The 72,089-nt window shown below is 42.7% G+C and overlaps 1 protein-coding gene across 1 annotated transcript; it reads left to right on the top strand.

Moving 5' to 3' along the window:
- The first annotated feature begins 21,518 nt into the window (after positions 1-21,518).
- Positions 21,519-62,978, top strand: SEPSECS (Sep (O-phosphoserine) tRNA:Sec (selenocysteine) tRNA synthase). Its single transcript, XM_066384791.1, has 11 exons — positions 21,519-21,731; positions 22,557-22,711; positions 25,043-25,161; positions 25,487-25,645; positions 34,395-34,548; positions 38,326-38,428; positions 42,796-42,925; positions 43,056-43,147; positions 54,268-54,361; positions 56,063-56,153; positions 58,396-62,978. Exons 1-11 carry the CDS (start codon positions 21,618-21,620, stop codon positions 58,664-58,666), a joined length of 1,482 nt encoding a protein of 493 aa, XP_066240888.1. The 5' UTR covers positions 21,519-21,617; the 3' UTR covers positions 58,667-62,978.
- Positions 62,979-72,089: the final 9,111 nt, after the last annotated feature.

The raw sequence follows: 72,089 nt of genomic DNA, 5'->3' as shown, positions 1-72,089 counted from the left end.
ATAACCACAGGCAGCGTTTCTATCCAGTCTTTTTTTTTTTTTTAACTTTTGATTTTGAAGTGATTATAGATTGGTAGGAAATTGTCAATAAAAACATACACAGGGATGTTCCCTATCCCCTGAACTCAGTTTCCCCAACGCTAACATCTTGCACAATGACAGTATAATAACACAGCCAGGTCACTGGTACAGTTCACAGAGCTCGTTCAGATTTCCCCAGTTTCACATGCATTATGTGTGTGTGTGTGTGTGTGTGTGTGTGTGTGTGTCTAGAGTTCCATGCAATTTTATCGCATGTGTAGATTAGTACAACCTCTACCACAACTAAGCTACCGAACCGTTCCATCACCACAGGCTCCCTGTGCTGCCCTTCATAGCGATGCCCGCCCCTTCCGCCACCACCCCTTCATAGCGATGCCCGCCCCTTCCGCCACCGCCCCTTCATAGCGATGCCCGCCCCTTCCGCCACCGCCCCTAACCCCCAGAAACAGCTTATCTGTTTTCCATCTCTGTAATCTCCCACAATTATTTTTTAAATGGCACTTTAATAGCCCTGAGGCCACCTCCAACCGTGCTGCGCTTCCTGCCTGGCTGTCCAAGCTGTCTCTCATGGTACCAATTACTGTTTTTGTTAGTGCTCTCGTTACAAAGTTACATACATTTTTAGTGCTCTATCATCCTAATATTCCTAAAAGCATTATTTTGAATGTACAGTTTTGCTGAATGTGTGTTTTTTTCAAGCAACGTCCCTTCCATGTCATGGCAGGAATAACTGTGTGATGGCTCCAACAGAATAGAAGTTTTTATTGTTACCCACGGAGGAGTCCAAGGAACATATTCTGTCTGGAAAGACTTCTCTTCCAGCTGGTAACCAAGTAACCCGAATTCCTTTCATTGCGTGATGCTGCCACTTTGATGGTTAATTTTATGTGTCACATGGGTTGGGGCATGGATGACCAGAGATTTGGCAAAACATCATTTCTGGGAGTATCTGTACAGGGTCTTCTGGATGAGAGGAACATTTGAACCAGTAGATTTAGTAAAGCAGTTTGCCCCCTCTCTCTCCCCAGTGTGGTCAGACTTTATCCAAGCTGTTGAGGGCCTGAATAAAATCAAAGGCTGAATAAAAAAGAACTCTGTCTTTGAGCTGGGACACTGATCTTCTCCTGTCTTTGGACTCAGGCTCCCACGAGCATTTACACCTTCTGCTCTCCTGGTTCTCTGGCCTTCAGACCCAGACTGGAACTCAACCACAGGTTTTCCTGGGTTTCCAGCTTGCCAGCTGCACAGCTCAGACTTTTCAGCCTCCATAGTCATGTGCGCCTCTTCCCTGCAGTAAATCTCTTTCCATGTCTGTATCCTGCTAGTTCTGTTCCCCTGGAGAGCCCTGACTGATACAGCCACCCCCGAGGGCCACGGCACAGTAGCAGCTGTCTCTCTCTCTAGGATGGGCACAGAGAGAACGGAAGAAGCACGGCTGCTTCTTCAAGGTGACTAGGAAATGACATATATAACTTTCATTTCAGTTCCACTGTCTAGTTCCATGGTCACATGGCCGATCCTAACTGCAGTAGAGGCTGAGAAAAGTTGAGATCAAAGGACATCTGTCTTCTACCTTCTAAAAATGGATGGAGGTTTCCCTAGGAGGAAAAAGGGGGAGAGTAAACGGCTTTGGACTAGGCAAAAAAAAAAAAAAAAAGTGTCTGAAATAAGAATGAATGCAGAGATGAGGCTGCACAATTTTCATCTCAGAATTGTTTGTAATAGTGAATATATTCTAACAGCTTGAATAAGCCATAATATGAGATTGGTTAAATACATTATGAAGGATTCATACAACAGAATGAAATTCAGTGTTAACAATGGTGTTTGCTCTGGCCAGTTGGCTCAGTGATAGAGCTTCAGCCTGGCGTGTGGATGTCCTGGGTTCGATTTCCAATCAGAACACACAGGAGAAGCGACCATCTGCTTCTCTATTCCTCTCCCTCTTCCTTCTTCTCTCTTTCTCTCTCTCTCTTCTCCTACTGTAGCCATGGCTCAGTTGGTTTGAGTGCATCGGCCCTGGGCACTAAGGATGGCTCTGTGGAGCCTTTGCCCCTGGCGTTAAAAATAGCTTGGTTGCCCAGGCTGGTTGGCTCAGTAGTAGAGCGTCGGCCTGGTGTGCAGGGGTCCCGGGTTCGATTCCTGTCCAGGGCACACAGGAGAAGTGCCCATCTGCTTCTTCACCCCTTCTCTTCTCCTTCCTCTCTGTCTCTCTCTTCCCCTCCCGCAGCGAGGCTCCATTGGAGCAAAGATGGCCCGGGCGCTGGGGATGGCTCCTTGGCCTCTGCCCCAGGCGCTAGAGTGGCTCTGGCCGCGACAGAGCGATGCCCCGGAGGGGCAGAGCATCACCCCCTGGTGGGCAGAGCATCGCCCCTTGTGGGCGTGCCAGGTGGATCCCGGTTGGGCGCATGCGAGAGTCTGTCTGTCTCTCCCTGTTTCCAGCTTCGGAAAAATACGCACACACACACACACACACACACACACACACACACACACAAAATAGCTCTGTTGTGAGCAAGGTCCCAAATGGGCAGAGCATCGGACCCAGACAGAGGTTGCCAGGTGGATCCTAGGCAGTGTGCATGTGAGAGTCTGTCTTTCTGTCTCCTCTCCTTTCACTTGGAAAAAGAAGAAGAAAAAATAATGGTGTTTTTGAAGAATATGTGGTTTAGAATGATGTGGAAAATGTTTATAATGCATTGTTGAGTGTAAAAAGCAGGCAACAGAACAAATATACCATATGTTCCCTTTTTTGCAAAACAACAGTAACAAAACAGTAAAGATTTGTATAGAAGAGAAACTGAATGGTTAGCCTTCTGGGAAAATAGAGGTGATTCTTATTTTTTTAAAATATGTATTCAATAGTTTCCAAATTTTTTATTTTTTATTTTTGTATTTTTCTGAAGTGAGGAGTGGGGAGTCAGAGAGACAGACTCCCACATGCACCTGACCAGGATCCACCCAGCATGCCCACTGGGGGCGATGCTCTGCCCATCTGGGCCATTGCTCCTTTGTATCCAGAGCCACTCTAGCGCCTGAGGCAGAGGCCACAGAGCCATTCTCAGCACCTAGGCCAACCCTGCTCCAATGGAGCCTTGGCTGCGGGAGGGGAAGATAGAGATAGAGAGGAAGGAGAGGGTGAAGGGTGGAGAAGCAGGTGGCCGCTTCTCCTGTGTGCCCTGGCCGGGAATCAAACCCAGAACTTCCACATACCGGGCCGACGCTCTACCGCTCAGCCGGCCAGGGCCTAAATTTTTAAAAATATAAAATGTGTATCATACTTGAAATAGAAATAATAAAAATTTTTAAATAAAGTAATATTATATCAATGACCATAAAATAAGGATAACAGGCACAAGGACGAGAGAAGGAACTGGTAGCCTGAGTTTGAATCCTTGTTCTACAACTCATGAATTGTTTTACTTCGCATGAGTTATCAACCTTTCTAAGTCTTGATTTCTTCATCCATAAAATGAGAACACTGGAAATAAAAATATCGACCTCGCTGACTTGTTGTGAGGCTTAAATAAAATATTGTTCTAGTTCAGGACCTGGCACACAGTAAGTGCTCCAAGAGCTTAACCATTGTTATCACGATCATTATTAATAGTAACGGAATACTATTTTAGGGGAACTCAAGGGCATGGTGCAATACGGAAGTCTTTGAACACTCTCTCCACCCTGGGCCAAATTTCAGTCAACCTAAACTCTAATCTCATTTAAAAAATCCCACAAATTATAATCTTCATTATGTCATTTTAACAGATCATACCATCAATCAGTCATTACCAAAGGTCATTTATAAAGAATCTGGCATTTAAGAAACTTCTAAGCAATTATGGTGACCACGTTTTCTAGAAGATGTCTCCCTTCCGACCACCACACACGTGCCTGTCCCCGCTCCCAGCATTTCCTACTGTTAGAGGTAACTCTGCTGGCTCTCAAGCCTCTCCCTCCCTCACTCCAGTGTCCTCCACTGTCCCCCAACCAGGCCTTTTTTCTTCCCTTTCTTTGGGGCAGGCAGCCTGTGCCCACTGATCATGGCTAAGCCTGGTTAATTCTGGATGGTGTATAGGAAGCCACTTGACAATGTCTCTACCCTAGACTTTATCAGTGATGAAGATGAATTTTGGCCTTTACCTGCCTTAACCTTTGTCTTATTTCCTAACTGGTTCAAAACCCGGATGGGGAAAGCAGTTTCAGTTATGGCCCCTCCTAAAAGTTTCGAAGAAAACACACATACACACACACACACACACACTTTTTCCAAACACACACACACACACAGACACTCTCTCTCTCTCTCTCTTTCTTGAAAATACAATTCAAAAGATAAAGTTAGCTTTTTCTTTTTCTTTTTCCTAAAGCAATGATAAAGAGCAGGTGGGGAAGAAGTTACACGGAAGCATCCAAAGAAGTAAGACAAATGTGACCGGCATGGGAAAGAATAGGCGAGTGCTCAATGTAAATCCAGTTTGAATCTTTACCATAGGATAGTGTTTCTCAAACTTCAGCAGTGCCAAAGAGTCACTTGGGGATGCTGCTGAAATTTATATTCTGATTCAATGAGTTTGGAGCGGTGCCCAAATTTCATCTGTACAATAAGCTCCAGGTGATGTCGCTGCCTTTGGTCCACACACAACACCTTAGGTAGCAAGGGTATAAGATATCATGAACTGCTACCTTCTGCACTCAATAATCTCTCATCAACTGATTTACTTGGAAGCAAATTTACATGAATAATCATTTTGGCTAACCTAGTATTTATGATGCGCCTCTAGTTTCCTGAGGACACCAGACAGCACATCGTCTGGAGAGTATACCATATTTGCTCATGTCACTCACCTGCCCCACCTTTTAATGGCTCCCCGTTATCAGCAAGCTTTGCTGCGTTAACAAACCACCCCAAGACGTAGCAGTTTAAAACAGCAACTGTGTATCTTGCTCACGGTTACGGTTCAGTGGCTGATGCTTTGGGTTGGGTAGACAGGATGCAGCCGCAGGGAGCTGGGTTGCTGTTCCCCGGATAGTGCTGACCGCTGGCTGGCGCAGTGGAGAGCACCGGATCACACGTTCCTCACCCACATCCCCTCGCGTCTGCAGGCTTGTTCAGATGGCGGCAGAAAGGTTCCAAGTGCAGCATTAGGCTCAGGCCAAATGTGCAAGCTCTTCTCATGCCTCTACCTGAATCATGTTTGCTACCATCCGTCCTACTGGCCAAAGCAAGTCGCATGACCAAATTCAGCATCAGTGTGCAACAGAATCACCTAAGGGTGTGGGTACTAGGAGGCGGAAGGAGCTGGGGCTGCTTCTGCAATCTGAATGTTCAAGTTCAAACTGGCCTTGAAGACCCTCCCCAGAGAGGCTTTCCAGGCTTTGCCCGCCTCTCCACACTATTGCTTTTTCACCTCATTCCTCCTGGACCACTTTCTATCTGCATCTGAACAGAGCCCCAGACCACTTTCCAAATGCTACCTCCTACTTAAGCTTGGTGCTATGTTGGACGGGCTCTTCAGTCATATGGCTCATCCATTCAGACTCCTATATTTACTTATGTACAGGCTGCACCCTCCCCTACTAGATCAGGTATTTCTAAAGGGTTTTGATTGTGGCTTTCTCATTTTTGCATTCCTATAATATCCAGCAAATAATATCAGTTGCTACTATTTATGACATGCTAATAATTACTGAGTGTAGTTCCTTTAAATATTTTTTTTCTCATACAGAGTAAATATTATTGGCTTCTTTTCATAGATTAAGAGATGAAACACAGAGAAATGAAGTGACTTGTCCAAGATCATAGAGCCAGGAAATTGCAGAGTCAGGAATTGAACTCATTATCTATTGAACTCAGAGCCTGACCTTTTCAACCAAGTTCCTCATTGATTCAAAATAAACGGTTTTGAATAAGCAACACGCAGATAATTAAGACTTGACCAAGGAGGGTATACTTGTCCAGTTGTTGGGAATTCAAGTCAGGCTTCAGGTGCTGTGGTTAATGGGTTTCTCTCTCACAGAGATGAGCTCAGATATTTAGTCCAGTCTATAGGCTCCCAAATAGTTCTTGGTTCTCTGTCGAAGAGTTTTCAGGCTCTGCAGAACTGAATCATTGACAAAATGAATTTCAGACTCACAAAAGACTGAAAAACAAATGTCTAGAAAGCTCCTCATTAGTGTCTAGGGAGATAAGGAAGTGACAGCCATACCAGCACCGATATCATATGGTCAGCATAGTGTTTCAAGTAAAGGGAAATGAAGTCAAGATGAGAAGCTTGCAGAGTGTGTTTACTTTCTGCCTCCTTCCAAAAAGGATTTGAATCCATTGCAAAGGGAATGGCTATTTGTTTTTTGAAAATTTTTGTAAGAGTTTATTTGAGCCAAAAACCAAGGACATGCCTAGAAGCAAGATCTCAGCGCTTGAGAAAATGCTCTAGAGAATGGTAGTTTCACAGTTCATTTTATACATTTAGAATCAAAGGAGAGAATGTAAGAAAGGTTACAGAAATCCATTGGTGGTGGACTAAGGAGGGTGCAGAAAGCAAAGTGGGGAAATCTCTAGAACTGGATAAAAAACAAAATGGAGAGATACACACTTCTTTTACATTGTTGGGTGCCAGACAGTTAACACCTAACATAAAAAAATAGACATTAGGCCCTGGCCGGTTGGCTCAGCGGTAGAACGTCGGCCTGGCGTGCAGGAGTCCCGGGTTCGATTCCCAGCCAGGGCACACAGGAGAGGCACCCATTTGCTTCTCCACCCCTCCCCCTCCTTCCTCTCTGTCTCTCTCTTCCCCTCCCGCAGCGAGGCTCCATTGGAGCAGAGATGGCCCGGGCGCTGGGGATGGCTCTGTGGCCTCTGCCTCAGGCGCTAGAATGGCTCTGGATGCAACAGAGCGACGCCCCAGATGGGCAGAGCATCACCCCCTGGTGGGCATGCCGGGTGGATCCTGGTCGGGTGCATGCGGGAGTCTGTCTGACTGCCTCCCCGTTTCCAGCTTTGGAAAAATGAAAAAAAAAAAAAAAGAAATTAGATGAGGGCAACAAGATAACAATAAGTCTTCTGGTGTCATGCCTGGAAAAGAAATTTACTCTGACATCTCAAAGGTGTGTTATCCTAGATTCCTAACGACAATGGCCAGGGATCCCTTCAGGTAATGATCGCCCTTTGCTAAGGAAGCAATGGGCCTGGGACATGCCTACTCGCCACGACCCGCCCTGTTTGGAATTTATGATCCGACCATGCTGTGTGGTTACTTTCAGTCACTGAGCTCGTCAGGCTTGCTGTGTGGCCCACTGATCATGTCAGGTCTACTGTGTAGCCCTTCTCATTGATGGAAGCCACACTTCCATCTCATTGCTGTCATTAGCAGAATTCAGATCCTTGCAGTTGTGGGACTGAGGTCCTTGTTTCCTTGCAGACTGTCAACCAGGATGACTCTCACTGCCTAGAGTTTGCTCACATTCTTTGACTTCCTCCAGCTTCAAGTCAGCACTGGCCTGTGAAGTCTTTCCGATGCCTTGAATCTCTGACTCCTGCCAGGAGTGGCTATTTTTAAGCAGTGCGGTTACCCATGAGGGACAGTGAGTCATTCTCGATTGAAATGCTGAATCGGCCACGCTGATGGGAAGACTCACAGTGAGTCATCAAGGCTTCATCTCTCTTGGGCAATAGGGGAGAGCTCCTTTTCTCTCAACGTCTCCATTTTCAATATTCCACGAGGACATCAGTATTGACTGGGCTTCACGCTCTGGGGCTGGGGTTGTGACGTCTGTTCTATTCTGACTCTGACTAGGCATTTCCCAGCACTATAGTTGAAGTTTGGGCAGCTGTCCCCAGGGGATGAGAACGCCTTAGGCTTAGTTACATAGGGATGAGGTAATTTGGTCAGTCTTTCTGTAGGCTTGGATAATGCAGGGGGGGAAATATTACCAGTAAAGCAAATAATGTTTTGACACTATTTTCACTTGTAAGAAGTATGGTAAACCATTGAGACTGTGAAGGAAAGAAATGTAAATGCCTCGCGGGGCAGCCAGGACTGAGCGCGGGAAGTGGATATGACTCTGGAAGGGACTTAATGTAAAGGACGGTGTGTTTACAAAATCACGGAAGAACAGGAATATGGGTTCTATACTGACTTCTAGAAGTGACTCCCCGAATACTGCAGAACTGACCCCCAGGGAAACGGTCATCTCTGAGGCCACCACTAGTTCTCCTGATGGCAGGAGCCATGGCGGAGGCTGTGTGGCCGGTACCAGGAGGCCACCCAGGAGGCTGGAGAAAGGACTCCAAAAGGCTGAAAAGCCCTCACGTCTCCACTGCCTAGCCTGCCTGTCACAACACCCCGTCGAAAGAAGCAGGACATGTTCTCCACCTTCCGAGTCTCATGCAAATACATCTAATTGGTCAAACTTAATTCGACCCAGAATTAAGAATTGACTACTGGGAAAAGGTCTGGAAAATGTAGTCTGTAGTTGTCCAGCGACTGGTAAAGACCAGGGAAAGGGGCTGACCCAAGCAGTCCCCACGCTCCCCACCAAGGGCCTCGCGGCTTACTCACCACCGTGGCCACGACGGCTGCTCGACAGAGATGACCGTCTCACATTGTGCCTCGTGCTGCACTACCCCCTTTACACCTGTCCCCGCCTCCTCCTCGTTACTGCTATGCCCCCTTCACAGCGCAGTGAGCAGGGGCCTACAGAGACTGGGGAATTTGCACAAATTTACGCTGGAGGAAGAAGAGGGGCCAGGCTCTGAAATTCACCTGCCCGACTCCCACCACTACTCTCCCTGTCTGATTCCCACCACTGCTCTCCCTGTCTGACTCCCACCACTGCTCTCCCTGCCCGACTCCCACCACTACTCTCCCTGTCTGACTCCCACCACTGCTCACCCTGCCTGACTCCCACCACTGCTCTCCCTGTCTGACTCCCACCACTGCTCTCCCTGTCTGACTCCCACCACTACTCTCCCTGTCCGACTCCCACCACTACTCTCCCTGTCCGACTCCCACCACTACTCTCCCTGTCTGACTCCCACCACTGCTCGCCCTGTCTGACTCCCACCACTGCTCGCCCTGTCTGACTCCCACCACTGCTCTCCCTGTCTGACTCCCACCACTGCTCGCCCTGCCTGATTCCCACCACTGCTCTCCCTGCCTGACTCCCACCACTACTCTCCCTGTCTGATTCCCACCACTACTCGCCCTGCCCGACTCCCACCACCACTCTCCCTGCCCGACTCCCACCACTACTCTCCCTGTCTGATTCCCACCACTACTCTCCCTGTCTGACTCCCACCACTGCTCGCCCTGCCTGACTCCCACCACTACTCTCCCTGCCCGATTCCCACCACTACTCGCCCTGCCTGATTCCCACCACTACTCGCCCTGCCCGACTCCCACCACTGCTCTCCCTGCCCGACTCCCACCACTACTCTCCCTGATTCCCACCACTGCTCGCCCTGCCTGATTCCCACCACTGCTCTCCCTGTCTGATTCCCACCACTACTCTCCCTGCCCGACTCCCACCACTACTCTCCCTGATTCCCACCACTGCTCGCCCTGATTCCCACCACTACTCTCCCTGCCCGACTCCCACCACTACTCTCCCTGCCCGACTCCCACCACTACTCTCCCTGATTCCCACCACTGCTCTCCCTGATTCCCACCACTACTCTCCCTGCCCGACTCCCACCACTACCCGCCCTGCCCGACTCCCACCACTGCTCGACCACTTTCTGTTATCACTGCTCTACCACCTGCCAACCCCTCTAAGTCCGTGGCCTCTGCAACTCTTCCTCATTCTCTTTCAAATGTCAGCGAGCCCCAGGCTCTGGGCCAGTCCACAGACTCCTGACAAGTCTCCTGTAGCTTTTTCTCTTACCCCTGCTTTTAACTGGCTATTGTAACTTTGTAACTACCTCTGCAGTTTTACTGCTTGGCGGAAACTTTCTCTTCCTACCTGTCCTCCCTCTGGAGAGAGAATTGCTTTGCTCATCCCAGGGAAGGTCTGAAATTACTTTCTGCTACATCCACATCTCCTTTTATTTCGTCTCTCTCCATTTGAAACAGAGAAGATGAAGGCGAGACCATGCTTTCTGAATTCTCCGAGTCTCAGCAAAATGTAATTACTACATTTTTTTTTCCTTTTTCTAATCACAGGAGACTTCTCTGAACAACTTCGTTACTGATTCTCCTGCTCCCTCACTTCCTCCTTCCAACTGCTCTTTGAAGCCTGGCCTTGGTGTGCAAGTTATTTTGCTTCAAATTGCTTGAGCGGCCTCATTAATGAGGGTATGACAGCCAGACCTTGCCATGCTTCTTAAGAGACTTGTCATTTCCCCCTCCCCAAACATTTTTGAACACGTGAGTGAAATGATAAAGTGATGCGGTCATTTTTTGTCTATTTGCGTCTGCCATTGGAAACCGTCTCCGGAATTTAAACTACCCTCACCACATGGGGCGTCACCCATTCATCCCTGGTCCCCGCTCTCCCGCCTCTCTCCACACCTGAGTTTATTCAGCAACCATTGAGTGATAAGCCATCTTTGAGACCCACTGTTATCATGCATCCACTCAAAAATGTTTCTGAACGCATGCCATGTGCCAGGCACATGCCAGGTGCTAGGAAGAGTAGGTAAAAAGTCAAGAGTTGCTGTCTTCCAGAACCTTCTAATCCAGTGGATTACACAAAAGAATTTAAATTATATATACTTTATATACTTTTCTAACTAGGTCCTAACTTCAATAAAGCAGTCAGGGGAGGCTTCTTGGAGGAGGTGACATTTACAATGAAAAATAAAGTAGGAGCCAGCCATGCACGATGAGAAGGGGAAGATCATTTAAGGCAGCAAGCACAGCATGTGAGAGGATCTGGAAGTGGGAAAATAAAAATTTGGTGTGTTTCGTGGTCTGCAAGGAGGTCAGTGGGGTGGGAGCCCACCAGCTCGAGGAAGGGTAGCACTCATTATCAAGGAGGGCCAGGCCGCAGAGGATCTTCCAAGTCAAGGTGAAGAGTCTGGATTGTACAGCAGGTGTGATAGGAAGGTGCTGAAGGGTTCCTGGCAGGGGAAGGATGTGATTGGGTGGATACTTAAGGGTCATTCTCTCTGCTTAGTGCTGAGTGGAAGCAGAGAGGCCACTGAGGTTGTTCTCTGCAGTGGGGAGATGACAGAGCCTGGACTGGATGGGGTGAGGGAGGTGGAGAGAGAGGGGCAGGGCGCGGCCCGGAGAGACTGCTGATAGAGATTGGAGAGGTGGGGCGGAGGAGGCGGAGATGCCTCCAGGTTTTCAGCAGCAAGGAATCCTGGCACCAATATGACAGGGACTTAATGGGCTTCCTGACTTAATAATATACTTTTGGCAACCTGTCCTCTCTACATTTCTGGCTATCCTCTTGTTACTCCATCCACATCCCAGTGGACAGAACTTTGAGGCTGCAGAATTACCTGCCGAAAGCCTACAGCACGCAGTGCCTCTTGGCTCTGACAGTGGGGGCAGTGCTTCGGAGCACAGCCTCCGAGGCAGACAGCCTGGTGCGAACCCCGGCCCTCTCCACTGATGAACGGTGCAGTCTCACTGGCTCCTCCGGGCTCAGCCTCTTCGGCTGTAAAACGGGGTCAGGGAAGCGTACCCACCCCACCGGGCAGCTGGGAGGACTGGATGCCTGGCCTGCACGCTCAGGGGCAGCTCACATTAGTGTAAGACAGAGGGACCGGGGGCTTTTGAGACCCCACCGGGCAGCTGGGAGGACTGGATGCCTGGCCTGCACGCTCAGGGGCAGCTCACATTAGTGTAAGACAGAGGGACCGGGGGCTTTTGAGCTGCCTTCACTCTACACCTTTATAGCAGGACTGAGTGTTTCGAGGCCTCCCCCAAACAGATCTAATAATCCCATAGTGGGTTAACAAGGACACAAACTATTTTACTAAGTATCGCATAGGGAAATGGAGGATGGGGATTTCCTCTAGAGTGGCCAGCATTTCATTTCAAATCTCCCATTGAAAATCTGGCCTCTCCTCTCTCTCCCTGGGCACTTGCTGCATATCTGTGCCCCGTCCCCTACTTCCTCCGTGCTCTTTTCCTGGCCTCTGGACCTGGAATCTCCCTCTTACCTCACCCTTCATTTAGGCACAGAAACCACAACTGGTTTTGCAAATCATAGGGGGCTGGCAGCAGGTGGGGGGGGCATATAGCAGAAAAGAAAAAAAAAGGCTAAACCTTTCTGGGCTAAGATTTTATCTCAAGAGTTAGGAAAAAAAATAATCGAAAATAAACTCAAAGAATATAGAAGACAAGAAATGATAAAGATAAGACAAATTAGGGAAATAGAGATCACAGAGAGGATTAGATCAGTGGTGAAATATTCTAGAAAATATTGACCAGTATTCCTCAACATTGTCACAGTCATGGAAAATAAGAAAAAAAATGAGATATTGTCCTTAAACCGGGGAAACGAAGAAGATAGGAGGACTGAAGGCAGCGTGGTATCCTGACGGGCACACCGAGAAAGGCGTGCAGAGGGCATCCTGACGGGCACACCGAGAAAGACGTGCAGAGGGCATCCTGACGGGCACACCGAGAAAGGCGTGCAGAGGGCGTCCCGACGAGCACACCGAAAAAGGCGTGCAGAGGGCGTCCTGACGGGCACACCGAGAAAGGCGTGCAGAGGGCATCCTGATGGGCACACCGAGAAAGGCGTGCAGAGGGCATCCCGACGGGCACACCGAGAAAGGCGTGCAGAGGGCATCCCGACGGGCACACCGAGAAAGGCGTGCAGAGGGCATCCTGATGGGCACACCGAGAAAGGCATGCAGAGGGCGTCCCGACGGGCACACCGAGAAAGGCGTGCAGAGGGCTGTCCTGACTGGCACACCGAGAGAGGCGTGCAGAGGGCGTCCCGACGGGCACACCGAGAGAGGCGTGCAGAGGGCGTCCCGACGGGCACACCGAGAGAGGCGTGCGGGGGGCGTCCCGACGGGCACACCGAGAGAGGCGTGCGGGGGGCGTCCCGACGGGCACACTGAGAAAGGCATGCAGAGGGCATCCTGAAGGGCACACTGAGAGAGGCATGCATCCTGACGGGCACACCGAGAGAGGCGTGCATCCTGACGGGCACACCGAGAAAGGCGTGCAGAGGGCATCCTGACGGGCACACCGAGAGAGGCGTGCATCCTGACGGGCACACTGAGAAAGACGTGCAGAGGGCATCCTGACGGGCACACTGAGAGAGGCGTGCATCCTGATGGGCACACCGAGAAAGGCGTGCATCCTGACGGGCACACCGAGAAAGGCGTGCAGAGGGCATCCTGACGGGCACACTGAGAGAGGCGTGCATCCTGATGGGCACACCGAGAAAGGCGTGCATCCTGATGGGCACACCGAGAAAGGCGTGCAGAGGGCATCCCGACGGGCACACCGAGAAAGGCGTGCAGAGGGCATCCCGACGGGCACACCGAGAAAGGCGTGCAGAGGGCGTCCCGACGGGCACACCGAGAAAGGCGTGCAGAGGGCATCCTGACGGGCACACCGAGAGAGGCGTACAGAGGGCCGTCCTGACGGGCACACCGAGAAAGGCGTGCAGAGGGCATCCTGACGGGCACACCGAGAAAGGCATGCAGAGGGCATCCTGACGGGCACACCGAGAAAGGCGTGCAGAGGGCATCCTGACGGGCACACCGAGAAAGGCATGCAGAGGGCATCCTGACGGGCACACCGAGAAAGGCGTGCAGAGGGCAGTCCCGATGGGCACACTGAGAAAGGCGTGCATCCTGACGGGCACACCGAGAAAGGCGTGCAGAGGGCATCCTGACGGGCACACCGAGAAAGGCGTGCATCCTGATGGGCACACCGAGAAAGGCGTGCAGAGGGCATCCCGACGGGCACACCGAGAAAGGCGTGCAGAGGGCATCCTGATGGGCACACCGAGAAAGGCGTGCAGAGGGCATCCTGACGGGCACACCGAGAAAGGCGTGCAGAGGGCATCCTGACGGGCATACCGAGAGAGGCGTGCAGAGGGCATCCTGACGGGCACATCGAGAAAGGCGTGCAGAGGGCATCCCGACGGGCACACCGAGAAGGGCGTGCAGAGAAGGCATGCAGAGGGCATCCTGACGGGCACACCGAGAAGGCGTGCAGAGAAGGCATGCAGAGGGCATCCTGACGGGCACACCGAGAAAGGCGTGCAGAGGGCATCCTGACGGGCACACCGAGAAAGGCGTGCAGAGGGCATCCTGATGGGCACACCGAGAAAGGCGTGCAGAGGGCATCCTGACGGGCACACCGAGAGAGGCGTGCAGAGGTCCAGCACAGTGACGTGAGCACCTTCAGGTCGAACTGATGCCAAGATCGGTACCAGTGGCAAGTGAGGGGCAAAAATGTTGTTGATTGTCCTGAGGTCTTGAAAAAAATGGATATCCTTGTCCATTTGGTTTCTTTTCTTGCAACACTGAAGAGCTACAAGGGCCCGTGCAGGGTCTGAGAAGACCTTTGACTATGTGGCCTTCAACTATGCATCTGAACCTGACCTTTGCTCCTGGCTTCAGGGGATGCTGGGGATGTCTGGGTGACAGTTGGGTAGGATCTATCTACTCTCCGGGATCTGCCCCAATTCAAAGTCAGTGGACTCTGAAGGTCAGAGAATGCCAGGTACGATATTAAAGCCATTATCTGAGTATGTATCGAATATAATGGGGAAGGCAAGGGTATATCCGGAGCAGACACAACTGGATTGTGAATAGAAAACTTCTCTAGAACTTTAGAAACAGTTCCTCTGTTGAGCACTTAATATTAGAGTTCTATTTGCAGAGTAAGTCTCTCCTTATTAAATTTGCAGGGGTGATGTCTCAGTGCAGGAAGACATGTTTTTCATTCAAGGGCCCAAGGGTTACAGTTAGGAGCCTGTATATTCCTAGGAGATAGAAAAAATATGTTGATGATTTGCAAGACAGGAAGTGGTGGGGCAAAGACGAGGGCTTTAATGTAGTAAGAGTAGCACCCTCATCTACCAGGAATTGATGAGGTTGACTATCTACACTTATTGAACTTGAGTGTTTAAGGATAAGTTGGGATATTGGGAGCTTTTTCCTTTTCCCCAGCAGCCACAATGATCAGAATTGAGGGGTTTTCTGTGTCTTGGTTTTGTAAGATGGGACATCTTTTTTTCCAGTGTCCTTTCTATTTACACTATCCACACTGTCCTTGTCAAAAATGGTAGCTTGGGAAGTGGGCCACCTAGCTGTTTAATCCGCAAGATCACAGTTCACTTTGGATTCTGTCTCACTTTCATTCTAAACCTCTTTCAAAATGTTCTGACAAGTGATTTAGTTCAGGAAAAGGTGCCATTCTAATTTCTACTTTTGAATTAGGCTCCCAGTTTCAGGCTTAACTCCATTGACAGAATGAGATGAAAAATCTGCTTTTGCGCCGGCACCTTCTTAACTCCTGAATGTTGTGAGAAGGTATTTTCATAAAAATCTCTTATATTTTCATCTTTTTCTGTTTGCATGATTGAATTATGGCCCAATAAAATTTTATTAGAAATGTCTGGGGAAACTACTTTTGGGAGACTTTGCCCTACTTTTCAGGCCTTTTTTTTTTTTTTTTTTTGCATTTTTCCGAAGCTGGAAACGGGGAGTGCCCATCTGGGGCATCGCTCTGTTGCATCCAGAGCCATTCTAGCACCTGAGGCAGAGGCCACAGAGCCATCCTCAGCGCCCGGGCCATCTTTGCTCCAATGGAACCTCGGCTGCGGGAGGGGAAGAGAGAGACAGAGAGGAAGGAGAGGGGGAGGGGTGGAGAAGCAGATGGGTGCTTCTCCTATGTGCCCTGGCTGGGAATCGAACCTGGGACTCCTGCACACCAGGCCGATGCTCTACCACTGAGCCAATCAGCCAGGGCCCCTCTTTTTTTTTTTTTTTTTTTTTTTCATTTTTTCTGAAGCTGGAAACAGGGAGAGACAGTCTGACAGACTCCCGCATGCGCCCGACTGGGATCCACCCGGCACGCCCACCAGGGGCGACGCTCTGCCCACCAGGGGGCGATGCTCTGCCCATCCTGGGTGTCGCCATGTTGCGACCAGAGCCACTCTAGCGCCTGAGGCAGAGGCCACAGAGCCATCCCCAGCGCCCGGGCCATCTTTGCTCCAATGGAGCCTTGGCTGCGGGAGGGGAAGAGAGAGACAGAGAGGAAAGCGCGGCGGAGGGGTGGAGAAGCAAATGGGCGCTTCTCCTGTGTGCCCTGGCCGGGAGTCGAACCCGGGTCCTCCGCACGCTAGGCCGACGCTCTACCGCTGAGCCAACTGGCCAGGGCTTCTTTTTTTTTTTTTAATCCTAGGTTTATTGTGGAAAAGAGATCCTGTAAGATCCTTGCTGGACCAGTCCAATCAGCCGTGCCAGATCTAGCATTGGAGGTTCTGACCAACATGTGTATAAGTTGATTTAGGTTAGGTAAGCCTGAATCATATGCACCCAAAGAATTTTATTTTATTTTATTTTATTTATTTATTTTTTTTACAGAGACAGAGAGAGGGATGGATAGGGACAGACAGAGAGGAACAGAGAGAGATGAGAAGCATCAATCATTAGTTTTTCGTTGCAACACCTTAGTTGTTCATTGATTGCTTTCTCATATATGCCTTGACCATGGGCCTTCAGCAGACCGAGTAACCCCTTGCTCGAGCCAGTGACCTTGGGTCCAAGCTGGTGAGCTTTTTGCTCAAACCAGATGAGCCCATGCTCAAGCTGGCAACCTCGGGGTCTCGAACCTGGGTCTTCCACATCCCAGTCCGATGCTCTATCCACTGCGCCACCCCCTGGTCAGGCGAGAATTTTAAATTCTTCTAGGAATAGTTGCTGGTCTTCCTGTAGAGTAGGGAAGGTCCTTAATTACAGCCCTTACTTCATTTTGGGTCCAAAGTTTAATTCTACAGTTGCCTGCACACCTGGCTCATTGGAGGGGTGGATTTTTACAGGCAACTAATATTTTGTGGACTTATCAGAATTGGGAAAAGATAGGAATTCTGGTCAAGAGGGAGTGGAGGAAGTAGTTGACAGAGGTAAGGAAAAAAGAGATCAGAAGTATAAAGGGGAAGAGGGATGTTGGATGTGGGGAGGCAACTGAGGCACAAGGAGAGGAAGTATATACCAGAAAATGAACCCAGTTTGCTGTTGTCTATGATGGTCAAATTGCCCATTAGCTTTGACCAAAGAATCTCTTATTGAAATAATTCTTAAACCAGAATTTCTTTTGGAGGCCTCTATTTACCAATCAAAAACTGCTGCCCATTGACATAAGAAATCTTAATTCCCTTTCTTTTCTAAAGTGTCTATCAAATAAAAAATTCATTTAAGTCAGATGATCTCCAGAATGGCACTGAAGGCCAAATCCTCATTGCTGAAGTTATACCACTCAGAGAGGTAGGCACCAGAATTAGGACTGTAACAAGAGCACATGTAAGAAGCAGTGGTTTTCCACGGAGAAGGAGGGGATTTAGGCTTAGGGGATCCCAGAAGAGTTGGCAGCGGCTACTGATGCTTGTGCTTTTAGTATCTCAGGGCCCCCCCTGATGGTCGGCTCCTCTGAACACAGACCTGACAGTCTGTGCCTCATGGCAGGTGGAAAATTGGAGTAAACTCTCTCTCTCAAAATTAAAGATAAACTCTCAGGACACACACACTCACACACACACAAAATCAAGACAGAAGAAACCTCATCTAGTTTTACTGGTGACCTCCAACAAAGTTTGTCCAAACGGATGCCAGTTCGGAGAGAACTGCAAACTCATTGGTCTGTGCCTCTGCCTGAGCTCTACCTCGTGATTCTACTTCTTATGACAGACAACACTTTTAGGCAAAACAATACAAAACAGAAGTACAGAAGAGAGTCAACAAGGATGAAAGGGCATATCCTGATTCCACCAAGGATGCTTAACTAGTGGGAACCAATAACAAAACCTGGGCACCAAATTTAGAATAAAGAGCTGAGGAACTCCATGCGGACAGCAGAGTTCACATCCAGCACTGACATACCACAATGGCACAGACTCGACAAGCCTCAAGCAGCAGGGTGCAAGGGGCCTCTGTGGGTACCTCATCTGGTCCAAGGCTGGGGTCCGTGGTGATGGGCAGTGAGGACCACGTCTCAATGGAGTCTTCAGGAAAACTGTGGAAACAAAGGGAGATGACCCAAATAACTAATAGAATTTCAGAGCTTGCTAGAGCAAGGGAGTTAGCGACCATCACTTGCGTTTGGAAGACGAAGAGGCAGGCAGGAGAGTGGAAAAGCTTTATGGCAAACTAATGAGAAGTTCAGGTGTGCTCTGGTGGGAGGTTGTTGGCAAGGGGACGGTGGAGGTGGGCTAACTAGAAACGAGCATCTTATGTCATTGGTTTGGGGAACATATTTGGCTTTTTCTGGTTTGTTCTGAGTTGGAAGCAGGTGAAACAACTGGGGAACCAGCAGTCACTGACCATGTTCTAACTGTTAGAGGCAGAGGGCTGCAGGGCTTGGGTTTGGCTTCGGCTTCCTGGGCTACTTGCTGCCGAGGCTGTGGGGTGGGGTTCTCATCTGGCCCTTGTCCATTTGTAGGATCAGTCTATTAAGGTGAAGATGTGATTGAGAAGATTTCATTTAATCATCATAACTATCTCCTTCCTATTTTACCGAGGAGGAAAAAAAAGCTCAGGGACTATGAGTAATGTATCCAAGCCATACAACTAGTGACACAAACAAAATTCAGACCTACACATGTTAGACCTATTTGTAACTATGTTCCATCATTTAAAGACCATGCATTATTCTGATGCTTTCCTATCTGTTTAAAATAGTAGGTGCTCAAAATTTTTCATTGGCTGAGTGAGTGGATGAAAATAATTTTGTAACACTTGTTTTGAAATTGTATCCATAGCCTGCGTTTTGTGACTCCTTCAGTGATGGCATGTCTTGATGGATTTAGTTTTTGGAAATAAACATTTTTTTCTAAATTAAGACGGGTGAAAAATGTGAGAGAACCTGCTGGCAGAAAAACTAGTGTGTACATTTAGTAATGAGATGAATCCTGGGATTTTTGCACATTTTGCATGTGATTGACAAAGCAGCTTTGAAGGTTTTTCCTAAAGAAAAGTTGTAAATAGTTGCATTTTGAGAGAAAGGTCTCAATTTCTCCAAAGTTTAAAGGCTAATGTTTATTTTTGAAAAATAAGATAAATTCTCATTATTTTTGTGATTTAGCTTTTTGTGTAATTTTTCACAGTTCTCAAATTGTTTACATCATTCAACAAGTATTTGTTGAACATCTATAAATATTATGTGTTCAGTGTGTGCTTTGAACATAGATATGAATTATAATCTTGCCATCCAGGGCCTCAGAGTTTGGTTAAGGAAGACAGAATATTAACAACTGAGATGCAATTAAAGAAGTACTGTGGCTGATAAATGGCAGGATACCCTGGGCACATGCAGTAGGAACAATAGTGAGTTGGTATGTGTTAAACCACTGATTTGTGGTGGGGTGCGGATAAAGAGGTAAGTGTGCTGATTTTCATGGTGTAAATACTCCCACTATGGCCAATTTAAGCTACCAACATGATGCCACCAAAAAAGGAAGTTGGATAGAGATGTGCAGTAGCAACACCATAATATCTTATTCTCACCATACAGACAACATCAATCTAAATAATGTCAAAAACATAGGTAAGAGGAAAGTGTGGTAAAATAATTAGGAAATGATGAGTCTGAGCATTTATTACTTTTGCTTTTAATATAGTTAATTGTAAACTTATTTACTGTTAGAGAGCAGCTATATTTAAAAACCAGCTCACAAAATTACTGAACGTTTAGCAATCATCTCTAGTAAACAAGTGTGAACCAGCGTAAATGGGCTCCAGCACGCCCCTGGACATGAACAATGTCAGGAATTACAGTAGTTCCATCTAAGGTGAAGACTGCAAGAAAATCGAAGGTAACAGTCCTGCCTTTTCATTTCTGTATCTCCGGCACCTAGCGATAGGTTGCTGAATAGTTGCAAAGCCAGCAGCCACCATCGTGGCCATTCACATGCAGGTTCACATTAGATTCAGACAGACGGTAATGAAACAATGGAGCCAACAACTGGTGGGCCATCATCTTTATCCTAGCTTGCACCCGACAGTCAAGAAATACACACAGTGGGAAAACACTTTCCTTTCTATTCAGGGCTCGTAAAACCACTGACTTATCCGAGTTTCCTAGAATCAAAGGTTTCTAACCTCACCAGCCTTATTCACCTTTGTTCCCCATCTCCTTCCCTCTGCACAAACTCTACACAAACTGGCTTCTACTTTAGCACTCCAACATCTTGGCTGCCCCTTCTCTCCTCCACATGGCCTTTCTCTGCTCTTCTTTCTCTGCTCTCTCTTCTAATGCTAATCTCAGGAACCGAGAGATAGCAAGCTCCCGGTCTGCCTCACTTTATAGTGTAGAAATCAAAACCTTTAATCCAATATACAAACAAGGAAGTCTCTGATACAAAGTCACTTATCTGAGGCATAATGGGATTCCTCATAAGAGTGCACCACCTCACTTCAAAAAGGGTGGGAAAAGGTTAGTCCCAAAACCAAGCTCCAGGCTACAAGGATCCTGCCTGCCTACAGCCCACCGCCAACACACATTAATACAATGACACCTATCCCAAGCAATCACCTGAGCAACGGGCTTCCACGTGGACAGCGCCATCTTTAACAAAGTGAGCATAATATATTTTATCTGCCCAACAATAGTCAACATAAATATATATATAAATATATATATATATAATATATATATATTATATAATATAAATTTAGCCCTTACTATATTCTGGAAACTACTCTAGGAGCTTGAAGGTGGGTTTGGGTGGGTGTGGCAGTAAAAATCAAGGCCTTCCTTGCCATTAGGGAATTTACACTCATGGGTGTGTGTGTGTGTGTGTGTGTGTGTGTATAAACAAATGCTGGTCATGTAAGGCGGTGGGTGATAGGGTTAAACATTCAGCAGTGCAAAGTAGAAAAGAAGTGGAGAACGGCTATTTCATAAGGAGTTGTAAGATGTAGGAAAGTAAGGATGGAATGTTCTGTTATCTGAGAAACACACTCTGTGGAAGGCTGAAGCACAGACTGCACGAATCTCGCCATTAAACAGGACTGGAACATTGAGAAATTTAGGAAGTTTCTTCTTCAGAGAACCCCACGCGGTTGCCCTTTACTTTCCTCAAGCCTTCTCCACAGCGCGCAAGTCCTTCCTTCAAGTCCATCTCAGAAACACCAAGGGCTTAACTAGACCCTTCGTTAAATAGTCATGTAAACTACAGAGACCAATCAGAGGGAGTAAGGCGAGGCAAGTCTCCAGCATCAGAAGCCAGCTAAACGCGCTGACAATCCTGCGCATGCTCAAATTCTCCAGTGTCCGGTGCACCAACTCAGGCGGTTCGCGCATGTGCGAGAGCGAGGCTTACATTTTTGACCCAAGGACTTGCCGTACCGTCCAGGCGGTGAGTTGCACCCTGGCTCTATCGTGTGTCTGCCGCGGGTCAAGTGCTGTCCCGCCACAGTTGCTACCGCCAACATGAATCGGGAGAGTTTCGCGGCCGGCGAGAGGCTGGTGTCGCCGACTTACGTGCGGCAGGGCTGTGAGGCCCGCCGATCGCATGAGCACCTCGTACAGCTGCTTCTGGAGCAGGTAGCGAGTTGTCGGGACCCTGCCCCGCCGCCGCGTCCCCAGGCTCCGCTCCGTCCCGCCCCCTGTACTGTGGAGCGCCGTGTCACTCGCTCCCGTTTGCTGGTTGAGACGTGTCCCCAGAGCCAGTCGCAGCCTGGCAGACGCTACGCCGATTTGCTGCACTCAGCTCTCCAGCTCGCCAAAGGCGGCAAAACGCAGAGTGTGTCACTAGAGGGTGTGTGGGGTGGAGATCTTGAACCCCAGTTTGTGTAACTCGGGGATGCGGAAGCGAGTGGAAGTTCCAGTCGGTTTACTGTCCGGTTTGCGGAAAGGGCAGGGTTCGCCCCTCCCCCCTGTCAGTCTTCCCGAGAACTCGGGGAACACGTGTTTGTGCACCACGCTGTATTAACTCCAACCGGTGCTGCCTCAGAACGGCACGGGTCTCGCTCCTGCCGGCATTTACGAACTCTAATTTCACTGGAGTTTGACAACCACCGGTTTTAACACTCTGGTTTGGAGAACTTTTGTTGAAGATAAGGTTTTTTGGTTTTCAGTTACCTTAACTTACTGCCACTTTAAACCGGAGTCAACGTCTCACCGTGTTCATTTATCTCTTCTCGCAACCTGGAGATAATCCTAATACACTGTAACATAAACGTTCTGCCTATTTGAGGTTTCTTCGTAGTGCTGAATTTCTGTCTGACTTTTAGACAGTGAGGAAATGGCAAAATAACACATTAAACCATTTTAAGATATTGACGTGTGTTCTAGGAAACGATGCGATCATCTTAAATATAATTAAATTATACTTCAATAGAATTATGTGTTGTATTTGTTTGTTTTAAGGGTAAATGTCCAGAGGATGGTTGGGATGAAAGTACACTTGAACTCTTCCTACATGAACTCGCAATCATGGATAGCAACAATTTCCTGGGCAATTGTGGTGTGGGAGAAAGGGAAGGCAGAGTAGCATCGGCCTTAGTTGCTCGGCGTCATTACAGGTATTCTTATTTTTTTTAGATAGCATGTAAAAACATTTATCTCTCTTCCTGTTTGTTTATTTGTTTATTTGTTTATTTATTTATGGGGGTGGCTAAAACAATGATGGCGATATTTATTATATTAGGTTATGAAATCTCTGTTTGTAGCCCACTTTCCTATTCAAATAGTCATGTAAACTACATAGATGAAACAATTTAGTCTCAGTACTGTAGATGCTTTTCAAGACAGTAGGGTCAAAGTTCTTGTCAGGTTCTGGGTGGTTCACAATACTGGCTATATATTCTGTTAAGAACAGTTCATCTAATAAACCTATTATTTTTAAGAGTTTAAAACATTTTATATATTGTAGTTTTCCATGTTTCTTTTCTACAGTTGCAAGTGTTTTTAGAGAATGATGTATAAGTAGAACTTGAAAACATTGTTCATTTGCATCTAAACCGAGTCCCCCATTTTATAAGCACCTTGCTTTGTTGCAACTGACGTGGGAAAAGGTGTCCTAAATTTAATTTTAGATTAAGTCACTCGTTTGTATTTTTTAAAAAAGCTTTTCATCAATTCGGGTAACCATTTAATTGACTGTGGTTCCAAATATATTCATTTCTCTGTTCTCCAGCCTTTCTGTAAAATATATTTCTTAAAAAATTCTTGTCTTCCATGACTTTAAATCATGATGAAATTTTCCATCCCATAGTAGAATTTTATTTAAATCAAAACGAACAAACTTCTACTTCAGTCAAAAGGTACAAACTTCAAGTATAAAATAAATAAGTCATGGGATGTAATGTACATCAAGGTGCCTACATTTAATAATATTGTATGATATATTCCAAAGTTGCTAAGAGAGTAGATCTTGAAGGTTCTCACCACGTGAAAGAAAAATCTGTTACTATGTTTGGTGATGGATGTAAACTAGACTTATGGTGATCATATTACAATACATACAAATATTGAATTGTTATCTTGTATACCTGAAACTAAGATGATGTTATATGTCAGTTAAAAGAAAACGTACTGCATTTAAAACTAATGATCATGAAAGTATAACTAGTGAAAAATTTATGTTAAAAATGGGCTGATAATGGTTGATATTATCTGTAAAAAATGCTTTGTGTATGAGGTTTCAGTTATAATGAAGTGTCAGTAGTGTTCTGTGATAATGCTGGTGTGCAGATTTTTAAAATCTATTTTAGGCCTGACCTGTGGTGGCGCAGTGGATAAAGCGTCGACCTGGAAATGCTGAGGTCGCCGGTTCGAAACCCTGGGCTTGCCTGGTCAAGGCACATATGGGAGTTGATGCTTCCAGCTCCTCCCCCCATCTCTGTCTCTCTCTCTCCTCTCTAAAAATGAATAAATAAAAAAATCTATTTTACTATAAATTATAAATAGATTTTTGATTTTGAAGAATATTCAGAGGTATTTTTAAATAGCGTATAACATGTAATTTACAAACTATAGAAATGATCCCTGAAAGTAGTCTTAACATGTAATTTAAAGTGAGTGAATTTGCATGCAAGTTTTTAAAGATGAATTAAGGCAATATTTGAAGTATCGACTCTTCCCCATTGGAACTTAGTCCCTGCTCCAGTCAGGGGAAAAGGAAAGAAAGAAAAGGATTTAATGTCAGATATATTTTGCTTTTCTGCTATTGCACAACAAACCACTCAAAAACAGTGTCTTAAAACAACCATGTATTATCTCATAGTTCTGTGGGTAAACTGGGCTCAGCAGGATGATTCCTGCTTTGGGTTTCTCTGTAGTTGCCATCAGATGTTTCCTGAGAGTTTGGTCATCTAAAGGTTCACTGGGCAATTTATCCAAGTTGATGCACTTGGATTGCTGGGAGCTCAGATGGCCTCTCCATGTGGCTTTGGCTTCTCCCAACATAGCATCTGGGTTCTAAGAGGGAACTCCCCAAGAGCAAGCCCTTCCTGAGGATTGATAGGAAGCTTTAAGGCTTCTCATAATCTGACTCAGAAGTTCTGGATCATCACTTTTGCTAGATTATTTCTGGCCAATCAGGTTACTGAGGCCAGGCCAGATTCAAATGGAGGGAATTAAACTCTACTTCTTGGTATCACAGTACCACATGGGCACGGGGAGAAAAGGAATTAATGCTGGCTCTTTGGAGACTAGATATCACAGCATAGTTGATGAATTTGTTTCACTTTAATAAGATATTTTAATATTAATAGTTTAAAATATATCTACAATAGTCAATCAAGTATTGCTTCTGGTAATTTTTGTTGTTGTTGTTATTTGTATACTTAAACAGTGGATAACTTAGAATGCTGAATATTTTTGTCTAGTTGTTGGCCCATTTTTTTGTGTAGGTTCATTCACGGAATTGGACGATCGGGGGACATTTCTGCAGTGCAGCCCAAAGCTGCAGGCTCTAGCCTTTTGAACAAAATTACCAATTCTTTGGTCCTCAACATCATAAAGATGGCTGGTATGTACTGTTTTAATCGTAATACTTTTGGTTGACCAGTCACACATGCCTTTGCCTAATTTCTTTTATTAATGCATCTTTAAAAAAGTACATAAATGGCTTTTGAAAAGACCTGTATATATGTAAAAATACCCCCAGAATAAGATAGAAAATCAGAGCCATAAGCACGGGGGATGAGCTTGGCAGTGAGCTTGCTGAGGGTGAGCACAGGAAAAGGAGCACTCAATCTACTGTTCTTATTATTTGCTAGAGCATAGCACTTCTTCAGGAAGAATACTGGTCTTCCAATGGAATAACTAATTTCTGTTTTACTTCTTATTCCTAGGTGTCCGTACAGTGACTAATTGCTTTGTAGTGCCTATGGCCACCGGTATGAGTCTGACTCTATGTTTCTTAACATTACGACACAAAAGACCAAAGGCAAAGTATATTATATGGCCGCGGATAGACCAGAAGTCCTGCTTTAAATCCATGATCACTGCAGGTAAAAGAGAAGAACTGGTGTATATAATGTCTTCAATGTCGCAGTTAAACATTTCAAACTCTTTATGTTAAGACAGATAACTGAAAAGAAACTACACCTATTCCCTATTTCTTCTTTTGATTGTGGTAAAATATACATAACATGAACCATTTTAACCATTTTTAAATGTACAGTTCCATGACAGTAAGTACGTCCACACCGTGGTGCGCCCGTCACCTCCATTCATCTCCAGAACGTTTTCATCCTCTTCAACTGAAAGCTGCCCGTTCCACAGTCACTGCCCCCTCCCCTCCCCTTCCAGTCCCTAGCAATCCTCATTCTAGTTCTGTCTCTATGAGTTTGACTACTCCAGCTCCTTCATGTAAGTAGAGCATTTGTCCTTTGTGACTGGCTTATTTTACTTATATCCTTAAGATTTGATCCATGGTATAGTATGTGTCAGAATTTTCCTGTTTTAAGACTAATATTCCATTCTGTGTGTGTGTATGTGTGTGTGTATCCCATAGTCTGTTAATTCATTAATTCATAGGTACACACTTGGGTTGCTTCTACCTTTTGGATGTTGTGAGTAATACTGCAGTGAACATGGGTGTGCAAATACCTGCTTGAGTCCCTGCTTTGAATTTTTTTGGGCGTATACTCAAATTTCTGTGTCCCTGTTTTTTAAAATGGGGTTATGATTAGCTAACTCACTAGATTGTTTTGAGGATTAAATGGGATGGCATATAAAATGCCCAGCAGTATCCCTTGAGCATGAAAGGTGCTTAGAAATGTTTGTTGCATATACCTGAGTGGAGTACACATAAACTATGACCATGAACCGAAGTGCAAGGAAAACAGGTATTCAGTATAGACAAAACTTTACATTGGTACTTTAGTATTTGTCTTGCTTAAGTCAATTTGAATTTGAGAATTTAAGATTATTTTGAATGACTTCAGTCTGTTGTATAAGTTGAACAGTATTGGGTATAACTAAACTGCATAAGTAATCCTAAAGTAACTCATGTAAAAGGATTTATAATGACATATAGCAGAAATTGATAGACTTTAAAAAATACACTGCTTTATTTTAAGTGGTATAAATTTGTCAAGTCTGTTAATTTAAATCCTATTAACCAAAGGATTGATAATCAAACTTACAGAAAAGATTGCTTTATTGAAAAACTGGAAACTTTTCCCCCAAATATGTTATGATCTGTACCATGATGGATACTATTCTTTTTCAGGATAGCCTCTATTCTTAGGAATCAAGATAGTTGTATTTTTTTTTCCTCTTAGATTTTTTTTTATTCATTTTAGAAAGAGGAGACAGAGAGAGAGAGACAGGGAGAGAGAAAGGGGGAGGAGCAGAAAGCATCAACTCCCATATGTGCCTTGACTAGGCAAGCCTGGGGTTTTGAACTGGCGACTTCAGCGTTCCAGGTTGATGCTTTACCCATTGTGCCACCACAGGTCAGGCAAGATAGTTGTATTCTTTAAAAAAAATTGTACAATTAAGTTTGAAAGCCAAAATAGGGCTGGATCTCGATAAATTTTTTTTTTCTTTCCTCTATTAGGTTTATTTCTTTCCTGCTGGCTTTGGATCTGATTTCTCCTTTTTTTCTAATTTCTTTTTTTCAGTCAGTGATATGGTGTCCTTGGGATATATTCCTATAAGTGCGATAGCTGGGTCAAAGGGCAGTTCCATTTCTATTTTTTTTTTGAGGAATCTCCATACTGTTTTCCACAGTGGCTGCACCAGTCTGCATTCCCATCAGCAGTGCAGGAGGGTTCCCCTTTCTCCACATCCTCACCAGCACCTATCCTGTGTTGTTTTGTTGATGAGCGCCATTCTGACTGATGTGAGGTGATATCTCACTGTGGTTTTGATTTGCATTTCTCTAATGATTAGTGATGTTGACCATTTTTTCATATGCCTATTGGCCATCTGTATGTCCTCTTTGGAGAAGTATCTATTCATTTCTTGTGCCCATTTTTTGATTGGATTGTTTGTCTTCCAGGTGTTGAGTTTTACAAGTTCTTTATAAATTTTGGTTATTATTAGCCTGACCTGTGGTGGCACAGTGGATAAAGTGTCGACCTGGAAATGCTCAGGTCGCTGGTTCGAAACCCTGGGCTTGCCTGGTCAAGGCACATATGGGAGTTGATGCTTCCATCTCCTCCCCACCTTCTCTCTCTGTCTCTCCTCTCTCTCTCTCTGTCTCTCCCTGTTCTCTCTAAAATGAATAAATAAATTTTGGTTATTAACCCCTTATCAGATGTATTGTCAAATACGTTCTTCCATTGGGTGGTTTGTCTTTTTATTCTGTTCATATTGTCTTTAGCTGTGCAAAAGCTTTTTAGTTTGATATAGTCCCATTTGTTTATCCTGTCTTTTATTTCATTTGCCTGTGGAGATAAATCAGCAAATATATTGCTGTGATAGATGTTGGTGAGCTTACTGCCTATGTTTTCTTCTAGGATACTTATAGTTTCACGATTTACATTTAAGTCCTTTTATTCATTTTGAGTTTATTTTTGTGAATGGTGTAAGTTGGTGGTCTAGTTTCATTTTTTTGCAGGTAGCTGTCCAGTTTTCCCAACACCATTTGTTAAAGAGACTGTCTTACCTCCTTTGGTCAAATATCAACTGTCCATAAAGATGTGGGTTTATTTCTGGGTTCTCTGTTCTGTTCCATTGTTCTATATGCCTGTTCTTATGCCAATACCAAGCTGTTTTGAGTACAATGGCCTTGTAGTATAACTTGATATCAGGAAGTGTGATACCTCCCACTTTCTTCTTCATTTTCAAGATTGCTGAGGCTATTCGTGTTCTTTTTTGGTTCCACATAAATTTTTGAAATATGTGTTCTATATCTTTGAAGTATGTTATTGGTATTTTAATTGGTATTACATTGAATTTGTAAATTGCTTTGGGTAATATAGACATTTTAATGATGTTTATTCTTCCTGACCATGAGCAGGGTATATGCTTCCACTTGTTTGTATCTTCCTTGATTTCTTTCATCAATGTTTTATAATTTTCTGAGTACAAGTCTTTAACCTCCTTGGTTAAATTTACTCCTAGGTACTTTATTTTTTTTTGTTGCAATAGTGAAGGGGATTGTTTCCTTAATTTCTCTTTCTGACAGTTCATTGTTCATGTATAAAAATGCCTCTGATTTCTGTGTATTAATCCTGCCACCTTGCTGAATTCGTTTATTAGGTCCAGTAGTTTTTTGACTGAGACTTTAGGGTTTTCTATATACAGTATCATATCATCTGCAAATAATGATAGTTTTACTTCTTCTTTTCCAATTTGGATGCCTTTTATTTCTTCTTCTTGTCTGATTGCTGTAGCTGGAACTTCCAGTAATATGTTGAATAAGAGTGATGAATGGGGGCACCCCTGGCCTGTGCCTGATTTTAGGAGAATTGCTTTTAACTTTTGTCCATTAATTATGTTGGCTATGGGCTTATCATAGATGGCCTTTATCATGTTGAGGTATGCTCCCTGTATTCCCACTTTGCTAAGAGTTTTGACCATAAATGGGTGCTGGATTTTATCAAATGCTTTTTCTGCATCTATTGAAATTATCATGTGGTTTTTCTCCTTCATTTTGTTTATGTGGTGAATCACATTAATTGATTTACGAATGTTGTACCATTCTTGCCACCCCAGAATAAATCCCACTTGATCATGATGTATGATTTTTTTTCATGTATTGCTGGATCTGGTTTGCTAATATTTTGTTGAGGATTTTAGCATCTAAATTCATCAGGGATATTGGCCTATAATTTTTTCTTTGTGTTATCTTTGCCTGGTTTTGGAATCAGAATTATGCTTGCCTCATAAAAGGAACTTGGAAGTGTTCCTTCCTCCTGAATTTTTTGAAATTGCTTGAGAAGGATAGGACTTAGTTCTTCTTTGAATATTTGGTAGAATTCACCAGTGAAGCCATTGGGCCCAGGAGTTTTGTTTTTTGGGAGCTTTTTGATAACTGTTTCAATCTCTTTTGTTGTAATCGGTCTAAGTTTTCTGATTCTTCCAGATTGATTTTTGGAAGATTATATGTTTCAAGGAATTTGTCCATTTCACTTAGGTTGTTTAATGGCATACAGTTCTTCATAGTATTTTCTTACAATATTTTGTATTTCTGTTGTGTTGGTTTTTTTTTTTTTTTTTTTTTTTTAAATGAATTTTTATTAATGGTAATGGGATGACATTAATAAATCAGGGTACATATATTCAAAGAAAACATGTCTAGGTTATTTTGTCATTAGATTATGTTGCATACCCCTCGCCCAAAGTCAGATTGTCCTTCGCCATCCTCTATCTAGTTCTCTGTGCCCCTCCCCCTCCCCCTAACTCTCCCCCTGTCCTCCCTCCCCCCACCCCTGGTAACCACCACACTCTTGTCTATGTCTCTTAGTCTCATTTTTATGTTCCACCAATGTATGGAATCATGTAGTTCTTGTTATAGCCTTGGTTTTAAAGTCCATTTTGTCTGATATAAGTATTGCTACCCTAGCCTTTTTTTCATTTTCATTTGCATGAAATATTTTGTTGCATCCTTTTACCTTCAGTGTATATGCATCTTTTGTTCTAAGGTGTGTCTCTTGTAGACAGCATATATATGGGTCCTGTTTTCTTTTTTTTTTTTTTCCAAAGTTGGAAACGGGGAGGCAGTCAGACAGACTCCCACATGCGCCTGACTGGATCCACCCAGCATGCCCACCAGGGGGCAATGCTCTGCCCATCTTGGGGCATCGCTCTGCCGCAATCAGAGCCATTCTAGCGCCTGAGGCAGAGGCCACAGAGCCACCCTCAGCACCTGGGCAAACTTTGCTCCAATGGAGCCTTGGCTGCGGGAGGGGAAGAGAGAGACAGAGAGGAAGGAGAGGGGGAGGGGTGGAGAAGCAGATGGGCGCTTCTCCTATGTGCCCTGGCCGGGAATCGAACCCGGGACTCCTGCACGCCAGGCCGACACTCTACCACTGAGCCAATCGGCCAGGGCAGGTCCTGTTTTCTTATCCAAGCAGCTACCCTATGTCTTTTGATTGGATCATTTAATCCATTTACATTTAAGGTTATTATTAATATGTAGTTGTTTATTGCCATTTTATTCTTTAAAGCTGTATTCCTCTTTTGCTATATTCTTTTCCCACTTTGATCTGTTTACAACAGGCCCCTTAACATTTCCTGCAGCATTGGTTTGGTTGTAATGAATTCCTTGAGGTTTTGTTTTTTTTTTTTTTTTTTGGTCTGGGAAGCTTTTTATTTCTTCTTCAATTTTAAATGATAGCCTTGCTGGATAAAGTAGCCTTGGTTGTAGGTTCTTGTTCTGCATTGCTTTGAATATTTCTTGCCATTCCCTTCTGGCCTCACGTGTTTCTGTTGAGAAGTCAGATGTCATCCTTATGGGGGCTCCTTTGTAGGTGATAGCCTTTTTTTCTCTAGCAGCTTTTAATATTTTCTCTTTATCGCTTAGCTTTGGTATTTTAATTATGATGTGTCTTGGTGTAGGTTTCTTTAGGTTTCTCTTTAATGGAGTTCTCTGTGCTTCTTGAACTTGTGAGATTCTACCTTGCATCAATTTAGGGAAGTTTTCAGTTATGATTTGATGATTGAATAAAGTCTCTATTCCTTGTTCTTTCTCTTCTTCTTCAGGAACCCCTATGATGCGGATGTTATTTCTCTTCATGTTGTCACAGAGCTTTCTTAGAGTTTCCTCAAACTTTTTGAGTCTCTTTTCTTTTTTCAGCTCCGTTTCCATGCCTTCATTCATCTTGTCCTCCAGTTCGCTGATTTGATCCTCAGCTTCATCCATCCTGCTTTTAATTCCTTCCATTGTGGTCTTCATTTCTGATATTGTATTTGTCACTTCCGACTGATTCTTTTTTAATATTTCAATGTCCTTTTTTATACTTGCTATCTCTTTATTTAGGTGTTCGTAATGACCATATGTTGTTGTTTTAAGATCCCTAAGCATCCTAACAATCATTATTTTAAACTCTGCATCTGGTAGTTTGGTTATTTCCATATCACTCAGTTTCTTTTCTGGAGGTTTCTCTTGTGGTTTCATTTGGATTGCACTTCTCTGTCTTCTCATTATGTCTGTGTGTTTGGGTGTGTTGTTTGTAGGGCTGTTGTTTGTAGGCTTGGTGTTGTCTGCCTCCAATTTTCAGTTGTGTTATTTCTAGGTCTTCTTGGGTTGGCATCAGCTGTTGTTTGTAATCCACTGTCCTGGGTCTAGATAATTTGAGAAATTGTAGAAAATCAGCTGTTCTCAGGAAGCTACTTATTTAAGTGTTGTATGTTTTAATAACTGTGAAGATATAGGTTAAGATACCTGGATGTCTTTGAACCCATGTATTTGAAGTGATGATTTTATAGTGGCGAAGCTTTTATATTTCTGTAGATGGAAAAGAGACGAGTTGATGTGGATTCTAAAGCACACCAGAAACTACTTGCTCTTAACTTTGCTGTGTGACCTTGGGGGAGCCGCTTAATCTTCCTGAACTTTGGCTTCCTTATCTTGAAATGAGTGAGTTGAGTTAAATGGTTTCTAAATCCTTTAGGCTTTTAAATCCATGAATCTAGCCTGCTGCTAGATTTGGTATTTGGGAAGACTGAAGATGTGACTCCATAATAACTTTATGTCCAAACTTTCCCAGGTTTATTTGCTACCCAATTTCTGAAACTTAAACACTTAGGGTTTACTTTTATCCTAAGTACATATTAGTATTATAGTATAGAATACATAGTTATATAAGTGCATTGTACATTATTTGGTGTATATATTGCTTATACAGCTTTTTAAGTCAGTGGATAACTAAATATACCAGGATGACTTTCGATCACATGCTAGTTAAGTGTAATGATTCAACTGAAAATTGATAAACAGTTTTTATATTTATGTTATAGAAGGCCCTTGTAAGCTATGAGGTGAGTCATTACCCTTTTCCTTAGAGGTAAAACTGTTGGCCATGGTGAAGACAGCACCAGGTGTTAGACTGATGGAGCCAGACCTACCTCACTTCAGTGACCGTGGTACTTGAGTTCTGGCTAAGAAAGAATTCAGAAGCAAGACTCAAACAATAAGAGAAAGTTTATTTAGAAAGTTACAGAAGTAGAAGAAGTGAGCTGTTGAAAAAATGGGTTTAGGAAACACATTGCAGAGGTAAAAGAAGGGCTCTTTGACTTTAAGAGGAAAAAAGTAAAAGTAATGCAGCTGGGGGAAGGCAGGGGAATACAGGTGTGCTGCCAGGAAGGAGAGTGCCATGGATCCTCCATCCAAAGGGCTTTTAAGGGTGGGATTTTAGGGGAAGTCCCAGGGAGAGGATCTCAATAGAATATGCATCAGCTTTCCAGGTGTGTCTTTCAGAGTTATGGTCTCTACTGATTGGTCAGCACCAGGGCAAGGGGTCATTGGCCAATGCAGCTGGTCACCCATCACATCGCTTGTCTGATTTTGCTGCTTTTGTGGTCCTGGAGCTGAAATAGCTAAGCTCTAGATATTATCCCCAGGGGTTAATGCTTAAGGAAGTGGTTGTGTAAGGGCCTGCGTGGGAGTTGCGTGAGGCCAGTCTTCAGCCCCTTGTTCCTCCTCCAAGGGTCTACCACATGACTAGCAACATGCCAGGGGAGGAAGAGTCCGGGCAAGGTCCGAGCCACTTGACCAGCGAAATGAAAGTTCTGGTGATCCAAACCGGATGACCAGTGTTATGCTAGAGTTGGAAACGTTACCCTTTGCGGGGGTGGTGATGGTGGTGGTGAGGTCTTTGATTTCCCAGTTTTGCCCATTGCTAGGCACCTGGGGATTTCTACCCATCATCTTGTTCTTGACCCATCATCTTTGTTCTGATTATGTCTAACTGCCTACCACAAAACATTTTTTGTAATCTGTTTCAATACTTGAGTTATATTTTTGTCCATCTCTGAAATGAAGTGAACTTTTTTTTTTTTTGTATTTTTCTGAAGCTGGAAACGGGGAGAGACAGTCAGACAGACTCCCGCATGCGCCCGACCGGGATCCACTCAGCACGCCCACCACGGGGCGACGCTCTGCTCACCAGGGGGCGATGCTCTGCCCCTCCGGGGCGTCACTCTGCCGCGACCAGAGCTACTCTAGCGCCTGGGGCAGAGGCCAAGGAGCCATCCCCAGCGCCTGGGCCATCTTTGCTTCAATGGAGCCTTGGCTGCGGGAGGGGAAGAGAGAGACAGAGAGGAAGGAGGGGGGGTGGAGAAGCAAATGGGCGCTTCTCCTATATGCCCTGGTCAGGAATCGAACTCGGGTCCCCCGCACGCCAGGCCGACGCTCTACTGCTGAGCCAACTGGCCAGGGCCTGAAATGAAGTGAACTTTAAAGTAAAACTTAAGCATTGCTGAAGAAATGTGTAGATTTACTTTCCCATGGACTGAAATGGAACTAGAATAAGTGATCCTTGTCGTCATCAATGACTTACTGCTTTTATAGGTATCTATATAACATTTGTTTTCCTTACTTCCCAGAATTAGTCTTTCTTGTGATACCAAAGTTCTAAATAGATTTGTGGGCCCAACTGTGGTCTAGTGGTCCTTCCCATTATTTTGACCTGCCTTTGACTCATACCAGTATGGAGCCAGGTCCTTATTGCTAGAGAAAGGTTCATCAACCAAAGGAGACTGGTAGAGTTCTTATGTAGAATAGCGCTGCTTCCTAGAGTTCCAGGATCTTCTCTTGTTTTGGCTTACACTAACATTTTGATTTCTGGTTTGCTGGGTTAGGTTTTGAGCCTGTGGTGATCGAGAATGTTTTAGAAGGCGATGAGCTACGCACAGACCTGAAAGCAGTAGATGCTAAAGTCCAGGAACTTGGGCCTGAGAACGTGCTGTGTGTTCATTCTACTACGTCCTGCTTTGCTCCAAGGGTGCCTGACAGGTAAGTGATTTGGAATACTGCCCTTTATCTATTCATCAATCTATTAAAGAAAATGTGCACGTACTCTCTCAGAGATGCTGAGGTAACATTTGGCAGCAAATAGGTGATTGGACTGTTCTAAGAGAATAGATTGACTCTAGTGGAGAATCATTTCTTGAGAAAATAAAAATTTGACATAGAAGAAGAAAAAACAAGTAATACCATCTGTTTTCTTGCTCTTTTTTCTGTTTCTGATCTCTTAGCATCTTTTCCCTTACTATTTAATAGAAGTTTCTAAGCCAGATGTTTGGTTTACTTGTTTTCATTGTTATTGCCACTTCTTTGATCTTACAATTAGTTTTCCTATGTAGGAACTATTGATAGTAATGAATTTAAAAACAAATACACACATGCACTTTATTTTCTCTCAAAGTATTGTCTTTGTCTTTTAATAATGAATTTTAAGCAGAAAAATTTTAGAATTATTTATTGTCCTTTGAATATTTTTTAATTGAAAGATTAATTCAGATGTACACTGAAGTGTACAGAGTGGTTGTCTTTGCATTCTGAGAAAAATGCAAATGTTTAAGAAAATAAAAGCAAAAAGAAAACAATCAAATGTTTACTTTTTTAAAGGATGACCACACATTTTTGTTCTGAAAATGCAATAGGCATAAGTATAAGAATACAGATTTCTAGTTTCGACAGCAAGTCTTTGTTTCATGTTAACATTGTAAGTAGAAGTGCTAGTAATTTGTTAACATTATATTATAGATGGGCTTTCAGAGACAATTTTAAAACCATGCTTGTGAAAATTTACCTTGCTTTAATCATAAGTCTGTGAATTCTCTTTTAAGATTATATTGAAAATAATATAATAATAAATAGTAATACAAGAATAAACTGTTTCGTGAACTCACATCTATAAACCTACTTTTGACCCACCCTGTATTGTATATGTTTTATTTATTACTTACCAAACATGTTTTAAATTTACATGCAAATATTAAGCATCTCTATTCTTTCTTCATTGACGGTTTTGTTATCTAGAAAAATTTTAATGTGCTAGAAATAAATCACATTTCCAAAAACAGCATATGGATATTTGTATCAATTTTATCCTGGAGGGTAGTACTGTTTTTATTTAATCTTGACTAACTCTTTTTGGCTGTTTACAGTGTGCCTGGTTCAATATTAAATATTTCACATGAATCATAAAGTTTTTTTATCAGCAAAATTCTTATATATCACTTTCTAGTGGGTATTAAATGATGAATGCTTCTTATAAGAATGAACTTTAAGAAAATGGTGATATACCATTATTAGTAATCTGTTTGAATTTCTGATTTTATTAAATTTAAAAATACATTTTGATTTCTTTACATTAAACTTAATTCTTTTGTAGTCTTAATTTGAATGGGTAGATATTGTTTTTTGTAGTGCATTAATTGGACAGAGAGCACTGTGGGGCAAAATAAGCCAAAGGAAATGTTAAAAAAAGGAAAAGTATCATGTCTTCTAATTGATAAACACCTTAAATTGGCTTCTAGGTTAGAATATAGTTTGATTCACATGGAAAATATTTTTTGATTTCTTTAACTTTCACTAAATACCTTTATATATGCTCTTAATATTAGCAGATTTGATCAATTCAAAATATTTAAGGCCCTGTCCAGTTGGCTCCGTGGTAGAGTGTTGGCCCAGTTTGTGGAAGTCCTGGGTTCAACTCCCGGTCAGGGCACACAGGAGAAGCAGCAGTCTGTTTCTCCACCCCTCATACTCCCTCTTCTCTCTCTCTTTCTGTGTGTCTCTCATTCTCTGTCTTTTCCTCCTGCAGCCATGGCTCTAATGGTTCAAGCAAGCTGGCCACTGGTGCTGAGGATGGCTCCATAGCCTCACCTCAGGTGCTAAAATAGCTTGGTTGCCAAGCAGTGGAGCAGTAGCCCTAGATGAGCAGAACATTGCCCCCCCATAGGGGGTTTGCCAGGTGTATCCTGGTTGGGGTGCATGCAGAAGTTTGTCTTTCTGCCTCCCCACGTCTCATCCTCTCACTTAAAAAAAAAAGAATATTTAAAACTATTGACAAGTGATTTTTTTTAAAAGATAGTGCCTTACTCTTAAAGAAGTTTAATATTAAGGAATGCTTTAGTTAGAACACAAACATCTGAAAGTGCCTTTTATGAAGAAACTACTGTGTATATCTCAGAAGGTCTACTTTATTAGAAACAACATCTGATTAGGTTAAGTAAGGTTTTCTATGTTGATTTGTGAGATTTATGAAAATAAATGATAAAATAAATTTTTAATTCATAAAACTCTAAGGAAGTAAATTGAAAAACTTCTGACAGATGACCAGAATAAAGTTACTGCTATTTATAGTTTAGAAACATATTTATACACATCTACTATAAAACAAAAATGAATTATGCATAAAGAGATAATAAAACTATATAATATGTATTTGAAATATGTCTTGTGGGAAGGAACTTTTATTGTATAAAAGTGCTTTGCTTTCAAATTCTTTATTGTATAAAGAATATTTTTAAAAAATTAATTTTATTAAACTATAGGATCTAGTCTTAGCTTTATAATGTTAGCAATAACCTCAGTCACAAGTAGTATTTGGTTTTACAAAGGAATATAATTTATTATACTCTGAAATTTAATGAACTTATTTTGCATAAAGTTATACTGTCGTATAATCTTTTTTGATGTTTCTTTTTTGTGTGTGTGTGGCAGAGACAGAGAGAGACAGAGAGAGGGACAGATAGGGACAGACAGGGAGAGAGATGAGAAGCATCAATTCTTTGTTGTGGCACCTTAGTTGCTCATTGATTGCTTTCTCATATGTGCCTTGACCAGGGGGCTACAGCAGACCAAGTGACACCTTTTTCAAGCCAGTGACCTTGGGCTCAAGCTGGCGACCTTGGGGATTTGAACCTGGGTCCTCCACGTCCCAGTCTGACGCTTTATTCACTTTGCCACTGCCTAGTCAGGCTTGATGTTTCTTTTTTTAACTTAAATTTTATTTTCAATTATAATTTGCATTCAGTATTATTTTGTGTCAGTTTCAGGTGTATAGGATAGTGGTTAGACAACCATATATTTTACAAAGTTTTTCACCTGGTATATCCAATACCTAGCTGGCACCGTACTTACTTATGCAATATTATTGTCTATATTTCCTATGTTGTATTTTACATCCCTTGTCACATTGTCTCAATATAACAAGTGTCAAGTAAAAAAGTAAGAGTGACTTTAAAACCAGATTATTTTTCAAGTTGTTGGAGAATGTTATGTTGGTACTGAAACATTTAATGCTCTGTATTTTTTAATACATTGAAGTCTTTGAAGATTTTTTTTACATTATAAGACATTTAATATGAGATTTGCCAAGATTTCAAGATATGCTCATTATTTTTAGTATAAGTAACCAAAAGCATTTAAACATGAGCATATCCCTTTATAAGTGGTCATTATAAATAATCTGCTTCTTGCTTTTTATACAGGAAATTTTTAAATAATTTAAAAGCTACAATTTATACCGATTTTTATAAATACACATTTTTTAATTTATTGGTAACATTATAAATTTAAAAGCTTTTGGAAGTTGATCCTAAAGTGCCTGCTGTGTATTGTCAAACTGCCGAATTCTATGCTAAAAAAGAGCTGTAGAAATAATCAGTTTTGCCATTGTTTTCCTAGTGTACATTGAGAATAACTATTAAATTAGTTTCCAAACTGCAATTTATAAAAGCACAGTGTGAATGTCTTTCTGTTGAATATTTATGTGTCTAGATTAGAAGAACTGGCTGTGATGTGTGCTAATTATGGCATTCCGCATATAGTCAACAATGCTTATGGACTGCAGTCTTCAAAGTGCATGCATCTCATCCAGCAGGTAAGAGCATTTAAAAAGATATGTCAAGAAAAAATGGATTTTTTTTTTTTTTTTTTTTTTTTTTACAGAGGCAGTATAGACAGGGACAGACAGACAGGAACGGAGAGAGATGAGAAGCATCAATCATCAGTTTCTCATTGCGCGTTGCGACTTCTTAGTTGTTCATTGATTGCTTTCCTACATGTGTCTTGACCACAGGCCTTCAGCAGACCGAGTAACCCCCTGCTGGAGCCAGCGACCTTGGGTCTAAGCTGGTGAGCTCTTTGCTCAAGCCAGATGAGCCCGCGCTCAAGCTGGCGACCTCGGGGTCTCGAACCTGGGTCCTTCCACATCCCAGTCCAACGCTCTATCCACTGTGCCACCACCTGGTCAGGCAAGAAAAAATGGATTTTAACATATAGGCTTATTACTTTGTTTTTCTTGCATCTAATGTAGAAAAAGCAGTTATCTAACACCATCTATTTTATGGAGCATTAGAAATTTGCATCCAATGTTCCATCAGTAAAAGTCATTTTTTGGTAGTATGGTGGTTATTGGAACCACTACTGGCTTTGGTCAGAACCAACATTGAAAAATATGTCAGGAGCTTAGTTTTGAACTTCCTGAGAATATTGCATTACCAAAATTTTTATTTTTCTAATATACTGGATTATAATGTTCTTAAAACTGTATTCATGATTTGTTCTATATTTAATACTTAAGGAAATCACTTTACCTTATTATCCTAGGCTGGAAACGAACTCATGTATAAACATTCTAGCATATAACTATGGAGTTACCAAGTTTTTTATTTTTTATTTTTTTACTATTAAGTAAGAGGTGAGGCAGAGACGTCTGTGCCCCGACTGGGATCCACCCAGCAACCCCCTTACCAGGTGATAATCTGCCCATCTGGGTTACTCGGAACCCAGCTCTGTTACTCGGAAACCGAGCTATTTTAGCACCTGAGGTGGGCCATGGAGCTATCCTCAGCACCCATGACCAACTTGCTTGAACCATTTGAGCCATGGCCACAGGAGGATAATTAAAGCAGATGATTGCTTCTCCTGTGTGTGTTGACTGGGAATCAAACCTGGGATTTCCACACTCCAGGCCGACACTCCACCACTGAGCCATTTTTATTCCTACTCCCCTTTTTCCTTTTTCTCTCCCCTTCTCCTCAATTTTTAGCAACCTCAATTCTTTTGAAAGTCAAATACATCATCATTACTAAAAGTTTAGAAACGTGAGGAAGTAGTAGAAGCTTATTCATAGCTCTGTGATTCTAACAAATACTCGTAGTAATTTACGTGTCCACTTTTCTCTTGTTTTATGTATTACACTTTATATAGTGATAGTCATTGTGTACATTTAGAATAAACTTTTAATAACAATGAAGAAAGATTTAATTTTTAAACTTAAATAAAAACTTAGATTACAGTTTTATACTCTGCCACGACAATGAAGTTTTATAATGATCATTTTAATGGTTTCGTATTTACTCAAATGTTATTTATTTAACCTGGTGTGTCTGATGAGAATAAGACTAGAAGAAAATGAGCTCCAGGATATGCTATTAAAGGTACCCTTGTAGTTGTGAGTCAGGAAAACCCTAGTCTGTCATCACTTCTCTTCGTTCATGAGGTGGTTTTACTAAAATTTTAACCAAAAACAACACTGTAAGATCAGTGAAAGAATTTTTTTAAATGTAGCTAATTCTGTTGTTGCAGATATTGTATTGCCTTCTAAAATTGTTATTTATTCAAAATTTAAAAAAAGCAGGACACAAACATTTCATTTTTTTCAATTTGGCCCTCATAAATAGAGGTGGTGTTGCAATTCCTTTAAAAAGAAATACATACTTGGGTCTTATTGAGTGCTAGTTGCTGTTTCATGACATTCTAAAAACATTAGCTTTAATTCTTCCCAGTAGTTTTTATTAGTAAGGTGACCGATCATCCTTTTTTAGGGAGGACAGTCCTTTTGTAAGTTCCGTCCTCCCTTGAAAAGTGTCCTCCTACATGTCCTCCTTTTTGATATTGGAAGACTAATCAGTAAATGTCTGTATTCTATTTGTATCTAAATAAGTACTTTTTTCTTACAATTACTATTAAAAATTAATAGTCATGTAAGCATAATTACAATATAAAACATTATAAATGTATTATACAATTATCATATTATAGTGTATTATTGTTGCAATGAATAGAGTGTTTCTTTTATTTATGATATTGTTCTCTTCAATTTATTTTTGTCTTCCTTTTCTTTTTTTTTTTCCGAAGTGAGAAGCGGGGGAAGGCAGACAGACTGACTCCTGCATGTGCCCTACTGGGATCCACCTGGGATGCCCACCAGGGGCTGATGCTCTGCCCCGCTGGGGCGTTGCTCCGCTGCAATTAGAGCCATTCTAGCGCCTGAGGCAGAGGCCATGGAGCCATCCTCAGTGCCTGGGCCAACTTTGCTCCAATGGAGCCTTGGCTGCAGGAGAGGAAGAGAGAGACAGAGAGGAAGGAGAGGGGGAGGGGTGGAGAAGCAGATGGGCACTTCTCCTATGTGCCCTGACCAGGAATTGAACTCGGACTTCCACACGCCAGGCCAACACTCTACCGCTGAGCCAACCAGCCAGGGCCTCTCCTACTTTTCATTGTAAAACAGTTGGTCACCTTATTATTAGTAATATATAGCATTTACTGAGTACACACCACGTCTCAGGCATCCTCCTAGACTTTTAAAGTTTATTAACTTAATCTTAACCATTTCCGGTCTATAAAGGAAGAAACAAACTCAGTAGGATTAAGTGACTTGCCCAAGATCCGAAGCTACAAAAGGACCCATGTAGTTCATTGTGACTCCAAAGTGCTGTATTTTTTTCTAAAAGGCAAATTACTAAAACTGCAAATACTTTCTGGGGAAGCTAGTATTGTAATAATGAGGCAATCAGTAAAGCAAGAGCTTACCACTAAAATGTGTAAGGATTCTTTCTCTGGAGTTTAGCAAAGTCTGGGATACTAGTGCTTTTAGTAATCCTTAGTAATCCTGCGCCCAGTTGAGGTTCACATTTCTCTCAGGAAGCTGTGGACAGTACTTACATGGTAATGAAAGGCAACTATAACTGTTCCACTTTATTTTTACGTGCTACTGCTTTGCATGTTTTTCAGTGATTTATTCTGTTAGTCTTATATGCTTCTGTTTTCCTGAGATATGGTGAGATTTTCTTTGATCACCGTGTATGAGGAAATTAAAAGAGCAACAGGAAGTTTGAGACTTAAAGCATCATGTGATAGCCTCCAGCGCTTGCTGCTTCTACCTGTTGCCTGGATCTGGTCTCTCAGATTAGACCAGCTATCTGCCACTGCTATTCTTTCCGAGATATGGACGTGGGGAGAGAGTGTGAAGCTGAAGGTCAAACGCGGTTATAATATTAATAGGAGTGTAGATTCTGAACACAGATTGAAAATCTGTCACCAAAGATAAAGAAAAAAAAAAACCAATCTTAGTTGAAATTTAGATAGTATCTCTATTTTTAAGAGGAGAAAATGGAAGCACATTTGACAGAAGGTCATAGACTATGTAGGATTGGGACTAGACCTTGGTTTTATATTTCTGGTAAGTAAGTATTCAATTTTTCATCAGAATATTAGATTTTCCCTTGAGGTTCATTTACAGTGGAATGAGATCATCTAACATGATAGCATTAGGAAACATAAGTTAATATAGAAATATTGCCAAGAGTTAAAAAAGTACATATATTCCATTAGTTGATATTAAAAATAAAATTTTTCTTTTTCTCTTTTGTTATCTGACTGGTGGTAGGAGCAGACTTATTGCTTTAAGTGGTCATGCAGGTAGATTACCCAAGAATCAAATAGAGGCACTTAAATGTGTAACTAATTGATTGGCAGCGTGGGTGGCTGCAGCCCATTAGATTATGGTGGCTGCTCTTAACCTCACAGAAGGTGTTTGAAATTACTTAATAGTTTTAGGGCCCACTGTTGACATTTATTGTCAAATATAAGATCACAGATGAGAGACACAGGAGGAATCCACTCTGTTACCCAATTTTAAGGTGGAAAGCTCTGTTTCATTGTGGTTCCCACCTGAACTGATACGGGAACCCTGCCTTTCTCAAGGGGTTGCTGTGAGGATTAAGTGATTTTTGTGTGAAAACAGGTTGTAAACTATAAAGTGCTCTTTCACATATAGGGAGCAGCATTTAAAAATTCAGTTTAATACTTAAAAATATTTTACTGGCACTGTTGTAAAGCAATACAAATATTTTATCTGTTTTTTTATTTTCATGCATTATTTTAATGGTATTTATTTGTCAATAGCCATTGTTGTCACTTCTTCTACAAACCAATATGTAATACTACGTTATTTCATTCTAGGGAGCTCGGGTTGGTAGAATAGATGCTTTCGTTCAGAGCTTGGACAAAAATTTTATGGTTCCAGTAGGTGGTGCTATAATTGCTGGCTTTAACGATTCCTTCATTCAGGAAATCAGCAAGATGTATCCAGGTAAATAAATTAGTTGCTCTTCAGAAAGAGTAACAAACAAACAAAAACCCATTTGTACATAGACTACTATAATAAATCTTAATTTACAAAGCTTTTTTACCCTGCTGAGTGTAACTTGCTGTTATTTCAGGAAGGGCTTCAGCTTCACCTTCTTTAGATGTCCTTATTACTTTATTGTCACTTGGATCAAATGGCTATAAGAAGCTATTAAAAGAAAGAAAGGTAAGCTTTTCCTTCAGGTGTAAAAGAATATTCCTGACTATAACGGCACTCCAAATCATTGGTATTTTTGCCTGTTGGTTTACCAACAGGATTATAGTTATCTAGTGTGGAGTATTGTGATCTGACTTATTTTGAGGGACCACTCTGATTGCTGTGTTGAGAATAAGTTAATGAGGCGAGGATAGAAGCTGGGATCCCTGTTAGGAGGCTTTTACAATAGTCCAGAAGTGATGTTAGCTGGGATCTAGATACTGACAGGGGAGGTGATGAGAAGTGGTTGCATTCTAGGTCTGTTTTGAACCAATAGGGATTCCTGATGAATGTATTGTATGACAGAAAAAGAGAAGTCAAGAATAATTCTGAGATTTTTTTTTTTTTTTTACCTGAGCAACTGAAAGGATGGAGGAGCTATTAACTGAGATGGGTAAGCCTGTATGTAGGTTTCAGTAGAAGGCCGAGAGTTCAGTTTCAGACAAAATTGAAGCCAGGTCATCTGTTGACATCTAGATAGAGATGTCAAGTAGAAAGCAGCATATGAGTCTTGTATTAACATATAGAACTGGGCTGGAGATAAAAATTTAGGGAGTTAGTTGGCCAAGAGAATAAATGAGATTGCAAGAGAGTGAGTCTAAACAGAAAAGGAGGACCAGAACTGAGCTCTGCGGCACCGCAGCATTCTCCTGGGAGAGGAAGAGGGACCCGCAGAGGAATGTCAAATGACAAAAGCTTGAAGACGAAGCATAATGTCATGACTTTAAATAATTTTTTTATTTTTCAATTACAGTTGGCATACAATAGTATATTAGTTTCAGGTGTACAACCCAGTGATCAGACATTATATAACTTACTAAGTGATCACCCTAATAAATCTAGTCCACATGTGACACCATATATAGTTATTAGAATATTATTGACTATATTCCCTATGCTACACTTTACATCCACTTGACTATTCTGTAACTACCAATTTGTACGTCTTAATCCCTTCACTGTTTTCACACATACCCCCAAACCACTCCCATCAGGCAATTGTCAGTGTTCTCTGGATCTGTGAGTCTGTTTCTATTATGCTTTGTTTATTTTGTTTTTTGATTCTACATATAAGTGAAATCATACAGTATTTGTCTTCCCCTGTCTGACTTACTTCACTCAGCACACTACTCTCTAGGTCCATCCATGTTGTTTCAGGTGGCAAGATTTCATTCCTTCTGATGGCTGAGTCATATTTCATTGTCTATGTGCATCACTTCTGTATCCATTCATCTGTTGATGGACATTTAGGTTGCTTCTATATCTTGGCTGTTGTAAATAATGCTACAATGAACATATGGTTGTATATGTTTTTTTGATTAAGTGTTTTTGGGTTTTTGGGATAAATACCCAGAACTGGAATTGCTCTTGTTATATAGCCTTTGTTTAAAATCTGTTTTGTCTGATATAAGTATTGCTACCCCAGCTTTGTTTTGTGTGTTTGTTTCCATTTTCATGAAATATCCTTTTCTATCCCTTTACTTGCGTGTGTATCTTGATCTGAAGTGAGTCTCTTATAGGCAGTGTAATAAGGGTCTTGTTTGTTATCCCTTCAACCTCCCTGTGTGTTTTGAATAGAGCATGTAATCCATTTGCATTTAAAGTAATTCGTTGATAGATATATATTGTCATTTTATTAATTCTATATTTGACTTGATCTTTTTATTCTTCTTCTTAAAGAAGACCCTTTAACATTCTTATAATACTGGTTTGGTGGTGATGAACTCCTTTAGCTTTTCTTGTCTGGGAAGTTCTTTATTTGTCTTTGTATTCCAAATGATAGCTTTGCTTGGTAGAGTAATCTTGGTTGTAGGTAGGTCCTTGCTTTTCATCACTTTTAATATTGCTAGTTCCTTCTGGCCTGCAAAGTTTCTGTTGAGAAATCAGCTGACATTCTTATGGGAGCTCCCTTATAGATAACTAATTGCGTTTTGCTTGCTGCTTTTAAAGTTCTCTCTTTGTCTTGAACCTTTGGCATTTCAATTATGACGTGTCTTGGTGTGGGCCTCTTTGAGTTCATCTTGTCTGGGACCTCTGGGCTTCCCAGACTTGTATGTCTATTTTCTTCACCAGGTTAGGGAAGTTTTCTGTTGTTATTTTTTCACATAGGTTTTCAATTATTCCTTGCTCTCTCTGTTTTCCTTCAGGCACCCCCATAATGCGAATGCTAGTATGCTTGAAGGTTTTTTGGATTATTTTTGCTCTTCTGATTGGCTATTTTCTGCTTCCTTCTAAATCTGTGATTTGACTCTCTGCTTCATCTACTCCACTCTTGATTCCCTATGTGTATTCATTTCAGTTCGTATACTCTTCATTTTTGACTGGTTCTTCTTGTTTTCTATCTCTGTGTTTATGTTTTCTATTTCTTTGTTGAAGTTTTCACTAAATTTATTTACTTTTCCCCTAAGTTCATTGAGCATCCTTATAACCAGGGTTTTGAACTCTGCATCTAGTATATTGCTTGCATCTAGTAGATTATTTGTCTCTATTTTGTTTACTTCATTTTCTGAGGTTTTGCTTTGTTCTGTCACTTGGGACACGTTTCTCTGTCTCCTTATTTTGGCAGCCTCCCTGTGTTTGTTTCTGTGTATTAAGCAGAGCTGCTATTTCTCTTGGGCTTGGTAGAATGGCCTTCAGTAGTAGGGGTCATTCAAGCTGGTCACTCCAGGTGTGCCCCTCACCCCACTAGGTGGACTGTGTACACCCTCCTGTTGTAGGTGAGTCTTGATTGCTGTTGGTACCTCAATGGGAAGAATTTGCCCCAGACAGATTAGTGTGAGGAGTGTCTGTGACCAGTGGGGAGGACCAGCTATCAGGGGCTGACCCCACAGAGCAGGGCTTATTTCAGCAGAGTTCTGATGCCTGCTGAGTGTGTCCCTGGAGTGTGTCACTTATGGAGGAAGTTGGGTGGTGCCTCAGAGTGGTCTAAAGTTCTTCCATCAGGTGTGCTGGCTCTAGAACCTCCTGGGAAGTTCAGGCCAAGGTCAGCTGCCACCTGTGTCCTGTCCAGGGCCAACTGGCATGAGCTACAAAGCAATGTGCAGATGGCTGCCACTGGTGCTGGGCTTGGAGTTGCCCAGGAGAGGCCAAGCTATGAAGTGAGGCTGGCTGCTCTTAGTGCCAGGCCTGAGGCCCCTCAGTGAGAGGTACAAGGCCCGCTGAGGCCAGATACTGCTTGTTTGCGAGATTTTAGTCAAGTCCAAAGCATGAGCTAAGACAGGCTGATTATATGGGAAAATAGTGTGGGTTGGTCCCACAAGTTGGGTGGGGTAAGTTGGGTGAAGCAGGATCTCAGGAAATCACCAGGGCGGGGTGAATATTGCTAGCCAGGTTGAGGGAGACTCAGATATGGCATCCACCTGCTACCTCTGTGGGGGAGGGCTCAGCAAAGGAACCATAGCCTCTGCCAGCTCTTCTGTCTGGGAGAAAGCAGTCTCTACAGCTCTCATACCAAAGCCAGACAATTCAGTTCCTCCCATATGCCCCTGACACATCTTTTCTTTTAAGAGAAATACCTACGACTACAGTTGCTCTATGTCTCACTCAACCACAGTCCCTGCTGTAATTTTGTTTGTTTTTTCTTACTGATTTGAGAGAGAGAGAGAGAGAGAGAGAGAGAGAGAGAGAGAGAGAGAAAGGTAAACAGAGAGACAGAAAGGGAGAGAGATGAGAAGCATCAACTCGTAGTTGCATCTCTTTAGTTCATTGATTGCTTCTCATATGTGCCTTGACCGGGGTGCCTCAGGCCAAGCCAGTGACCCCTTGCTCAAGCCTGTGACCTTGGGCTTCTAGCCAGTGATCTTTGAGTTTAAGCCAGTGACCATGGGTCATGTCAGTGATCTCCTGCTCAAGCCAGATGAGCCATGCTCAAGCCAGCGACCTTGGGGTTTTGAACCTTGGACTTCAGCATCAGGTCAACGCTCTATCCACTGTGCCCCACAGAGCAGGGCTTATTTCAGCAGAGTTCTGATGCCTGCTGAGTGTTTTTGTTTGAACTAATGAATGTTTATTGAATGAACTAATAATGCAGGGTGTTTGGGAACAGCACAGGTCTGGTGTTGTATAGTCATCTCTTGTTTTACACAGAATAAGTGTCTTTCTGGAAAATTAGTCCGAAAGCAAGTAACATTTTAACATTGACTTCACTAAATGAGAAGTATCTTCCTGTATGAACATAGGTGAAAACTTGTAAAAAGGAATGAGTTGGAAGGTGATTACTTGTTGTGTAGAACAGGGACTGGACTTCCAGGAGTGGGACTTCCTCTCTCGCAGGTACTTCTTTCCAAAGCACTCTTCTTACACTGGGTTATGAAATTGTTGATTTTAGGGGTGTTCTGTCATCATTTTGGAATTTAAGCATTTCTATTATGCCATGGTTCTTCTAACTTTTGACACTTAGAGTTTGACTTTTACATTTTCAGCTTCTTTTTTGATGATTCAGAGTCCCGTATATGTGTACATTTTGCTTAGCATACATGAAAATCCGCCTGCTTTGAGAAGGACTGTAGGAATATGCCGCTCAGCTGCTGAATGGCTCCAACAGGCATCCCTGCTCTGCTTTCCTTTGGAACTGTGTTCTTTATTAATCATTGAGTAAATACTTTATGGGAGAAATTTTATGTTCTAGTGATATTTATGAATTGAATGGCTCCATCTCCGATGCCAAGAGGTAACTCTCTTTGTAACACCCAGGACTTTGTTCTTTTCCTTTTATCTAGGTAGAGTAGAGTGGGATAAACAGGGATGGGACAAGAATAGGGTTATAACTACTGGGTGTTGGTGCGAGTCTGTGGGAGTCCTGCTGGCTAACGTGAGTTACTGTAACCTGCAAACGCAGCGAGGCTAAGGGGAGAGTAGGTGGGTGGGGAACGAACACTTTAGTGAGTGTGTGCTTTATTCCAGCAACGCTGCTAGGTTTATTATGTTCGTTATTTCATATTACTCAGCTTAAGTTTAGGAGGTAGGTACTATCCCTATTTGACAGATAGACTTGTGGCTCAGAAAAGTTCAGTACTTACTCAGGGCCACATACGAGAGCCAGATTGCCACTGAAACTCAGGCTGGGGTGATGCTAACGCCTCTCTGCTTTCCGTATTATTATTATTATTATTATTATTATTATTATTATTATTTTTTGACAGAGACAGAGAGAGGGACAGATAGGGGCAGACAGACAGGAAGGGAGAGAGATGAGAAGCATCAATTCTTTGTTGTGGCACCTTAGTTGTTCATTGATTACTTTCTCATATGTGCCTTGACCGGGGGGCACCAGCAGACCAAATGACCCCTTGCTCAAGCCAGTGACCTTAGGCTCAAGCTGGTGAGCTTTTCTCAAACCAGATGAACCCACGCTCGCTCAAGCTGGTGACCTCGGGGTTTCGAACCTGGGTCCTCCGCATCCCAGTCTGACACTCTATCCCCTGCGCCACCACCTGGTCAGGCTGCTTTTTATCTAAGCGCTCTGCACTGGCTGCTTCCAGTATTGAGGGAGCGTTTACCTGCTCTGTGCTACGCATCTGAGTCCTAAAGATGATGCTCTTGTGACCCTCCTCACAACATTCATATCTAGTGGATGTAGGTAAAACCCCGAAGGTTCTATTGTATTAACTGGTTTTATTTAAAATGCTTTGTATAGAATTTACTTAGACTAGGACTATCTGCAAGTAGTAACCTTCAGAGTTCATTTGAGAACTCTGTCACTGTAAGTGAATAAAATTGTTCTTTAACAACTTCATTCAACAGGCACGTCTTTTCATTGAAAAATGTCGATGTCCTCCATAAACCATAATTGCATATCTGTAGCATAAATATTGTTTTTTTATTGGATTTGTTTCAGAAGTAAGGACCTCTTTTGTTTAAATGGACTTGCTTTTGAACTGTGAAAATTTAATCGTGATAGTTTATTGGTTCAGCTCTGGAGAAGCTGAGGGAAAGCTATTCTGCTCCAGCCAGAGCTATTTATAGCCCATCACTGGACGCTCCTTTTTCTACTATCGGTGTTATTGCATGCTAAAAAAAGGAGCGTTCAAAGAAAACTTAGGGTTTTTCAATTCTGTGCCCTTCTTCACCACAATGATATTTTTAGAGGTTATTTCATTTAGTGTATCTCTTCAGAAAAGCCTTTATCTTTTTCACAGTAGAGGCAGACAAGAACTCAGCTTGAAGCCATTCCTTTTCGAGCCATCTTTTCTGAGGGATGAAAGGATCAGAGAGAGTGGGACTGTGTGTGTGTGTGAATTGAGCCTCTTTGCCCCCAGCCCCTTCCTGATCAACACATTGGCTTCATTGAGGGGAGAAATGACCAGAAATCTAACGGAAGAGGCCTTTAAGGAAAAGGTTAAAAGTTAAGAGACAGTTGCTCTGAGGTTCTCTAAGCAAAAAGCAAGATCGGTCTTAGAAGTTTCTCCTCATTTTCGTTTAGCTTCCGGAGGAGACTGTGACTGCGCTTAGCTTTCCTTTGAGAAGGGTGCTTTGCCTAACGGGGCCGGCAGGTGACGCTTAGCTTTCCTTTGAGAAGGGTGCTTTGCCTACCAGGGCCGGCAGGTGATCGCGGTTGCAGGTATCTGCTGAACTGGACAAGTGCAGGAGAGCAAAGACAGCGCAACGGCTGTGCCCGGGGCTGGAACCTGTTAGCTGAAGCTTCTGAAAGAGCATCAGACATCTGCTTCACACGATGTCCTGTCACGGAGCTGGGTTTGGAGACAGTAGGTCTGCAGCCCTAAAGGTGGAGTAGTTGATTGAATCTCAGTAAAAGCATGAGATTCCAGGCCTGACCGTGGGGCCTCAGCAGAAGAGTTTGAAAGCAGTGCTCTAGCCTATGATGAAAAGACTGCTGAGTGTGCCTGGATCCTTAGATCTGGCCACAGGCATGGAGCAGCACATCGCATTGGCACCATTGTCTGCAAATGTGGCCATCTGTGCGTGGATATGCACCTGCAATCTGTTGTCCGCCCGTCCTTTGAGGTTATTGAAATATTAGACTGCTTGGTATGCTTCCCTTTTGGTTTATTACCTGCCTTATGAGGCAAACTGTAATAACATGTGAAGTTCTATTTACATCTTATTCTATAACACAAGACAGTATGTTTCAAAAAACATGATTACATAAGCGCTTTTTCTTTAAAATTTACTGAATTATGCACATCGTTGGGTTATGGGGAGGGAGAGGCTGAATGTTGGGCTTCATGACTGTAAATCAGTTTGCAAAAGGCTGTATAAAGGGTAGTGCTTAATATAATTCAACTTATCTTTCATTAACATCATGAACTATGGTATAAAGTCTTGTATTTTTATTCTGGAAATAGCGCTGACATTAGCATTCAGGTATACAGCTCAGTTTATCTCTAGTGAAGAATCTTTTAAAATTAAGTTAAAGATAGCACAAAAGACATAGAAAATCAATAATATTTCATTTCTTTTAAGGAAGATCTTTTTATGTACATTTGCTTGGGGTGCTAATAAATTTTTCTCTTTATAGACGTATTTTATAATAAATGTCAGTTATAGATTTAACTCTAGCAAAAATATAGTGCAGGTTCTGTAGTGCCTTTAATATGTCAGGTAAAAAACTGCTTAGCTAAGTATTAGTGTAGGAAGTTGTGGTACAATCTCTTAGATGATACATTTTAAATGTAGTAATTTTAATGGGAAAGCATTTAGGACCTTAATAGGTGGAATATTGTAGGATTCAGTATATTGTGTTTTCAGATAATTTAAGCTTTTTTGCTTATTGGATTACCTATCATAACCCTATACACAGAGTAGAGATACTATAAATATTTGCAGATGGATGTGAACTTGACTCACAAATATTTTCTTTTTTCTCTAATTACTCCCATAGAAGTGATAGGAGATTTAGTTACCTTAGTATGATGTTTATTATCTAAAGACTTTTATCCTAATGTTATGTTAGCTACAGTTAAAACTGAATTCCAGTGGCATTAGCAAGTGATTGATAACCCTGGTAAAACTAATTTGTTAAAGTATTAGAAATTGAACATTGGAGAAAAAAATCTCAGTTTTTTAATAGCCACATATGCAGTAGTAAGTTTAAAAGCTCTATCTAGGGGTGTTACTAAGGAAACATTTCCTCTCTTTTTAGAAATGGCTGAATAGAAATTGTGTACACTTGACTCGAACAATATAGGAGTTAGCGATGCCAGCGCCCTGTGTAGTCAAAAATTGGGTGAACAACTTTTGACTCCCCCCAAACTGGTGTCTGTGGGGGATTGGCTCTAGGACCCCCCATAGAGATCAAAATCTGCAGGTGCCCAAGTCCCTATATAAAATTATATAGAGCAGTTTAAACAGGAGGCGTTTCATATCCATGGATTCCGGATTATAGATCGAAACCCTTTTTTCGATCCATGGTTGGTTCAGTTGTGATACAGATACAGATGGTCAACTGTGCTTATTGAAAATAATTTGCATATAAGTGGACTAGCACAGTTCAAACCTGTCTTATTCAAGGGCCGACTGTAATCACAGTGGTGATTATCGTGGCAGCCATTCTAGATAGAATACTATTTTAAATTGGTCCTCGCCTCTGAAATACGTTTTTTGGTTGTTACTACTGGGGTGGGGGAAACATAGGAATGTAAAAGGCATTTTCAGGCTATCTGATTTGTTTCTGCCTATGAGAGGTTGACACATATGAGAATAAGCGAGACAGGTGCAGATTAAGAGTTTGGTTTGTACCCTGGCTGGACTGCTCAGTTGGTTGGAGCATTGATCTGAATTGCAGAGGTTGCCAGTTCAACCCCCAGTCAGGGCACATAGAAGAACAGGCTGATGTTCCTGTCTCTCTCTCTCTTTCTCTCTCCCTTCTTTTCTGACTAAAATCAATAAAGTAAACATAAAAAAATACTTGGGTTTATAATATAGCTGGAGAAAAATCAGCAATTAATATCCAAATTAACATGTGATTTTAAAAAAGCATGCAGAGCATTGAAGTTAGTGACCTAGTTATTTTATAGTACAATAGGTGACAGTTTATAAATGAAGCCCAGGAATTCTGCTCTTCATACACACTGGTGTGGTACTAAAGGATTGTACTCTTATTTCTGTATTCCATCTGATTATCATTTCATCTTCTGAAGTGAATATTGAAGTATTAGTTGAATAAGGAGGAGTCTTTATATGTCCAAGAAAGAGGCCTACCACAACTTTATTTTTCCCCCTGTTTCCGGTGATAACATTTACCTTTCTAAATATTTCTCTACACTTTGTTTTAAATGACAAAAGAAAAAAGATTTATTACATGTATCAGTAACACTCATAGGTTCAAAAAGTATCACGAATTTGTATGTTAACTTTTTCAAATAAAAGAGTCAATTTCTTTTAGTCATCTAAGATTTCATAATTCTGACATGCTGAGATTGATCTTAGAAGATCACCTAAAAATTTAAGTACAACAATTAATTTGAAAATTTTTTTATTCAGAATATAAAATATACTGTGTCAACAAGGGTAAAAATGTTTGTGGTCTTCAGTAGACTCATTAATAATTCATAAACTTGGTAGGATTTTTTCTCTCTTCTTTTAATCTTTACCTAACAAAAGATAGAGTTAGTCTTTCCTGTGCTTTAGACATGAAGAAGCTATTCTGCAGGTCAGTGTGGGGTCGGACTCTGCAACCCGTAGCTTACAGAAAACTGAAGCAGCTTTTGTGGTTTGTTATTGGAGAAGCGTCATTCCTGCTGCCTCCACTATGGGGTACTCTGTTGGCCCTTGGCTTTTAGGAATATCTTTAGAGTTTATAGGTTTTGACCATGGCTGGAGGAGATCAGTGCAAATGCCTTGATCAATGGGCAGATTTAAGAACTTGTGGGGAAACAAAGTATAATTTTAGGTCAAATGGTTTCCAGCTTACTATTTATTTGTAACCTTGGTTGAACTCCCACTTCTAACATGTACACATGAAATTTCATACTTACATCTTTTGAGTTCTTATTATTAGATATACATTGTTTTCTAGAGTAGGATCATAAATGTAATTTTTAGTTTTTTGTTATAGCTTTTAAATTGAGTTTAGAGAATTGTTATTTTTAAATATATATGATTTAAAAGAAATACATTTTTAAACTATCTCTTCCTAAGTTACTTACATTCTAAAAGCCTGGTAGTTTTCTTGGTGTTGAGAAAACAGTGGTGAGGAAGACAAAGCTCCTCCTTTCAAGAGCTTTATTTCCCCCCATTCTCGTAGGTTGTCATAGGCGATATTTGTTTAAGCAAATAAAGGGGGTCATTTCAGATTGTGATAAGTATAGTGAAGGAACCAAAACGAGGAATGGCGTTGGAGTGAGATGGAGAGTTGGGAGTGGGCCCAGTGGGAGAGCTGCTTGTATAGGGAAGTGGTAAGGGAAGGTCTCCTTAGTCTGTGTCAAGAGGGACCACTCATGGAGTGACCTGGGAGGAGAGCTTCCGAGTTAGGGGGCGTAGGCATAAAGGTTCTCACATAGAGTGAGCTTGGCGCGTTCAGCTGTTGGAAAAGAGGCTGGCGTGGCTGACGCCGTAGTGAGTGGGGGAATGAGAGTTGCTGAGTTGGCCTTGTTGGCTGGGCCAGATCCTTTGGGACCTTATAGATTGAGAGTTGTTTTTTTTTTCGCTATATATTTACTGAAGGAAGTCACTGGGAGGGGCATGATCTGATTTATGCTTTTGAATGAGCACTCTGGCCTCTGTGTGTAGAGCAGACTGTAGAGGGTGAGGAAAGGAGGCAGAGGAAGTCACTTGGAATGTGTTGCGTGCTCCAGGACAGAGGTTGACAGCTGCTTGGGCTCGAGCTGCTCATAGCCCTGGAGGCTCTAAAAAGAGGATGGATTTGTGATAGATACGTAATAGCCCCAAAGCAGGAAGTGTGCTTGTTCATCGCCTTCCTTTCCTAGATTCTGTGGGTTTCTGATCATTGTGGCAACTTTAAACCTCCCTATATTGCAGCAAAGGAAAGAATTGCTCCTTGGGCACAGGAATGAGTTTAATTTAATTGGCATCACAGACTTTACACCGATCAGATTTTGTCTTGTTAAATTTAGCAAGTTGCAATACATATTTATTTGATTCTCTTTAAGTGTAACATTTTGTTATTGCAGGAAATGTTTTCATATTTGTCCATCCAACTAAAGAAACTGTCAGAAGCCTACAATGAAAGACTGTTGCATACACCTCACAACCCCATATCTTTAGGTAATTCTTTTTCCTTAAAAAAAAAAAATCAGCACTTCCGAACCAACCCCAGCAGGAAGGTGGTATTTCTAGAAAGAGTATGAATTCCTTCTGGTTACAGTGATATTTCTAAATTTATTACAGTATTAATTTGTAAGTTGAAAAGGTTCAGTTAGCCTTTAGGAATGTTTTAATGTATTTCTAAGATAAAAACTATAAACTGAAAGAATCCAAATCGGAATTAAGTATTATAATGATTAGACAGAAAATAATACTTTAACTCTTGCTTCTAATGAAAATCATTTGTTCACTAGTAAGGACTCTATGTAAGTATTTAAAAATTTCTACCAGTTAACAAAACACTATAATATTAGATGTTAAAGCTATTCTTATATTGTTTTTAATGCTCTTATTGTATTTTTTATTTCTTGAGAGTCTCCATGTAAGAGAATTCTGTATTGATGATAATTTCTTTTGTATAAGGACTATGTATTTTTGTCATGTAGTACAAGAACTACTGAACAGGATAATATGAATATTGACTTCTATGCATTTAAGTAACTTTTAAGCTTTATAATTATCCCTTTAATTTGTGAATATATGCAGTGTAATATGTTTCATATTTCATGTGTATCTGAGGAAAGTAAGGAAATAGTCATTGATAACTAAAACCTTTTTCTGGAATGCGCTTCCATGGAAAACTATTTGACTATGAATATATACTAAAACCCATCGCAGTCAGTTCTTTGCTGGTCTATAATCTATGTAGATGTTACAGAAGGTGATATGGTACGGGTTGAATCCCAGTTCTGCCATGTCTTAGTCCCCAAGTCCCTTTCCCCTATTTATGAATAGAGATCATGATCCCTCATATGCAAAACTGCTGAAGAATGGTTGAGATTATATACTCTCTGGTATGGTAAGTACATCCTCAGGAAATGGTACCTACTATAGGTGATTGGTGGTATGAATAGAGTACAGTTTACCCATATAACCTCAGAAAGATAATTTTCATTTCTATATGCAGAAGTTGATCTTACTTAGTCTTATACATATGCTGAAATATATCCCACATTCTCATTTTACAAGTTCCTAAAACCTGGTTGAATTTGAATAAACTGCCATATTGATCATGTCATAGCTCCATCTGTTTAATTGGAAAATCCACTCTTTAGAGGGGTGATACAGAAATTCTGTTTGATGCTGAGTATGTTAACTTATATTAACATACTTTTGTCTGATGTACAAACAAATCCATACTATAATTTATTAAGTGCATTTTAGTAAAATCATGCCATGTGACAGTGTATAAAAAAGTAATGTCTCTGTGAAATAAGCCAGTAACAAAAAGACAAATACTGCATGATTTCATTTATATGAGGTACTTGGAGCAGTCAGAATCATAGAGACAGGAGGTAGAAAGGTGGTTGCCAGGGGCTGGGAAGAAGAGACAATTGGGAGTTATTGTTTAATAGGTATACAGTTTCAGTTTTATAAGATGATACAAATTATAGGGATGGATGGATGGTGGTGATGGTTGCACAATAATATCAATGTATTTAATACCACTGAACGTACATTTAAAAATACTTAAGATGGTAAATTTCATGTTGTGTGTATTTTAACACACAGAAAAAGTGATGTCTTCATTATTAAGTGTTGTTTCTTGAGTGATTCTTGTGCTGGTGAACCAGCTTATGGGGATACTTATTCCTTTTTCAGCTGTGACACTTAAGACACTAGATGAACACTGTGACAAAGCTGTTACTCAGCTCGGCTCAATGCTTTTTACCAGACAGGTTTCTGGAGCCAGGTGAGTGTGTTTAAAAGAGGCTTGGATTTATATGGCTTTTAAATTTGATTCTAATTAAGTACTTTTCTTAACAATAGTTTTCCCACGTATATGCTGACCTACCCTTGGGAATTCATTGTGGAGTAAATAATGATGAGGTAGAGAATCTATAAGTCTATTATGTGCCCCGTGGACTGCCTACACTTGAAATCGTCACAGAATATATGAGTCTTGTTTGTTTCAGTAGACATATATTAATGAAAGTTCATTGTCTCTCTCTACAAATATTTGTCTTTATTTATTTTGTTATATAATCTTCAGTGTTATCACTTAATGGTGTTAAAAATGTCATCTTCATTACTAAATTTAAGTGAAAAAATGTTTTTTCTAAGTACATACTACCTTTGAAGAATATACTTTTTGCTTGTTTATGTACATGGCTTAAAAATTAATTTCATTTTTTTATTTGATGATGTCAGAGAAAAATGACTTGAAATGCTTTGTTCTAAGTATTCTTCTCATTCTTCTATCATTTCTTTGACTACCAGAGGTTAGAGATTTCACATCAAAGGACAGCTTTTTAAAGGAAAAAGTCTTAAGTTAGTTCAGCTTTTACCTTGATGAACTAAGTGTGGATAACACAGCATAGTTTGACACTTGTAAAATGGTTTTCTTGGCCTTGCTTTTATAGTTGCCACTACTTGTCTTTATGTTGTTGTTTTGTTTTGTTTTTGTGACAGAGACAGAGAGAGACAGAGAGAGGGACAGATAGGGACAAACAGGAAGGGAGAAAGATGAGAAGCTTCAATTCTTTGTTGCGGCACCTTAGTTGTTCATTGATTGCTTTTCATATGTGCCTTGCCTGGGGGGCTACAGCAGACCGAGTGACCCCTTGATCAAGCCAGCGACCTTGAGCTCAAGCTGGTGAGCCTTGCTTAAATCAGATGAGCCCGCGCTCAAGCTGGCAACCTCGGAGTTTTGAACCTGGGTCCTCCACGTCCCAGTCCGATGCTCTATCCATTGCGCAACACCAGGTCAAGCTATTTGTCTTTATGTTTAAGTTGACCTTTTTTTATTTTAAATTTTTATTTATTTATTTTTTACAGAGACAGAGAGTGAGTCAGAGAGAGGGATAGACAGGGACAGACAGGCAGGAACGGAGAGAGATGAGAAGCATCAATCATTAGTTTTTCATTGCACGTTGCAACACCCTAGTTGTTCATTGATTGCTTTCTCACATGTGCCTTGACCACGGGCCTTCAGAAGACCAAGTAACCCCCCGCTGGAGCAAGCAACCTTGGGTTCAAGCTGGTGGGCTTTTTGCTCAAACCAGATGAGCCCGCACTCAAGCAGGCGACCTCGAGGTCTCGAACCTGGGTCCTCGGCATCCCAGTCCAACGCTCCATCCACTGCACCACCGTCTGGTCAGGCATTTAAGTTGATCTTAATTGACTTCTTTGAAAGAAAAAATACTCTTATTAATCTTTTTATATCAAGTATGCCAAAGGGATCAAGCTTAAAAAATGCATGTGCCATTGTTGAATATTACTGACCGCTGCCCACCACCCCACTGTAAGCAGTTACATAATTTCTTCTGGATCCTTGCCTTAAAACTCTTACTGCATAGCACTGATCAGATACATATAATTTTAGTTTGTTGATTATTTGAGGTGACACATGGCAATCAAAATGGTTTTGACTTACTAGTGTCAGCATTCTGTTAAAGTTTGTGCATATATGTGAAGTCAGATTCCATATTTGGTACAAAAAAATTTTATTTTTACCTCTTTGAAGAAGATGTATAGATGTTAGTGATTCCTAGAGCTTGGGCCTCTTTAATAGGAGATAAATAAATGGTGATCACTTTTCCATGTAAAATCGAGTGTATTGTATACATTTTTAGTTTAAGGCTAACACAGTCGTTTTTCAAAGGCTATGATTTTTTGGCTGTTTATAAACTTTATTTTTACATTTTTAATTGATTTTTTTAGAGAGAGAGGAAGGGTGAGGAGAGACAGAGCAGAGAGAAACATTGATGTGTTGTTCCACTTATTTATGCACTCATTGGTGGGTTCTTGTATGCACCCCGCCCGGGATGGAACTGGCAGCCTTCGTCTTAGCGGAATGATTCTGCAGCCTACTGAACTATCTAGCAAACTTCCTAATAAGTAGATGTAAGGCCTAGTAACACAGATTTCTTTGGTTTATGAATGTTATGCTAACATCACCAAACATATTAAATTGTTAAATTTTTCCATTTTAGAGTTGTGCCTCTTGGGTCCATGCAAACCGTGAGTGGCTACACTTTCAGAGGCTTTATGTCGCATACAAATAGTTACCCTTGTGCCTACCTCAATGCTGCATCGGCCATCGGAATGAAGACACAGGATGTGGACTTGTTCATAAAGAGACTTGACAAGTGTTTAAAGACAGTAAGGAAAGAACAAAATAGAGAGAGTGATGCATCTGGAGTTGACGATTGCGACAAAACTAAAGATGTGGCTATTGTGGAGCTTTTAAAACTGGATCTGTAACTCTCGACACATACCAGGATTCTTCTTCGTGACACGTGAAGGGGTTCTTCTGGATACTGTGAAAGAAAATGAGGAAGCGATATAGAAGTAAACAGTTTAAAGAGAAGACCTGAGATTTTAAAATTGAGGGTGTCATGGAGATGTTTGGTCAGGAAATAGAATATGGTTTGATTTAGCCATTGATGATTGTTGCATTATTTTTTATTATGCTGCCTCAGTCATTATGACTCTTAATAGGTTATAATATACAATTAGCATTTTTCTAATAGTGAGACCGTTTGTCAATTAAGCATTATGCTTCAGATAATTCTTACTAATTATAAGGGCAGTAAAATTACCACAGTGCTCTTCGAAATGTGCCGACTGCTTCTCCCCTTCCAGCCTCTACAATGCACAAATCACTAAGTTTCTGCTCACACAGAATTTAGAAAGCTCTCTGATGTTGCTCCTTATTAGATGCTTGCTGGTGTGTGTAAGTCCCCGGGTGCCTGTAAAACGGGAGGCCGAGTCAAGGGGCAGGATTTCATTTTCTCTTAGCAGAAGGGGTTCTCGACTGGGGGTGATTTGCTTATGTCTAAGCAACATCTGGGTCGGTTAGGGTCATTACGACTGGTGGGATGCTATTGGCCTGTAGCATCCAATAGTGGACAGGACAACTTCCCAAAACAAAGAATCACCCAGCCCCAAGTCTCAGCAGTGCTGAGGTTGAGAAGCGCTGCTGTAACGCAGATGCACTCAAGTGGCGAGTTTCCCATAGCAACTTCAATTATGCCACAGTGCTTCAGAGCAGGTGACTCTGTAATGTTATCTCACTATCCTGTATGGAGACTCTTCAGTACTAACCGAGGTTACCAGTTCTAGATAGGCAACGATAGGTTGTTTATTTGACACTTGTGCGTTTTTCCATTTGAGCAAGTGAAAACTGCATCCCACTGTCCTTGCTGGTTAGCTTGTGCACAGTCCTCCGCACGAGTGGCTAACTGTGGTATCTCTGAGCATGTTTTGCTAGGGAGGTGAAAATGACGAGGTATGATAAACGAGTGTATTGCCCCCTCCCTTCCCGCATGCTCACTTTCTGAGCCTGGAATTCCAGACCTATTAGCTGTAACAATTATGTTTGTTGTTCATTTTAAGCTATCAACTGATGTCTCATAGTCTGAGGAATCAGCAAAGTTTCTGAATACACCAAGTAGTGAAGGTGTGTTTTGCAAGACCTGCTCTGTGGAGCATTGCTCCTAAGAGGTGCTCACAGGGTGAGGGAGTCTGTGGACAAATAAAATGAGGACTTTGCAAAGCTACCTATTGCATATTAAAAGTTCTAAGAATTCCTTTGAAACCAGTTTGAATATATTGACTTATTGACATCCATTGAGCAACCTTTGGAAAACACGACAGTAGCGAATCCTGCCTTGATTTTAGGTTGTGTTTTTCTGTATTGATTTGATGGTGTAAACTCTTCACCATGAGCTCAGACAGATACGCTCCCGCTCATGTGTAAATTAGAATACTTAGACACTGGCTTGACAACCTTGGAAGTCAAGGCAATTGAGATAAAGTCCTTAGTTATAAATATTTTAAAATTTACTTTTCAATGATTATATCTTTGGAGTTCAAATATGTTGAATATCTGCTTTTAAAAGTAGTTTTAATAACTCATCTCAAAGGAGTAAATACTGGCTTGGAAAACGTAGCGGAATGTTTTCTATGTGACTTTGGGACCGACTTAGCCAATAAAGCTCTGAAGAGTGTCCCCAGGACCTCCAGCGTCTACGAGAGGGCGTGAAGTGACGTGGCCAGTGTGAGCGCAGGCAGTGCACTTTCTCTCCACGTGAGCCAGGACCGGTTTATAGAACAAGTGAGCTCGAGGGTGTGACCGTCAGTTAGTTAGCTGAAGACAGGCCGGAGCCCGAGACGAGCGCACGCCGTCCCAGCTGCGATGTATCAGCGGCTGGCGGGCTTCGGCTGCCGGAGAGATAATAAATCTAATTGAGGATGAATTACATGTACCCACGTGATAGATATGTTATAACATTTCATTCCTGGTGCATAAAATAGGTGGCCGTTTTTATTATTAGCACTTTTCGGAAGTTTTGGAATTCGAGTTCTGTTCCTGATGGTTTAAATTTGACCTTGAGATCATAGAATTCTTGAGTTTCTGTTGATTGATTTTTAGGGAGAGAGAGAGAGAGGAAAGCATTGCGAGAGGGAGAGAGAAACATTGATGTGTTGTTCCACTTACTTATGCACTCAGTGGCTGATTCTTTTGTGTGCCCTCACCAGGGACGACCGTCTAACCAGCCGGGCCGCCGGCCAGGGCGGGTCCTCGGAGTCTTTGAAGGGACGTTGGGCAGTTCAGGCGTGCCTTTGCCCCCACCTCAGTGTTGTTTCTCCTCCCCTTTCCACATATAAATATCCAATATGTATACAGACAATTGTGTATTTTCAATTGCCAGTACTAATTGGTAACCCTCATAACCGACTTGAGTTAACTCGGAACTATGGCAGAGAGACAATGGATGATACATTTTCCAATTATTGACTAAGATGACCTCTTCTCTCTCTGTGATCCAACTGCTCTTCCTCAAGTGATCAGGTAGAATTTTGGAGTTTGTTTTTCAAAGTCATTGAGCTGTGGTAGTCTGCCCAGAAAAGAAAATTGAGTAACATAAAATATTCTTTAGGTCACTACCCAATGTGCTCCTTATATGCACAGCGGGGAAAGGGTTTTCAAATCCAGCTCTCCGTTTGGCTCTTATGTTCTCAGCTGATGAATTCTCACTCTGTCAGGGAATGATAGGTGATACCAGCCTTAGCAACTCAGTGTTTCACTATAAATCTTTTTATTTAGCTTTTTGTGTTAGTTGAATGAAATTCTAGAATAGGAATTATTGAGTACAGTTCTGTTTAACCAATAGGTACTTGATATACAGAATGGTAAATTTAAATATAAATTCATTTTTTTCCATATTTGGCCCCAGCACAGAACTCTGTTTCTTTAGCCACCCCATAATAAGAGCTTTAATGAGGCCTAAGCTATACGGTGTGCTTTTATTTTTAGACTATATGCCTAGGATAGGTTTTAGTAAAATTTAAATTAAACAAAGGTAATTTTTTTTAAACAGTGACATTACTTTAATGTTGAATTAGTAGCTCATTGTGAGAATTAAACTCCTGTGTTCTTTCATGGAAGTAAATAGCCAACAGTTGCCAACAGCAACAGACGCCAATGAGTCTCATTCACTCTACACTCAGAGAAAATTTTTTTGAATATATATTTATTTGGTGCATATAAAAATTGCTTTTTCTTTTCCCACTTTATAAGATGTACTGATACCATGCCTGATCAGGCGGTGGCGCGGTGGATAGAGCGTCGGACTGGGATGCGGAGGACCCAGGTTCGAGACCCCGAGGTCGCCAGCTTGAGCTCAGGCTCATCTGGTTTGAGCAAAAAGCTCACTAGCTTGAGCTCAAGGTCGCTGGCTTGAGCAAGGGGTTACTCGGTCTGCTGAAGGCCCACAGTCAAGGCACATATGAGAAAGCAATCAATGAACAACTAAGGTGTCGCAACGAAAAACTGATGACTGGTGCTTCTCATCTCTCTCTGTTCCTGTAAAAAAAGAAAAGAAAAAAAGGTGTACTGATTCCTGCCAGGCCCTTAAATGGTTTTGTTATCTTGTGCATGTCATGAGGCCAACTTTATTTTGTAACTAAAAAATAATCCAGTTTGTGTACACAGAAGTTTGGTGATTTCAGAAGTGTCATAACCTGTGAATAATTAGATAAGAATAATTAAAATAGTTGTTAACAGTAAAAAAAGAAAACTTTCCCTAAACTCTCTCTTCCGTTGTGTCCTATTATGTTGCTTGTATGTCTTTACGGCCATTCCTAACATGACAGGACGAAGGCGTGCCCGGTGCGCCCTCTTGTGCCTTCGTTCCCTTCGCATTCCGTGCTCCTTTTGACCATATGGTATTTACACATGGAAGAGGGTGAGTTCACGCCCAGGAATATATCTGTACAACTTCCCGCCTGATATTCTACAGCTCAGTCTAAGGCCGTAGGCAAAATGGAAATGTTTATACTGCATTGTTTTTACCAAGTGGTATCAACTTGAACTTTTAGAGAAATGTGAAGAAAGGCTATGTTTAACTGTAATTGTGGGGATTCTAGCCATTGGAATGGAGGCCGACCTCAGCCTGCTGACCTGTTTGTTTTACCAAAACAGAAAGATGTTTTCCAAAATTCTTTTTTGGTGTAGACTGTTTAAAAACAAAAATGAATTATATAATTTATGACATGAAATAAATTTTTAACAAATCATTGACAGTGCATTGTATTATTTTACCTAATCATTGCTACAGATAAAATCTGAAAGTACAGATAATTTACACAAAATCATTCGCCTGGTTTTTGATTTGGTCATCAGTATCACCTTACCTAGATATCGGCAAGAAAAGTCATACCTATAATGAGAATCGTCATGGGGGTGGGGTGGGGTAGTGGCTGGATTATTATCATTATTTTATAAAGGAAGAAGTTAACATTCTAGCAACCATTTTGTAAAGGATCTATTGACTATAGAAAGTTGCATGCTTAGAAATTAATCTTTTCTAAAAGAACCACTTTATCTTGTATTGGACAATAAAATAGATTCGTATTGTTTTGTTCTTCAGCAGATGTCATTTCAAAATTGTGCTGATGAATTTTGTAGGTAGTTCTCATTTTGTTTGCAGTTAGGTTTCTGCACTGCGACTTATTGACCGTGTGAGCTCACATATTTAGAACCTCTTAGCATCTCGGTCTCATCATAAGTGAAGTGGGTGCCACCTTAGAGGATTGAGGACTTAATGATATGGTAATATGTGTGAATGATTAACTCAGTGCCTGAGACATAGCCCTTACTGTTACTAATGCTCCACACAGACTGTACCAAGTGGTGCTAGATTTTAACTGAAATACAGTCATTATCTAGTTTAGTAGAACTTTTATTTTAGTAGACATTTTATTTTATTTCATTTCATTTTACAGAGACAGAGAGTGAATCAGAGAGAGGGATAGATAGGGACAGACAGGAATGGAGAGAGATGAGAAGCATCAATCATCAGTTTTTCGTTGCGACACCTTAGTTGTTCATTGATTGGTTTCTCATATGTGCCTTGACCACAGGCCTTCAGCAGACCAAGTGACCCTTTGCTCAAGCCAGCGACCTTGGGTCCAAGCTGGTGAGCTTTGCTCAAACCAGATGAGCCCGCACTCAAGCTGGCGACCTAGAGGTCTCGAACTTGGGTCCTCCGCATCCCAGTCTGACACGCTATCCACTGCACCACCGCCTGGTCAGGCAGTAGAAGTTTTTTTAAGAGGGGAGTCATCAATGTTTTGTGCATTCTCCAATGGAAATTAAAAGGCATGTAGTTGATTTTAGATGACCATCCTTTTTTATGTTCAGGGTTTTTCAGTTTTGGTTTCTTTGAGTTACTTTTTGTTTTGCATCTATATATGAGAATATTCCTTTAAAAATATTTAAAATGCATTAACTATTTTACGCATGGGAAATTTCAGATCACAACTCAGGAGGAACGCACAGAAAGAGTTTATGTCACAGTGACTTCCATATTGATTGTATTATCTGACCAAAGTTTTTGGTATACTCAGTGGATCACAAGCACAGCAGTAGTTTATTATCCAAGCCTTATTCTTGGATGACTTTAGTGGAATGACTGATCATAGCTCCCAAATTTATATCTCTAGTAGACCTCTTTACTGAACTCACACTTGTGTGAAACTGCCTGTTCATTTCTTGGTTGTCTAATAGACATCTCAACTTCTACATGATTCCTTGATATTCCCCCCCCCCCCAAAAAAAAAACCCTGTTCCACCCACTTTCTTCCCCACTTTAATTGATCATACTTCCATTCGTTGAACTGCTTAGGCTAAAAGCCTTGGACTCACCCTCGACTCCTCTCTCTCACACCCTCCATCTAATCCGTGAAGAGGTCATGTTGGATATACCTTAGAAGCATACTCAGACTCAAACCACTTCTCAGCTCCTCAGCTACCAGCAGCAGGTCTGAGCTACTGGTGTTTCTTGTCTGGATCACTATCATGACTCCCTCCCCCCATGTTGCTTCCAGACACAGCAGGCACCTTTTTGCCTTAGAGCCTTATTCCCTCTGTTCCCTCGGCCTGCCAACATGTCAACCCAGATGCTTAGCTAACTCCCTCACCTCCTTCATGTTTTTAATCAAAGTTGCCCTTTTCAGCCTGACCAGGCGGTGGCGCAGTGGATACAGCGTCAGACTGGGATGCGGAGGACCCAGGTTCGAAACCCCGAGGTCGCCAGCTTGAGCATGGGCTCATCTGGTCTGAGCAAGGCTCACCAGCTTGAGCCGAAGGTCGCTGGCTTGAGCAAGGGGTCACTCGGTCTGCTGAAGGTCCCCGGTCAAAGCACATATGAGAAAGCAATCAATGAATGACTAAGTTGCTGCAACAAAGAGTTGATGCTTCTCATCTGTCTCCCTTCTCGTCTGTTTGTTCATATCTGTCCCTCTCTCTGTCTCTGTCACACACACACAAAAAAAGTTTCCCTTTTCAGCAAGGTCTAGACCATACTTTTTAATACAGTAGTTACCTCCCCGACTTTCATGTTGTCTAAAAATTGTCCTAAAATTGAGAGTGGAACTTCAATTTTACTATGTATAAGAATCACTTGGGTTTTTTTTTTTTTTTTTTTTTTTTTTCTTCTGAAGCTGGAAACGGGGAGAGACAGTCAGACAGACTCCCGCATGTGCCCGACCGGGATCCACCCGGCACGCCCACCAGGGGCAACGCTCTGCCCATCAGGGGGCGATGCTCTGCCCCTCCGGGGCGTCGCTTTGCCGACCAGAGCCACTCCAGCGCCTGGGGCAGAGGCCAAGGAGCCATCCCCAGCGCCCGGGCTATCTCTGCTCCAATGGAGCCTTGGCTGCGGGAGGGGAAGATAGAGACAGAGAGGAAGGAGGGGAGGGGGGTGGAGAAGCAAATGGGCGCTTCTCCTATGTGCCCTGGCCGGGAATCGAACCCGGGTCCCCTGCACACCAGGCCGATGCTCTACCGCTGAGCCAACAGGCCAGGGCCTCACTTGGGGTTCTTGGTAAAATGCAGATTTGCATTCAGTAGGTCTGGGGTGAGGCCGGCATTTCTAGCAAACTCCCTGTGTGATGCTCTTGGCCTGTGGACCATGTGGAGAAGCAAAAGTGCAACATGCTATGTAATTTACGTCCTTATTATGTCCTGTTGTCTCTCTCCCTCTCGGAGAACGTAAGCTTCAGCAGAGAAGGATCTTAGTACTGCCCACCCTCGTACCGCAAGCACCGAGACACCCGGCACATGACAGACACTCGACTGTTTGTTGTATGAATGATTCAATAGGCATCATTAAATATTTATGTAACTATGAAATCTCATCTAGCCTGATTGAAATTGTTCGGTGGTTTTCCATTGCTTTTAGAATAGAGCTCTAAAAATTCTATTCAGTGTGGCCGACACAAGCTGCAAGGAGTGTGCTTCGCCGACAGCCTCCCTGCCGTGAGCTCCTTCAAGGTTATCTCCAAACTCGGTTTCTGACCCAAAGTCAAACTCTTCGGTCAATTTCGGAGCAAGGTGCTGGTATGTCTAGGAAAAGCCTGGCTATTTCCACCTGACGCGCCTCCTCTGATCAGCAGTCTCTGCTTCCGAGCCCTCTCTGGGGGCTGGCTGAACTGTGTGGGGTTTGCAGCTCAGACTAATGGCTCCCCAGCCCCGGCCTGTGTCCTCCTTTTCTTTTATAGGACCTTACTCTCCTGTAAGCTTTCTGTACTCTTTATTTTTTTAGCTTCTAAAAAATTTTATTTTAAAATTATAGTCGACATAAAATATTATATGTTTCAGGTGTACAAGATAGTGATTAGCCATTTATATAACTTAAGAAGTGATCATCACAGTAAGTCTAGTAACCATCTGTCACCATACAGAGTTATTATATTATTGACCACACTCCCTGGGCTGTACATTACATTCCCTTGATTTATTAAAAAGCTGAGTGTTATTCTGTACTCCCCCCTCTAAAAAATTTTGGTTGTAGACAATAAAATAATTCTTTATGCCATAGAGGCAGAAAGTACTTACACTTAGAAAGCTGTTGCCTGACCTGTGGTGGCACGGTGGATCAAGTGTTGACCTGAAGTGCTGAGGTTGCCAGTTCAAAACCCCAGGCTTACCTGGTAAAGGCACATATGGGAGTTGATGCTTCCTGCTCCTCCCCCTTCTTTCTCTCTCTCTAAAAAATGAATAAATAAAAAATTAAAAAAAATTTGGGGGCCCTGGCCAATTGGCTCAGTGTTAGAGCATCAGCCCAGTGTGTAGAAGTCCAGGGTTTGATTCCTGGTCAGGGCACAAAGGAGAAGTGACCATCTGCTTCTCCACCTCCCCATCTTTCTATCCTCCATCTCTCTTTCTTCCTCTCCCACAGCCGTGGTGCAAACAGTTCGCACAAGTTGGCCCTGGGTGTTGAGGATGACTCCATGGCCTTGCCTCAGGCATTAAAATAGCTCAGTTGCTGAACAACAGAGCAGTGGTCCCAGATGGGCAGAGCATTGCCACGTAGGTGGCTTGCCAGGTGGATCCCGGTTGGGGTGCATGTGGGAGTCTGTCTCTGCCTTCTTGCCTCTTATTTAATAAAAATAAAATAGAAAGAAAGCTATCCAGGGGAAAACAACAACAACAAAATATAGCAAAAAGCAAGCCTCTTGGGGACGTGAATGTGGAACTGTGCCACCCAAAGCTCCTGGGGTATGTTGGTTCAATGGAATCCCCCCTTTGACGCTTTCCCCAGCAAGAACGCAGGTCTCGAGAACGACTCCTCCAAGTCCCACAGCTAGTTTCAGGTCAGATTGAGGCAGATCTCGGAGCCGAGAGCTACCAATGGGCCTGTGACAAGGCAGGGGCTGGTCTGACGCAGGTCGAGAAACCCCTTGAAAGATAAAAAGTTGATCCAGAAAACATTTTCAAACCTTTTAGGTAAACTTTCTTTGTTTCCCCGTAAAATGCATCAGTTTCTCTTTGTTCCTTCAGTTTCCCAGGCTTGCTCTCATCATGTTTAATTTATCCCCTGTTTGTCATTGCCAGTGACTCAAACCTTCCAGGGCAGGGCTGGGGGGGGGGTTGGGGCGTGAGGGGTTGGGGGGCCGGAGGCAGGAGCCTTTTGCACAGCCACACCCGCTAACTTTTCTTGAAGGCCGATAAAAATACTCTTCAGTTTTAATTTACTAATTCTAAGTAAACGGACCTTTTTTTTTTTTTTTGTATTTTTCTGAAGCTGGAAACGGGGAGAGACAGCCAGACAGACTCCCGCATGCGCCCGACCGGGATCCACCCGGCACGCCTACCAGGGGCGACGCTCTGCCCACCAGGGGGCGATGCTCTGCCCCTCCGGGGCGTCGCTCTGCCGCGACCAGAGCCACTCTAGCGCCTGGGGCAGAGGCCAAGGAGCCATCCCCAGCGCCCGGGCCATCTTTGCTCCAATGGAGCCTTGGCTGCGGGAGGGGAAGAGAGAGACATAGAGGAAGGAGAGGGTGGGGGTGGAGAAGCAAATGGGAGCCTCTCCTGTGTGCCCTGGCCAGGAATCGAACCCGGGTCCCCCGTACTCCAGGCCGACGCTCTACCGCTGAGCCAACCGGCCAGGGCCGTAAATGGACCTTTTAACAGCAAATTCAGCATGTTGTGTTTGCAGTTATGATCATTGTCTATTTTCCATTTATTCCCATCTATTTGCAGTAAGTATGTTTTTGAGCCAACTTGGTTTATGCTGTTCCACAGGAAAAAGAGAAAAGAAAAACCTTACAACCAACCAAACTGCTTCTGTAGCCGCCCCTGCGGACCCAGAGCTTCCTAGGCATGAAATTGACTGGCGCACCCCAAGGCGGCAGGTGCGCGGCCACATGCCACTCACCACCTTTTTGTTGTTGTTGTTGTTGTTCTTCTTCTTCCATTTTTCAGTGTGCATTTATAATCAGTGAATGGCTGCGGATGTTTAAATGGTTCCTTAATACTGATGGAGAGCGGATGCCGTTATAACTTGAACTTGTATTGCCACGCAGATGGTGGAAATAAACATCCAATTCTGCACACGGTTTTATTAGTCTCTCACTTTTAGGAGATGGGCCGGATGTCAGGCCTGCGCGGTGCCAGCGGGGGACGCGGCAGGGGCGCTGGAGGAGAGCAGGGCCGCGGTCAGGTTCCAGGTTGGCTTGTGTGTGGCGTGCCCCCAGAGCCGCGGGTGTAAGTGGGAGGGAGGATCACTGTGGCAGTGCACCCCGCCCCCCTACCCCCAGAATTACTAACCAGCAGCTCCCACTGGAGATGTGCCTCACACCCTTGACTTTCTCTATGACACAATGAGTGCAGTCCTAACCGTAGCTCCTGGAGCTCTCCTGCGCCCTGCTCTCCACCTCTTACTGGGTTAGACACCTGCACCACGGGCTTGGCTCAGCACCCATCTGCTACCTTTTGCTCCTTTTCCTCAGCGCAGTGGAGGACCTTAGTAAAGAGCTGTTGAACAAATGAAACACTAACTTGTTCGTGCCATAGATATAACCAATAGAGTTGAATGTTAGCCTATTCTGGAAATTATTTGCTTTAACAAGTTAGGAATAAAGATAGAAGTGAATCTGGGCATGTCTGGGGAAGGGAAGACCTCCTAGCACCTTCCGATTCCCTGGTGGAGGGGGAGGGGGGAGAGACTTATCTTTGGGAGGAAGGCCAAGCCTGAGAAGACTGCACTGTGTCTCAAATTTGGGACTGGCCCCAAATTTCAAGATTTAAGAGATGACTCCAGACTTCAGGGCCAAAGAAACTGCTTCATGAGCGAGGGGCCTGCGGTTTATGACAAAGGCCATGTCACGCAGGTTGGGTCTGCTTTGTTAATGAATCATGCAAAAAGCAAGGCAGAACTCCCCCACCCTCTCACAGCTGGCTTATTTCCCTCATCCCAACCTCCTTTCTCTGAATCAAATCAGCAATCCTTCCCGTTTCTATAGAGTGCTTTCCGGATTACAAAATGCTTTCCCATACATTATCTTGTCGTCATCTTCTGACAGTCTGGAGCTGGGCAGGGCATGACGATGATTCATATTTTGTGGTTAAGCCCCAAGAGAACTTGGGTGATGTAGATGTTTTATCTGGTCTCATTCCAGGGGAAGGATCTAGAATCCCTGGTGCTCAGGGCTCTGCTGCCAGTCTTGGAGCTTTCGTGGAAACTCTGGGTAAGGGTTAAGATCCTGCACTTTGGAGCAGGGATAGGTAAGGGTTTGTTTGTTTGTTTTTATAAAGGGCCAGGTAGTAAATATTTTAGGTTTTGCAGACCAGATGGCCTCTTGCAACTACTCAAAAGCAACCACAGACAGTATGTAAATGAATGGGCATAGCCGTGTTCCAATAACACTTTATTTATGGACACTGACATTTGAATTTCATATAATTTCCATGAGTTGTAAACTACTTGTTTCCAGTTGGTTTTTTTCCCAATCAGTTGAAAGTGTAAAAACTACTCTTAAGTCATGCAAAAATAGGAAGCTGGTTGGATCTTGCTTAGAGGACATTTGTGCTGACCCCCTTTGAGAGCTGGTCACCATTTATCAAGAGTGTAATTTGGGGCAGATACTGAGCTACGCCTCCGTGTGTATGAGACGGGAAGCATAGTGGTGATTCCCACCTTCAGCGACCGGGGGATGCATGTAGGGAGTGTGCAGTGTCTGGCACAGTATCTGGTGAACAGCTGGCCCTCAGTAGATGGGAGCTGTCATGACTCGATGATGCTAAGTTCGAAGAGTGGTTTTTCCTCCCAAATACACGGAAAGTGGATTCAGATCTCTTTAAAACAATCGCAGCCTTTTCCGCACCTGGTGCTGATGAAAAACTGTGTGTTGAAAGGAGACCCAGACATGCCTACAAGACAGAAACACACATTTTTCTTTAAATCCAAAGATACGTCTTTAAAAAATAATAACTTGTCAGTAACAGAAAGGCCCAAATGAAATGAAAATAGGCTGAATGTTTGGCCTGCTGATAGGAACTCAGGGTAAGGAGTTTCTGCCTCTGGGCCTTAGTTTCTCCCTCTGTAAAATGGGGGTAATAATAATAGTCCCCCACCTCAGAGGACTGAGGGGAGAGGAACAGATAGGATAATGGTGGCAAGTGCAGAGCACGGAGCTTAGCATACGATGAAGACCACTCCGGAGCATGTGAAGAGCTCCCTGTCTGTACTCATCATGCCCACCTCGGGGCTCGGGTTCCTCACAGTCTGTGAGGACTAGCAGACTGTACACTTTGGAAACTCTCCGCTCCTGGCACCCAGGAGATGCAGCCGGGCCAGGGGTCACCGTGTGGGGCCCCGGCATCACCGGAGGAGGCCGGGGTGGAGGCAGGCGGGAGACGTCCCGAGCACAGAAGACTGAGAGGAGCTGAGTCCAGGAAAACGTCCTGAGTCTGTCTGCTCAGCATGTGTGAACCTGGCCTAGATTTGCCCAAACCTGGCTCCCTGCTCTCGCCTTTCAGAAGCAGAAGCTTGTGACTTTGCACCTGTTTCTGGAACCCTCTATAGACCAACCTTGGATGATTCTATACCCTTGAGCCGGGGAGGGATGCGGTCCAGAGGAGAGAGCGGGACTCTTGGGACCCAAGAGGCTGACTGGGGTCTCTGCCTCTCCGGCCTGAAGTTCCCCGCTCTGTCAGCTGGAGTCCGCACCTGCACAGAGGACACTCACACTCCTCCTGACCACGGCCGCAAGGTGACATTGTGCACCCTGAGGTGACGGACGGTGAGGATGGTGAGGACCATCACTAATGAACTAATGAAGCAGATGAAGTCCTGGGTGAAGTGGAAATGAGGAAGGTGACCCTGACCTTGGCTGTCCCCACTCAGTCAGAGCCTCCCTGTTGGTCAGTCATCCCTTCTGTGCCCAGGGACTGCTCTGGCCACAAGTTGGGGCCTTATGCATGGGAGGGAGGGGGTAAGCCAGAGACTGAAGTGTGGCTGCTTCTGCCTTCTCCTTCCCTCCCCTGGGCCAGCCTCCTACCTTCTGACCCCCCCCCCCCCAGACTCAGGCAGCACTCACAGCCTAGCGTAGGCAGGACAGGCACAAATTACAGGTCAGCTGGCCTTCAGTTCAGTGGGACTCCTAAGGACATGATTAAAAAGACCTGAAGCTGCTGGACCAATTATCTGTCTGACCAAGATTTACTGAGCGCTGGCCAGAGACCGCTAGTTTCTTCCCAACTTTAACTGGGAATAATGGCACCCTTCCAATGGATTAAATTTCCCAGCTTGTCTTGAAGATAGGGGTGGCCACCTAGTAAGGTCAGGCCAATGAGATGTATGCTGAGTTATTGTGTGGGTTTGCTGGAAACTTT

The sequence above is a fragment of the Saccopteryx leptura genome, chromosome 5 (genome assembly GCF_036850995.1).
Source record: "Saccopteryx leptura isolate mSacLep1 chromosome 5, mSacLep1_pri_phased_curated, whole genome shotgun sequence".
NCBI classification, from domain to species: Eukaryota; Metazoa; Chordata; class Mammalia; order Chiroptera; family Emballonuridae; genus Saccopteryx; species Saccopteryx leptura.
The sequence above is the reverse complement of the archived record's forward strand: the minus strand, read 5'-3'. Positions and strand labels throughout refer to the sequence as shown.

Excerpts from the sequence above, each read along its gene's own strand:
- SEPSECS (XM_066384791.1), top strand. The coding sequence starts at position 21,618 with ATGAATCGGGAGAGTTTCGCGGCCGGCGAGAGGCTGGTGTCGCCGACT. Across the intron at positions 25,162-25,486 it reads CAACATCATAAAGATGGCTG|GTGTCCGTACAGTGACTAAT; the intron begins GTATGTACTGTT and ends TCTTATTCCTAG. Across the intron at positions 42,926-43,055 it reads AATCAGCAAGATGTATCCAG|GAAGGGCTTCAGCTTCACCT; the intron begins GTAAATAAATTA and ends CTGTTATTTCAG.